The following is a 68087-nucleotide window of genomic DNA, read 5'->3' on the forward strand; positions in this document are numbered from 1 at the left end:
ATCATCACCATTACAGTCATCCTCTGAACTTTTAAAGTCAAGGAATGCAGCAGAGGACAGGTGTGGCACTGTGGTATCATAGCAGATGCCAGTATCGGCTGCTGAGGACTAATACTTGTCTTATTAAACTTTGATCTGTGACACATCTGAGTAAATGTTTCCCAGGAATAACATCTGTTGCTCAGCTTGGAGGGAAAATACACCCTAAAAAATAACATACAGGCTGCTGCTCCAATTACAGAAGCCCTGAACGGACATGGGATCATACATTTTATTTCCTCTGTTTTCCCACGATAACGACTTAATTTTAGTTGTTATAATGGGATAAATATCATTTAGGATAAAACATTTATAAAGCACAAAACAAATGCAGAAATAGGCTTACCCGTATACATGAGTGTTCAAGTCATCCATCAGTCATTGATTGACAAAATATTAGATTGTGATCTCAAATTAATTATCCCGTTACCTCGGGAAGACAAAGGTTCGTTATCTCAAGATAACGAGGTAATTAACTCGTTATCACAGGAAAACAGAGGAAATGTATGATTCCATGTCCGTTTAGGGCGTCCGTATCCAAGGACGTTTCCTAATCTCATCAATATGTAATATGTCAACACAAGCATTGTTACAAGGGTTGTTTTTTTAAGACTTTTTTATTTTATTTGAATGTAGAGCTGCCATGAATGTAAAATGTGCTGTCACAACATCCAGCTCAATGATTTGTGAATGGTGTTTATAAGCTATTTTGCATTGGTGGGTTGTAAAAACAAGCGAGTGTAGGTGAACTGGATCTACAGTGATGCATTAAAGAAATCAGATTACTTTATTTCAGTACTGGATTACAGTTCATAATCCAGTAATCATGTTTAAGTTACTTTTCCAACATTGTTCTGAAACTTTGGGCTTTGGCACATGTTTGCATGGCACAAAGGCTGAAGGTGTATTTACTATTACTGAGTGTAAATAAAGATGGACGATATGACAGCTCTCCACAGTGAAGCCAAATCATCTTGATTGCCACCTGGTGGCTGGCTGCAGTATAAAACTAATCAAAATTAAAAAGTAAAAGTACACGTTAAGCAATTTTTTTCCAAACATGTTTTCCAATTATGTTTTCTTTCAATTTAGGTCATTCTTATCACATTGATGTTTGTTCAAGTGCTTATGTTTCTGGTTTGAATCAGTGATTTGAAACACCATGAATGGCTGAGAATGACTCACGATTGGTTGGAACAGAGATTACACAGCTCCATTCCACGATCACTACTGTGCAGACACTGTCTCCAAATGACATCACCAGTGCAAGATGGCTGCATCCATATGTGGGATATTTTATACATCATTTTTTCACAACAGAAGAAAGTGGCAATGCGTTGTTCAGGACAACACTTGACACTCCAAAACAGTAAAAATATAATGTTTGGCATAAATTTGAAAGCAACCGTTCTTTTCAAGTTAGATTTGGCCACCACCAGTAACACCAGATACACATATGATCATAACCACGGTCTCTTTGCCATTTAACGTAAAGGGATAGTTCACCCAAAAATGAAAATTCACTCATTATCTACTCACCACTAGGTCGAGTGTGAGAACATAATGGGTGAATTTTCATTTTTGGGTGAACTATCCCTTTAAGGACGAGAAAAAACACTACACCACACGTCTGACATGTACAGTCTGTCTTGGGGTGGATTTCCTCTCAGATATTTGCTCAAAGCCAAATGCTTCATCACTTATATCAAATGCAACACACCATGAAGAATGACGGGCACGCTCCGGCATTGTCAACAGCCGGGTCAGACAAGGTCAACCGTTCACATAGTCGATGTCTGCCGAGGCCTGTCATATTCTGGGTCAACCCAGGTGAAGTGCAGACACACAACCCTTGGCTGTTTTTGTTTGTGTACGTATTAAAAGGTGCATGAAAGGTTTTGGCATGCATCTCAATTCGGTAATTATACAGTACATATGTATCTCTTCGTCTCTGTCTCTCGCACATACAAAAATACTGTGAAGGTTGTGGGACATCACGTACCTGATGTTTGCTCTTCAAGCTGCTGGAGGGACATAGTTTGCAGCTGTCGAGACTTGTTCCTGTAAAGCTTATGTTAAAACCGCACCTGAGTTGTGGAGCTGATGAACGTAATTACAGCCATAAGTGTCTGAGGTGCTCTGTGAATGTACTGATTGAGAGGGAGAAACTTTGGGGTTTTAAAAAAACAATGTCTCAAAGCAAACACAAGTGGAGAAGCACACGCAGAGACAAAAGACGATGCTGGAGAAAAGCTTGACGCTCGCCACACATTTCCCCCACAACCAGGAAGTCAGGGAGGACCCGTCTTGGCCCAAGACAACAAGTGGCGGGTCAGATGTGTGACAGGTCGACTTGACTCCTGCTGGATCTTTATCTTAAAACACACATCACACACAGAGAGCGTACACAACTTCTTCATTCAGCAGCTGGCAAAGATAAAACTCAGTGGTCCTTTCAAGCATGTGCTGTCAAGACAGTAGAGAACAGGCTGTATGTTCGGAGTCGGTGCCATTAGGCGATGAGTCATGACACTGAAACATTACATCTGTTCAGGCGTGGGAATAACTAATTACGTTTATTCCTGTTTCTCCAACTGAACGGCCTCATAGTACAATCTGTCACTTTTTGGAGAGAAAATTAAGAATGGAAATTGTATTAAAACTACAGGTTGTGGCCGCTCCCTGCCAACACCAGAGCCCAAAACCAACAGTGGACAAATCGGTCAGTAAAGACGAGTCATCTGGCTTCACTTTGTGCTCAGTGTTTTGCAGTTTCTCATTCCTCTACATTCCTCTACTTCGACTAACCAAATACATAATCTCCAAATCAGCTTGGCGATTGTTTACATTTTTTTGTTTTTTTTGTTTCATTTGCGACCACTGTGCTTTAATCAAATTTGTTCTTTTATGTGAGTCCAGCTCTTCTGGTGAATTATTGGTAACGTCTTCTGTTTGAGAATAGTTAAACATTAACATCACGGGTTTTCCAGGCGTTTCCTTTACTTCGATACAGCAGATCAGCGTGGGTTTCTCTAGGAAAAACAAGCAGTGGATTTTTATTTTGTTATCACACTTTTGTGGGTTAATCATTCACCTTTATCTTCCTTAAAAAAAACCCTGACATATTTGCTTTGGTTAAGGACGGACAGCAATAACTGGAAGTTGACATCCTCGCACGTCATCTCTGACGTGTCTAGGTTGTGTCACTCCTCGGATGCATTATAACCAGATTCAGCACCAAGATTGTTACGTTCACTCAGCAGTTAATCAAACTATTACCAATAAACTAAAATAAACACTAGAGAAAATAAAATTAGGGAAAATCATCAAGAGTCACTGGATTTCACCAGAAGATTCACAAACCCGGGCAGCGTAAACACACGGCTGCTATGTACCGCACACACACTTTTAGTTCATCCATTTGAAGAAGTGACAGAAAAGTTTTGATCCAGACGCTGTAATACTAACGAATTTACATATCTGCCCGGGTATCGATTGACAGGTGCTGCTAATGTCAAAAATGTATGAAATAATATAAATTTCAAGTTGTAGCCATTAATGGACGGGGTTGGGACAGATGTTTATTACCTCTATTATTAGGTGGTTCTGTTGGTTTGTTTGTGAGCAGGATCACACAAAAACCAATGAACACATTTTTGCAAAACTTGGTTGAAGGCTTGGACATGAGCCATAAAAAGAACCCATTCAATTCTGATGCGGATTTGGACAAAGGGGTGAAACCAGGACTTTTTTCGATCACTTTCTTTAGCAGAGAGATTTTTTTCACCAATTTCCCAGTGAGTATAATGCATTGACGTATGGATGAAAGAAATCAGGCATATTTAGAGGACTGATATCAATGAGTGTGTGCAATCTGGTGCATCTTGATGGAATTTAATGGGACAGTTGGGCCTTGGCGGAGGTATACGCTCTGCTGAGCGGCATTCTAGATGTCATATGCATTGAAATGCCGCTGCTGTGTTTCCATGCGATGGAACACAAACACTTGGTTAAAGTTAAGGAAAGATCTGGTCTGGATTAAAACAGAAAAAAACAACAACAGTGACTTCAGACACGATATGTTTTCTTACATTCAACAAAAACCATGATTTTTCCATTTAACTTCAACCAACATGTCAGAGTAGATGCCGTATACAGCCACATATGGGGAATAGTATTGTAAAATATAAGCAACATGATATCTGTTACCTGATTGTGGCAATAACACTGTACAATTTGACAAGGTGTTCTTACTTAAAGAATCTGGGGAACCCACTGAACAATATGAGTAAATATAACAAAAAGTCTTAAGTTATGTCCCTACTTTATATCTACTGGTTCATTTCACTTAAAACTCAGCCGTATCTACTCAATTTTGTCCAGTTGTTTCAACAATAGCAAATAAATAGAAATTGTCCTGTGCACAGCCCGGTTTCAGTCTCATCTCTCTGTTCCTAACTGGACTCTGCTGTACTCATCATTCAACCCCGGTGCAGCTGAAGGTGCTCTCCTGAGCCACCTCCACCCCACACACACTCTCACCCCACACACACCCTTACCCTCATGTCCTATCAACCGAGTTGTGCAGCCATAGTTCTGACGTCAGTGTGTCCCTGTGCTTTGGAGTCGAAACGTGGAAAAGACATGGATGCTTTAAACAAAATGTGTTGTATTTGTGTTTAGAGCATTTTAAACAACACCCTCTTTCCGATATTTGTATTCTGAAGAGCAGAAAAAAAAGGATCAGGTGTGACAGGCATATGAATAATTTAATAACGTACGCTTGTTAATTAGGAAATGTCAATAGTGTCAATATTCACCCACCCCTCCATACTAGTGAGTAGATAATGAGTGAATTTTCATTGTTCGGTGAACTATCCCTTTAATACCAGTTTTAGCTCACATCACATGAGTTGAATCAATTAGATAGTGAGAAATAAGTAAGTAATGTAACATAAGTAAGTGCAGGAAATGGCCAGAGTGAGTGTTATTTACAACTTAACTTACTTTGCAACAGACTCAGTTTAAAAGTTATTGTGTGGATATTTGCATATTACAGGGAGACTGTGGCTCAGGAGGTAGAGCGGGTTGTCCACTTACTAGACGGTTGGGGGTTTGATCCCAGTCTACCCCATTCCGCATGCAGAAGCACACTTGGATTCACTGTATGAATGTGTGAATGGGAACAGTTCTCACAGATGGCTCACAAGGTGATGACGATAAGATAAATGTCGTCTGTACTAGAATGGATAAATTCACTGCTTTCATACGGTGTCTTCCTCACCACCTGTTTAAGCTGTGTTTACTTTGTACATGTTCGCCTGAGGATATATCATTCACCTCCACATCCTCTTAGCACAAATGATGCACAGCTGTACCTGCCAATTGAACTTACTGCATTGACATTGACAAACTCCCAAAATGAATTCTGGGGACACAGAGGTTATGATCATTGGGCCAGATCACCTCTCAAAACACAAAATGCAGCCACTCTTTGAGCTTCTCTCTCCTCGTTACATAAAGTCAGACACAAGAGAAATCTGAGTATAAGCATCGAAATGACTTGAGTTGTGTATTTAATCAAGCTGGTGAACAAATGTTATCATTTCTATCTTTAAGTAACAGAGAAAACTGGAAATTCTCTTCGGCCCTCCCATTTCCAGTTCACTGGACAGAACAAAACATTTCACAACAATAAACGCTTCATCGTGCTGCTCCCTTTCTTAACCCATTTTTAAGAACCATTAATCACATTCAAGGCCAGAACAAATGAGCTATTATCATTGTTTTCTCTTTTTTAAATCTCATTTGGAAAATATTACTAATCTGATGTGGTCAGGGAATGATTTTTCCCACGGGGGCTCCGAATGGACTTTAGGTGCCCGAGCTTCCGAGGAAACAATGCGTCTCAAGTTGAGATCAGATTTCACAGACAACAAAACTTTAATTACGACAGACAAAACAGAAATCAGACACCTTGTCTTTTCTATGTGGGGATCTGATGCTTCGTTATTGCTCAGGAAGAAGCAGAATGGTGTTGTCGTGACTTGTTTCCCACTTTAATAACAACATTGACACATGGTTGTGCAGATGACTCGGTTGTCTGTGCAGTAATGTAATATGGACTCATCGACCACCAACCAATATGACTTTGGCAAACCGATCCGATCGTATGCCCAATATTGTCAATCCATTTTATGGGTAATTTCATCTGAATGCTGCTGTGTTGTGATTGTGGTCGGACAGTATGTTGCCTCGGGCACCTTTCCCTATCACTTCAGCAGTTTTGATCTGGTTACATCCTCGCCGCATATTTTGTGCGACCACATTTCAATGTTGACATGTTGCGTTCGGATTCAGGGAAGACTCGTTTCAGTGCTGCGTGTGAGCAGGACGCGAATAAACAACTGCGGGGTTCAGAGGCATTTTTTAGGGTTAAAGCGATGACGTCCGGTGAAGCCTCCTGGTTCGTTTCAGAGTCGCACAAAGAAGCCAACACAATTAATTGTTTCTCGACTAATGTTTATCTTAATTTGTTGTTTATGGATTCTCTTTTAATCTCCTGCGCAACAGCTGATCCCACTGCTGATATTACTTTCGGAATGTTCATTGGGGTTAAATAGAGACGACATCCTTGTCCCACGAGTTACTGGGGGAGTAACCTGACTGCCCCAGGGGGAAGGTTTAATCCTTATTAACGACATGGGAAGACTTTGTGGGATGTGTGATCAGCTGGAAACAGACATCTGGCCGACTCTAGGCTTTTCTAGACGTTTCAGATGGATGCAATGTCATTTTTTTCCCTATGGAATCAGTAATATTAACGGATTTGACAGAAGGAATTTGAGAATTAACAGATGAGAACGGACGAATCAGGACTTGCCTATCAGTGATCTGAGGTTCCCTTATTTAGAACAGAGAGGAGAAGAGTTTTTTAATAAGGCAGTTGGCACTGAAGACGGTCTGAGAGCAAAACATGCACAGTCATGGACTGCAACAGTAAAATAAACAAACTTCAAAAAACACAAATCGGCACTTGTGGGAAAAAAACAAGAAAATGTAATACTAGGTGGGACATCCACACGCAGACGCACAGAAGCTGCTTTCACACATTAACACATTTCTTGAAATTGTCCACAGGGGCTTCTGTAGGGAACCCAAAGGTCTGAGTCAGGTGCTCCGGACATTTTCTGGAACAGGTAAAGAGCCGATGTGAGAACAAGGCAGGAAAATGTTTAAAAACACAGCGTGTGGCCGTGTTGATGATGACAAACACAAAATAAATGTGAAAGGCAAACTCTGATATTCCCGACATGGGAGCATACACTCACGTAAACTGATAATGACGACAATCTTTTTAATCTGAATAAAAATAAATGATTTGGAAAGGGCTTTCTCATAGTTTTCAGGAGAAATTTGTCTTTACGATTAGTGGTGTTTTGATTAGATCCTCGGGGAGGACCAGACTTCCAGTGAGGTTGAAACTTCTCTGGTATTCCCAGGCAGGCACATAGTTTCTTATTACTGTTTAACTCCTGCAGAGTCAGAATTTATTCACTTCGTATACAAGCATTGGTTCTTTTTTCTGTAACGTTTTGGACGACTAAAGCAAATGAGCTCTGTATATTATGGATATTTGAATGCTGTTCTGCACAGGACTCCACACAATTGTCAGTCTTACAAAAAAAGACCAAAACTTCAGACCAACACTAGTATTTAAAAAGTGCTTTTCTTTTTCGATAAACAAAATGATAAATCCAAAGACTGCGCTATAAAACTTCAGTACAAAGCTATAAAAAGAACATCAAACCAAATAAAAGTGCATGTTTAATTGATTATTATTTCTTAACAGCATCCAAGGGAAGGCATGTTTTTAATCACGACATTGAGTCATTACCATTTAAATAGTTACATCAAATTATTTTATTTTGTTGTTCATTGTCTTTAAAATTCATCAGACGTTTACTTCATATCTCACTTTTTCTCAAATAATTTGTGTCGTGCTGGAAACAGCTCTAATAAAACTTTTATTAGTTTTTTCACTTCCCATGGATCTTCACTGTCTGCACTTGTCACCCCTGCACTAAATCCTCCTTTTTACAAGATTCCTCTAGTGTCTTCAGCAGCATCGTTTCTTTCCGGCTCCAGTCTTTGGTGCTGTATAGTGAGCTCATCGTATCTCAGAGTGTATTGTGAAAACAATACAAACGATGGCCACTAACCGAGCAATACATACCATCATGCATTGCCCTCGTGGTGTTGACAGGAAGAAAAATGGCGGAGAGACGAGAAGAGAGAAGGCAGCACGTCACCGCTGAGTGATTTCAGAGTATGTCCCTAATATTTCTGATAGCGTAGTTTGTTTTTCTGATAAGTACGAGACACATCTGTGAGTTGTGGCGATAAAATATGTATTATGAGCAGAGCGGTTTATCACAGCACAAACTGAGGCAAACAAGTTAATTTCTACATTTAAACATGGTCATTCAACATGCTTTTCACCTACAGGTAGTCATACTAAAGAGTAAAATAAATGTTTTAAATGGATTATGGGGCTTTCCACTGGCTGACATTGTTACGTCATAATCCTGCGACAATTACTGTAATTACCGTCGAAAGAGAAAACGCAACAAGTAGCGTCCGAAAGTGTGTTTTTTCTTCTGCTGATGAACTCACTATATAGAGGGTAGTGAATGAGTGGGTCATTCTGACACAGCTCAGATGTGAGTTTCAAAATAAAACAGGAAATGAGACAACAAACTTGAGGGGGTGACTAAAAAGGTAACTTAACTTAAGTCAAGGAACAAACAACGAGACACAAATCCCCAAAAAACAAAAGCCCAAACACAAGTAGATACTGAGTGCATGACATGAATCAAAAGTTCAAACACTAAAAGTCTCTAATAAGGTCACAACCGAGCAGAGTCACGACAAGCAGCCATTGGCACTTTCTTCCTCTCAGGTTGTGGCGCCCGATGACCTTTTTCTTCTTCTCCCATCAAATTAGCTTTCTGCTTTATAATGGATATACTTGTAATATCAGGGTATCACATGACACAGTGGTAGGGCATTGCTCATTGTTTAGCAGTTTCACTCCTGCCACACGCTCTTCTAATTTGAATGATGATGTTTTGCATTGTGGATTCTTGGCTTTGCTTGTGTCGCCTGCCGTAGAAGTTGAGAAAGGCTGGCAACAAACGCACCGGCCAATCAAATGAATAAATACTCAAATATGTGAGTAATTTGTGAAAGAGCCACATCAGAGATTTGGTTATTCTTCTAGTATTTTGCTACATTTAGGTTTTTACACCCTTGGGTGTTTGCAATTACTCTCGTGTCTCAGCAGTTAAATGTTGCAGCTCAACTTATCATCGTGCCAAAGCCACATCAAGTGTAAATCAGAAGGCGCGTCCTAGTTGGTCATTTTGTTTGGGGCATAGTAAGGTAGCTGCTGCCCTGAGGTGAAAACCATGACCCAACCCAGACTGGCATCATGGAGCAGATGTGAGAGTATTTTCTAAATAAAAAAAATGTGCATAATGAATAACACAATGAAAAGAAGGCTGTATAACTAATCATAACCATGTATAGGCACAATTTCAAGTAAGGCTTCCACTCTGAGATAAAACAATGCTCATTTGTACAATGACAGTGTAACTGGACGCTTCGACTGTTCCTCTTGTTTATATGAAGAGATCTCGCTCTAATACGGTTTGGATGCAGGATAAAAGCCACAGTTCATGTTCGGTGCATAATTATCTTCTAAAGATGAGCTGAAAGCTGATATAAGGCAGTCTGAGGCAAATCAAGTTGGTATCTATCAATTATGGTCATTTTTGTAAATTCCTTTGTTTTCTCTTAATGCAACGCCACCGCAACTGCAGGAGGAAATTCTGTCCGGGCATTTTAGGACTAAAAATACTAGATCTTTGGAGGAATTTGCAGTTAATTTGTCTAACTCAGACTGCGGTCGCCTCATATTTGATTCAGCTGAACTCTAGAACCCATTTTTATAACGAACAAAGAATGCAAAGTTTGTCCCCATCTCGTAAATCACATTGAGTGCATGTGTCTGCAACCAGTTTTTACCAAGGAACATTTAGATCAACTGAAAACTGTGTGCACATATGTGTGTATTGCTTTAGGCCACACAAAATAAGTTTTCACACACACGTAGCGAAAACAATTATGACAATGGTATCAAGAAAGAGTTCCTGTAAAGGGAAGGTGTTACATTAGAGGAAGTTGCAATTTAATAGAACATCTCCTGACGACATAAAGCAGATGTCTCAGCAGATTAAACCTTTCACTTCCTTTTCTCGTGTGGAAAAACAAACAGTAAAAGAAAACTTGGTGACCCCACGAGTTAAATCTTGAATCAATATATGTGGTGATTGTATTTTCCTCCACTGAGGACATGTAAATTATTAAATGTAACTGAATTATTAAACTGAAGAGATTTGCATGAAACTTGGGTGAATGATGGATCATGAAAGAACCCATAAAGATTTGATGTGGATCCAGACATGAGGATCCAGTATTTTCTCTTTCTTTTTGTTTTTTTGAAAGCTTCACAGATTTCCCAGGCAATAATTCAGGAATCTTGATGAAAACAATCCGGCATGTTTAAGGGACTGACATATGTGTGCAACACTCGTGCAGCTTGATTGTATTTAAGGCGACGGTTGGCTCTTGGCGGAAGCATACGCTCCACTGAGTGTCTCTTTGCCCTTTCGATTAATCTGAATTGCAGATAATGACATCTAATAAGAGCAGCGCACATTCCTACTGAGGTTCAGGTGCAGGGGACTGGCACTGCTGATTCTCGGAAACCTCATAACACAAGGTCGCTCTGTGGAGAATCTGATGCTTGGGAGGAAAAAGCTGTCAGCTGTGTGTATTCACAGCTACAGAGATGATTACTCTGATAACAATACAGATACGATTCAGACATGTTTTTTGCCGTAAAGGAAATAGAGTCGGAACAGGTGGTCCGGAGGAAAATGACGAAAATGATGTTTTGATGAGAGTTGTGTTCACAACTGTGGCTCTGGCTCTGCACAGGCATTGTGTTATCTTTTAAGCTGAGTGTGGTTTTTACATCCGCAGATGCACTTTTGAGTGCGTTGTGCGGTGAAGGATTTCGTAACAAGTCAAACATGAGAACACAACCCACTCAGGGTGTGTGTTACTTTGCAGAAGTCTCTGTGCATGAAAATAAAAGGGTCCAAGAAAACCCCTGTTTGTGTCGACGTAAATTTGACTGCAAAGATGACGTGCCTCCAGATTTGGACAGGACGCGTCTTCTGGCTCACACCAGCCACCTGTTGCTGCGCACACATGATCCCACAGATCACTCCACCTCTTGTAATGGTGTACTAACACTAACATCCTGCTCTAAAACATCATGTTTACAGGCCACAGACGACATAATTCATTCGTTAGTCACCCTCTGTTTGATTCAGTGTCGACTTCCTTGTTGACTTGTGTCCAAACAAACATTTACATATTTATCGGCTGCAGATGTTTTGGCCGACCACAATCCAATTACCAAGTAAAACAGAATGAGGACCAACATAAATAAATAAATAAACGTAATGTCAGACATGCATTGAAGGCGCATGAGGATACGATGTTTATGCTTTAAAGTTGTGCTTGTAGAATAATTTCAACAAAAGGTATTTGGTTTTTACAAAGTGTGGTTTTATACTCTGCAACTTCACAGAGTCTCGAGACGACTCTGCAGAAGATGTACAAGCTGGAAACGGAGACGTGCTGTGCCCACAAGTTATACATATAGATGATGCATTTGCGTGTTCTCATGTTTCTGTCCTTGAGCTAAGAGTGGTTAAGCTAAAAGAACTGATAATGTACTAGTCACGTTTATCTGTGGTGATCTGCTTTGATGCTCTCAGAGCTACACTCAGTGCATCACTGTCATGTCCTCAGCATCACACCTGACACTATCACGACCTTTCGATCTGATCTCTGTTTTAGATGATGAGCTGTGATGTGCAGCTTCAGGTGTCTTTCTTTGTACTGTATACATGGACTAACATGCATTGGTAGTATAAGTACTCAGATCTTAAATGCAGCAATGATGCAAAGAAAAAAACGAGTACAAGTGGAGTTCCTTGATTTAAAAAGTCACTTTAGTAATGCCCACACGTATTAACATGAAAGTTTCAAAAACAAAAACCCCTTTTGATGATGTAGTGGTAACTGTAGTTTATTGATGGCTAAATCTACTTGATTACTTGAGTGCTCCCACTTTGTATTTCTTGATTCTAGTAATATTTGTACATATAAACTTTATAATGAGCTTAAAAAATATGACCTGTTGTAGATTAAACTATCCAACAAAATATACAGTACCCCAAAATTGACCTCCACTGACATAATAAACATAACATCATAAAATGTTACCAGTCAAGTGATTTTGAATTATTCCATCAAATGATTGGAGGTCTACTGGAAGATGAAATACAAATGTTTTGTTCTATTTTACACTTTAATGTAATGAAATTATTTAACTCTACTCAACTTCTTGTCTCCATAGGCTGCACAACAACCTCGAAAATATAATAATGATATGTTAATGTCTCAGTTAATTAGAATCCCATAATATAAAATGACAGAACAGCTGTGACCTGGAGAAGCTGCATGAATACTTTCACTTTTAATACATGTATATCTAGTTAATAACTTGCTTTAACTTCAAACAAAACTTTGAACATAAGCTTGACTTGTTTTACCCTGGGATATAGTATTTTTTTTTTACATTTAATACAACTATAAGGTACCTAAATAAGTATTTTCAACTTCTATTGGACTAAACCTCAGAGACAAATATTTGACCTTTTACTTTTACCATATTCATCTGACAGCAGTCGTTGTTATACTTTGCAGATTTTGCTGACTTTTCTTTTAAATGCATTTTACTGGTCTTTGAATGAATCACTATACCATCTAATTTTTGCTGCTGACTGGGCGGATGCATCAATGTGCTGGCAGCCTTTTACACCAGTAACAGCAGAAGTGGAGCTTTGGCCAGTTCAGTCTTTAACCATGCTTAAGAAACTCTTGCTTTCTGAAAACAAGTGAAATAATCTGTGTGACTTGGTGCACTGTATTAGAATGAAGAAACTGAAATATAAATTAAAACAGGCTGGATTATTCACTTTCTGAGAAAAGAAAGGGTTTGCACTCGATTAATGACTAAAATGACTTGAGAATAGGGAGATTTCTTTCAGGGAATAAAATGCATTATAATTAAAAAATGTTTTGAAAGAAATACCTTTATTGCTACACACCTAAAATGAAATGCAATTAAAAAAAGTAAATTCATTTTTTTTGATGTAGAGGAATATGAGATAATGAAATACCCAAGTTAAGAAGTGGAAAAATTGTAATTAGGTTGAGTACAGTTCTGGAATAAAAGTGGTTTGTTACTCTCATCCCTCACATTTTAAAAGAAGGTTTATTACCAAGGATTCGTCAGACATCTGTTGGTGTTGATGATCGTTATATGGCTGTTCTCTGACATGATGATGACGTTGCTGATAAATTCTGAGCTGAGACAAGGTGTGAGAAATGCAGTGATGATAAGGAACTGAAACTGGGACCGTGACCTCCAACACTAGCTGCTGTGTGTGTGTGTGTGTGTGTGTGTGTGTGTGTGTGTGTGTGTGTGTGTGTGTGTGTGTGTGTGTGTGTGTGTGTGTGTGTGTGTGTGTGTGTGTGTGTGTGTGCTGCTCGGCGGCGCCAACAACTCACTGGCTGCACGACGTGCAGAGGAGGAGCTGCAGCCAGAGGCCCGAGAGGAAACTTCCCTGTCAGTTGAGAGTGTGACAGCAGCGTGAGGTGCAGCTCGTGGTCTCGGAGCATCGTTTGCAAACAAATAAAACCCCACCAGAGTAAATATCTCCCGTGGGCTCTCCTCGTTTTCACCAACTTTTTTTGCGGAGTTTGGGATTTCACCTCTGCGTCTAAAAGAGACACTTGGACACAATGGATGTGTTTGTAATTGGAGAACTTTGGAGATTATTGGAAAGTGTCACTGCCTCGGACGCGAGAGGAGAGTCACGGCTCAGTGTGAGACAGTGAGAGACCTTCCCCTGCAGGCATGGACACCACCACGGCACCGCCACAGCACAGATTTCAGCCGCCCACCATCCCAGCGATCATGTTCATTTTCGGGGTGGTGGGGAACGTCATCGCCATCGTGGTTCTGCGGATATCCCGCAAGGAGCAAAAGGAGACGACTTTCTACACGCTCGTGTGCGGCCTGGCGGTGACGGACCTCCTGGGCACCCTGCTGGCCAGCCCGGTCACCATCGCCACCTACATGAAGGGCACCTGGCCCGGGGGCGAGCCGCTGTGCCAGTACTCCGGCTTCATCCTGCTCTTCTTCTTCTTGGTGCAGCTCAGCATTGTGTTCGCGATGTCAGTGGAGAGATACCTGGCGATCAACCACGCGTATTTCTACAACGAGTACGTGAACCAGAGACTCGCCGCGCTGACTCTTTTGGCCGTTTACATCTCCAACCTCGTGTTCTGCGCGCTGCCCAGCCTGGGGCTCGGCAAGGTGGCGCTCCAGAAGCCGGGGACGTGGTGCTTCATCGACTGGCAGAACAACCAAACCACGGTGGCCGCTTTTAATCTCATGTACGCAGGTGTGAACTCGGTCATCGTGCTGGCCACCGTCATATGCAACGTGATGGTGTGCGGGGCGCTCATCCTGATGCACAAGCGGTTCATCCGCCGCACGTCCCTGGGCACGGACCAGCGGCGCATCGCGGAGCTCCGGCGCCGACGCAGTTTCGGACGACTGGCTGGTGCAGAGATCCAGATGGTGATCCTGCTCATAGCCACCTCCGCTGTGGTTCTCATCTGCTCGATACCTTTAGTCGTGAGTATTTGGAAAAAATGCACCAGCCACATTTTACGCATGGCTCTGTGCGTAATAGTTTGTTTTACGCACATATCTGTGAGGCATAAAATGCACTAGAAGGAAACAAAATTAAACGATATTGAACAAATAGGGATTTAAATAAATTAGATTGCGTGTCCTAACAGCCAAGAGGAAGTTTCACATCTAGAATTTAACAACAACATACACTGTGGCATGAGGCCGGTAAGTGATAATGATATGCAAGCTGAACTTTGTGTTCCAGGTTCAGATCTTTGCGGTTAGATGACACATTTCTCGGAGGCATGGACGAGATCGTTCACGTTCCCTCATCGTTTCAGCTGCTTACAGAAACAGCGATCACGTAGTTTCGATCTTGACACAGTAGGAAACGACTCGGTCTGCAACCGATTAGTTCATAAAGCGCTCGTGTGTTGTTTGCAAACAGTTTCCAAAAAGACAGTTTGCCTCCATGCACAGACCTCAGTGCTCAGCGCAGAGGATCGGTGGAGACTTGAGATTCCTCTGCCACGCAGTGCAGACGCACAAGCAGGAATTCCTGCATCTTTGGGACGAAGCCAGTAATAGATAGGATGAGTTAAAACCCTTGTCAGAGAGGACTGTAACTCTGCAGGATGCAATCTCAATTTTGCTCATGCTTCATATTCACTTCAAATTAACTTTGGGATATTTTTTTGAGCAAAACAATGACTCCTCCATTTGAAAAGGCCCATCTTACTGTCAGATGCAGAGGGGAGTGATTACAGCCAGCACATAGCCAACCCCACTTTTAATTGACTAAGTCTTTTGTGCCTCTTGATTGGTGAAGAGATGTTTATGAGACTATGGGGAAACCCAATGGCCAAAGGCTCTGGCATGATGAATGACAGTGAGAACTGTTGCTTTCATTGGCCTCTCGCCACCTCGACACTGCCATGGTTGCACAGAAGTTACATTCAGCCAAATGTCTATTTAGATATGACTTCTTCATGCCAACCTTTCTGGAATATGTAAACTAAACAATTATTTTACCCTTGAACATGAAATGTAAGCAAGTTTGGGCTTGCGCACAATTTTTTTTCCTCTGATTTTGAAATGTTGCTCCATGTTCCTTTGTGCGACATCCAAACATTTGTGGATGCTCATTAATCTAAATTTATCTAACACTGTTTCCCCCCCCCCCCTCTTCTATGCTGTCAGTTGAGGATCTTTGTGAACCAGCTGTACAGAGACCAGAAAGAGCAGCCGCTTGGACTGAATAAAGGCCAAGACCTGCTGGCCATCCGCATGGCCTCTGTCAACCCCATCTTAGACCCTTGGATCTACATCCTGCTCAGAAAGACAGTGGTCCTCAAGCTAATGGAGAAAATTAAGTGCCTGTTCTGCAAAATGGGCGGACGGGGGCGAAGGGACGGCCGGCAGTTCCGCTGCACCAATGGCCCCCTCTCCTCCTCCATCATCTCCCGGGACTCGCCGTCTCTGTGTTCGCACGAGCTGCGGGAAATGGTGAGCACCTCACAGACTTTCCTGTACCTGCCTGAGGGGAACACCGAGAGGCCCGGGTCGTTTCAAGCGGGGCCACAGGCCGGCTCCAGCGCACCAGCGGTGCAGACACTGACATTACCGGGCCCCCAGGAGGTTGAGGGGCCACAGAGGGAGCTTTCACCGAGTGATTTACAGGACACAGCACCGGGCGGGCCACTGAAAGAGGTGCCAGTGTGCCCCAAGGACCCGGCTCTACACGTGACCTTCACAGACGAGACTGCAAACACACAGGAGAAATGCATATAGTGGTCAGCATTAGCTCAACAAACATTCACCACTGTAATAGGACTGTCTCGGGACAGAAGATACGGACTAACAAGAGCACTGCAAAGACAGGATTGTAAAGGAAAAGCCTCTGAAGACTGAATAATCATCCATCGATCTGTAGATATCGACTGCTGATGAAATGACAGAGACGTGTAACTTACCTAAACACCCATTATCAATGTATTACTCCTCGGTCGTAGCTCACCACAAACACCACATAACTACATACACGTCAGCACGGTCTGAACAGCTATATCAACACACCCATAGAGAACAACATGACATCGTAGAGGAGCTCTTCTGTTGCACTTTTGAATTCTGAATCCACTGCGAGGGCTGTACGTAATTTCAGTTTCGTAGCATTCTGACAACCTGCACAGTGACTGTAAAGAATTCATGCTAAAATGTGATGATGTTTATTTATTCAGAGTATGAAATGATACTTGTATTGTCTTCTCTGTGAGAAGGTCCAGATAGTTTGGAGTCACTTTAAATTGGTACAAGATGGACATGTTCAAAGTTTTTTTTTCCTTTTTCTTTTCTGTAGGAACATTTGCAAAAAATTGGGTCATACTGGTTGACAGAGCAGCTCAAACATCAAAGCTCGACTCGTACCAGCCCTTGTGTTTCGAAACAAAAAGGCAGCTATACTGTGGATTTTTTCACAGCTCAGATACTGGAGGACGTTACGAGGTCTCCCACAGTAACGTGTTAATATTAAATTGTTTTTTTTTACTTCAATCACCATTTACACTTTGAGGATTATTTCAACGTAATCTCATTTACCCTTAATGTGACGTACAATGCCTCTCATCTAATCAGTTTATACTGCGGCGTTATTGAGAACAGGAGACACTGAGCTTCCTCATTGGTTTTTCTTTTTCTTAAAATGTATTAAAGGTTTCACACAAAACTGATGCTATTGTTGCCATAACATAAATATCAAAACGTTTTTCAGATTTCAATGTTAAACTTTTTTATTTTCCTACATCAAATTCAACATGGCATGTTAATTGTCTTCTGAACAAACTAATGTTGTACCAAACTCAAATAAATTGAAATTTCAGTTGCTAAATATTCATATAAATCAAAGAATCTCTGTCACTAATTTACATAATTAGCCTAAAAGGTTGAATATAACAGTGAAGTGTGTTTTGCAAACTGCTGGTTTATGATATTAAGCTAAATATGTATGGTGAATATGTGATGTGCTGCGGTACATATGTGTAGAGCTGCAATGCTCAATCGGTTAATCAATAAGGAGATTGGACAGGAAAAGAATCTGCAACTACTCTGATATTTGATTGAACATTTACAAAAGTCTTTTTTTGAAGCAGTCATGCTAAAATTTCATTTTCTGCTTTTATAACCATAAGCCATCTTTAGGTCTTTGAATGTTGGTTGGACAAAACCCAGGAATTTGAAGAAAACAGCGATGCATGTTTCTCGCTAATTTAGACAAAAGGTTAATTGATTAAATCTAATATTGAATCAAGTAAATAGTTTTGATGTTTATGAATAATGCAAGGCATCCTTCATTAATGTGCTACATGCAGTACATCTGCACCTTTGATTAGTAAATCAATGTTTAGGCCTCTACCAGCGACCGCCTCTTTGAATCTTTGCTGAAAAAGGAATATTAATCTTTCGTCAATAGAATGAAAATATATTCAATACTGCTCATGTCAGTATCATCTTTATGAATCAAAGCAACTAAACATACTGGAGATTAATGTGCAAAGAAATGCTGCAAAGCTTTTCATGACAACACTAATTAATAGAATTTACTGTTTAATTCATTTCTATGTACAAATAGGTCTAGAGATAGCATGCAATCCAAACCTGTCTGAATACTGTTCTTGAGCCAGCATGTTCCTGTCAGTGACGTGTATCTGACCAGAAAATATAGGTCAGACTCCATTTCATTCCACAGCAGCGCTGATGGCTAAAACATTTCTGACCAACAGATGCCATGTCACTGCTCACCTGCGCACAGACACTGTCTTCGCCCCTTTCCCAGGTCCCATGTGGCCGCTGTCCAGAGCCTTCCCAGAGCAGTAAAAGCTCCCGCCAATAACAATAAGCCACAAAGGAGAGCTGTGACCTCAGTCTCCGAAATCTGTTAAAACTCTAGAGTCTCTCGGGAGGCAGGAAATAATGATTGACAAAACAGTGGTGATGGGAATTAAACGGAGGGCAAGAAAGAAAACCAACTCTTCCTGGAAACTTGTCCCCTCTTTCCTCACCTCCTCGCCTCTCGCCAGAAAAACACAACAGAATATCAGACTGGCTGCTCTAGAAATTCAAACGTCTGTAGTGAGAAGCATGTGAAAACAAAAAGCTTGTGAAAAGAATTGAAGGTGCCACTTATATAAACATGGCACTGAAAGCCAGAGTTGAAGCTGAGGCCTCATGGCACTGCAACAAGGATATTATTGATATTAAATTGTCAGGATCAAGGTTAATTTTAGGGTGGAGGTGCATTCGGATAAAATGTCATTAAAACCCCCCCATTCTGCACCAATGTTCATGGAACCTATACTAACAGTTCAATATATTTCAGTAAAAAATAGATTGGCACTGATTATTTCTCATCAAGATCCATGAATTATTCTCTGAGGAATGTTAAAAAATGAAATTTGAAAGAAAGTGAAAAGACAAATGTTGTATTCCTGGATCCGGATCCGGAACTAAATTGAAAGCATTCTTTCTTGGGTCATGCTCCAACCCTCCACAAACTGTCATGGAAGTTGAGTAGTTTTTTGCGTAATCCTGCTAACAAACAAATGCAGACGAAAAACAGACCTCGGCGGAGGTAAGAATGTCAACCTCGTGGTGGAGGAAACGTCAGCTGATTACCAAAGTCTGTTTCTCTGGGGAACATCAACGTCTTCACCAGATTTCATGACCATCCATAAGTTGTTGAAATGGCGTCAGTGAAAACATTGAGTGACTCCATTGAAGAATCCGACAAGCCAGGGCAGAAGACATTCCAGATATTGTCAGACAGGTTCGTTACGAAGCTAACAATAGAAACCGAAATACAAATGTCATACATAGGCAGCTTGTAAGGTACGGATGAGTAAAAACAGTCGAGGGAGTAATAATCATTTCAGTTTCCATAGATGTGACTGACTGACTAGTAGTTGGACCATCCCGATACATGTGTATTTAACCTAAATTCCCTTGGCACACCGTGATCACACACAGAAGCCTCCCATTTATCGTATTATGCAACTTCCCAAAACAACAACCGCTCCGGCAATGACTTGGGCGTGTCACAGACAAGGGTGCGTTTATGTGTAATTATGTTTTTTTTTGTCTGATATTTGTTTTTCATTTAGAAACATTTGTAGAGATTTGTACTTTTTGTCTGTGACATTTAAACGTTAAAAAACATAAATAAAAGAGCAGTGGCACTTTTTGTCAGTTGAGTCCAATTTACTTTATAACAATTACGTTTATGAGTCACCTGCTCAACTGCCACAAGACGACTCAGCTGAAAGAAAACCAAACCACTGCTGCTCTGCGGTGGGGTTGAAGGCAGGATTGTTGTTGGTCTTTAGTTTCTGAAACACTATTGAAATCCCCTCCAGTTCCGATTGTCATCAATAAATAAAGTTGTCTGTGGTTCGAAAAGGTTTTTTTAATAAGCACGACCATTCTTGGATCGAAATAAATAATTTAATAAGCACGACCATTCTTGGATCGAAATAAATAATTGGCTGGCGTTCCCGTCTGTTGCATAACAACCTGCCTGCGTGAACCCTGCCCGTGCTCTCAGTCTTCAGCCTCAACGGGGGATGTATCGACTGCATTTCTTTCAAAGTGTAGCTTGCTCTTGCTAACGTTTCCAGGATTACCAACCCTTGCTTAAACTAACCAGAGACATATACATGTTCAGTTCCAGTTTTTGGACCTGTGTCATCTTGGGACTTAATGACTCTTTGATAGAAACCAACAGTGACATTGGAGGGCGGGCGGATGATGCAGCACAGGATTCAAACCCAGGACGCTGCAGTGTGATCTCTCCAGCTGAGTTACTAGGACATCCAGTTCTTGTCATTCCAAAGACACAACAAATATGCCTTCAGTTGAATTTGGCTGTTAATTGCATAGTTGTGCAACGTGCATAACACATGCATCTACTTTGTCATGCATGTATTTTGTTTTTGGCTTGCAGCGCTGCATTGGATTTCCTCTGATGTGCGACAAGGAATGTCGCAGTGACTTTAATTTTTCCTTGAATGCTGCCGTTGGGAAAGTCTTATTTGCTATCTACACGGTTCCAGGGAGGATATTGGATGTACTGTCATGAAATCTTCTGCAGACACAGATTGCCTTCTTTGATCCTCCGACGTTTCCTCCGGCGCCACGAAACAGTTGGCGTTTACTCGACTTCCCAACCCTTACACACAGTTGTGGTTTTGTGAGGTTCAACTTCGGAAAACCTTCAAAAAAACTGTTAAGAACCAGATTAACAATATAGACTCAAAGAAAAACACATGAAAAAAGGCCAAATATGACACTTGATTATTTATTCACTCACTGACAATTTGTTGAACAATGATCTGGATGCTCCTTTTAAGCAACACCCTGTTTCACAAACAGTTACACACACTTGATGCACAATTGATGCAGCTTGTTTGAAAAAGGGCCTTCATCCAGACATTTTCGGGATTTTCAATTTTCAACCGTGAAATGAAAAGGCAGCCAATTCCAACCAAGCGCTCTTTGAAATCCTGCTTTTATTTTCTTAAAAAGCAACAGAGACATCCGATATTTTCTGCATCGTAAAGTAGATTCTAAAGTAACCACAGAGAACATTAGCAGCTATTGTGCTACTCGGGAGAAACACTGTTTATTTTACAATAAATGTCGGCATTGAGAAGAAACAGATGTTCAAGTCTGTGTCAAGATGCATCTTTGCAACGTGTGAGTCATTGCCTGTTGTTGAGTGATGGATGGATGCTAAAAATATCTTTAATCTTTGTGTATGCATGTAAAAACTTGACATGCATATTGAACCCAAACAACGTGGAAAATGTAAAACAGGAGAGCACAGTTGTCAATTATTTATTGCATAACCCTTTCACCAGAATTTGTGAGTTATCATGTTGCCTCTTTCTGTTACAGCCTCACACACCCACAGCAGTTTAAGGAATAATCCAATTCAGTGCTAAAATAAAAATAAAATAAAAAAAACTTGAACCAGGACGATGGATTCACACCGGGATCAGATTAAAGTCCTCTTGCTTTGACAAACTGTTCGTTTGAGGGTGTGGCCGTGTCCTCTGATGCCCCTTCTCCAGTGAGTACGTTTCTAATATTCCCCTCAGAGTCCACCACCACCGCGGTCTTCTTCATCTCCTCATAGCGCGTCTGTCGCTCAGCAACGGCCACGCAGGCGGCCAGCACCTCATCGGACTCGAAATCATAGTCCTGCTGGAGCTCGGGGGCATTAAGGATCTGATTTTTGGTCTCCTCCTCTTTCCGCATCTTCTCCTCAGTTGCGACGTTTTGCTTCTGTAACCTCCAGGCCCATGCCAGGTCTTCTTTCCACAAGGTGCTCTCTGAGGGGCACAGGTGGATCGCAACCTGGAAAGACCTCACAGCCTGCAGGGACAGTGCCGCAATCGGCAAAGGATTTAAACATGAGATGAGATGAGAGAGGTGGTGAAAAAACGGGAGCACTTAATCTGTCAGGAAAGAGAAGTTTATTGTCTCCCACAAATTGAATAGTTAGAGCTCTTCCGGGCCTGTTTGCGGGTTCATCGTAATTCTCACAGATTGAACCGTAAAGACACTGGCACTGGCGCAGCTGAATAAGCAGGTGGCTTGTTTCATCATCGTGTCAACAAGCGAGGCCATAATCTTCCTCGTGCAGTTTTGGAGGCCGATTTATCGTGTCATTAAGAAGTCGTCAATATTTCTGTGCTGACTTTGCACTTTGGAATCAAATTGAAATTGATGATTATCTCATTGAACAGAGATAAAAAGGGTTTCCCAGTATTTACGGGACCTGATATCAACCTATCAACGATTTTCTGTCAGTGAAAAGGAGATAAATTCTCTCCTGCACCCTATTTGATGTGAGTGACGGGCTCGCGGATCGGTTCTGACAGGTGTCTGAAACCAGTCGAGCAATTTCAAAAACCGACAAGCTGAAAAACTGTTTTGTAACGTGCGGTTTGTGTAAAATGGTAATTGAAGCCAATAAAGTAAACTTGGCTCCATCGTAATTAGAGTGGGTTCAAATAGTATAATTTCATATTCAGTACGTCAGAGCGCAAAGTGATTCATCATTTATTCAAAAAGAAGTGAAGGGGAACCTGCTTTACTCATCGGTATTGTCTAATAACTTGTCCAGGTTTGATTTAATACTTTAAGGACATTGTGTCACTGGTTTTTCTTGTATTTATGACACTTAGATTCTAAACTGATTTTTTCGATCGCTCTGAGGATGGTCTGTGGCTCTCATACACTGTACAGAACTCTTTCGCTGGGAAAGTCACAGTCAAAAATGTATCTCAAAGAATTGGAAATGCTCGTCTAGCTGCTTGTAAATTTTGCTATGACAGAACTGGCTCTGGTGAAATGGTTAACAAGATTTAGGGACAATTATTAACAGGCCTGGATGAACTTTTTTGGTTTTCTTCTTGTTTTGTTTGGCAGGATTGGGTTGGAACATGTAATCTCTTCAGAAAAACCTTAAAGGTTCAGTGTGTAGAATTTAGTGAAATCTAGTGGTGAAGCTGCATGTTGCACCTCACCCTCCCCTTCCAAACAGGAAGGAGAACCTGTGGTAGCCAAAACAGGGCGGCCTCCGTAGAGAGGACCCGCTCCCGATGTAAATATAAAGTATTTAAATATAAAAGGGCCAATTCTAGGGTAAAGAAAACAACAATTTTTACAGTTGGTATTATATTATATATATTAGTACGTTTGCTTTCATTCCAGTGATACCTCCAGGGTGAAATGGAGAATTGGAGAACCCACGACCTCCATATCACTTACTAACACTTTTTAAATCTTAATGAGTTTAAGTTAAGAACTACAAACGAGGAGATAGATCTTCATGATGAGAGGTCAGCTTTTCAGTTGCACCTGTCCTCAGTGACACAATGAGCCACGCCGGTTATGAAAATCCAGTCCAGTGTCAGCTCCAGAACAAAGCTTTGTGGCAAACGTGTGATTAGAATCATGGCTAGGAGGCGTGACTGAGCCACCAAACTCAACAATGGCATCAACGATCTTGTCTGTCTGGCACTAAACAATGGTTTTTCACAAAACAGGGACATGTTACTACACAGCAAAAATATCCTCTTCAAGAAACATTTTGTTCTAGATTCTATTCTATTTATCTTCTTTAGAAATAGGAAATAAATTGCATTAGCCTACTGCTTTCGCAACAGACTTCTCATTCACCACCTTAAGGGAGTCTCACTTTAAGCAACATTGATTACAACTTCATGTCCCCACCTGCGACATAAATAACCTGCACAGTCAAGTTAAACTGAAAAAATTCTTTGACACATGAAACGTTACGGATCTCTGACAAATGTCTGTTCCCAAAGCAACACCATCAAGTTTAATCTTGAACAGAACCGAGTGTTATCGAGGGTTTATATTCGAAAGTACGTAATCCTTCAAAGGACAAAATGCCGCTGCGGGCTGATAACCAGCTTGAGGGAAGAAGAATGTTGTAACATTAATGAGAAGAAGATAGATGGGAACACAGCTGTCAATGTCAGTTTCCAATATTGTTCTCACAGAAAGAGAGGTGACAAAAAAAACAAATCAGAAGCTACCACTTGGTTTTCTTTGGGTATTTTCCAGTTTCTTCGAGCGAGACGGACAGGAGTGGAAATTTTAAAAGAAGACACTTAAAAAAAGAGAACATAAGGAATCACTGGAGTCACAATTGCGATAACAGGCGCTACTAAAACATGTTGATGCACACGAAACTGGACTGAACAAGCCTGGCTAAAAATAGATGTGCGTTCCCCCCCCCCCTCTCAATGGTTTCATTACACAAGGAGGTGTGTCTATATTTGGGTTAGTTTTAGGCTTAAGTAACTTTCAACACTTCCTATTGTCTTTGGTGCCGTAGGACAGTTCTATTGCTCCAGGACATGTAGCAGCGACACACGGTGCCATGAGATGAAAGCTCTCGTCAGTTCAGTCTTGCTCGCTTGGCTCCGAATGTGCGAACAGTGGGACTGGGATCCAAAGTGTTTCGCACAAACCCACACGTCCCGGCATGTTCTGGGGCAATTTAAGCAATTGTCCCAGCCCCAGGCACCTGGGTGTGCTTTGAAAGAGGCACTTCATCTCACAGGCAGGGAGTTTGCAGGGAAGTAGTAAACAGGCTGACAAATCTTAACGGCTCCTCAAAAACAAAGATTTATCGACAGCTACGAAAACAGGTGTAGTTTATTGCAGAATCAAACATTTGAATGTGAACATTCCATTGAAGGGCATTAATGACGGATTGAGCAAGACGCCATCAATCATTAGCAACATGACAGGGTGAATGTTGGTACAGCCAACATGTGCCAGCTTAACTTTTGATGTGTTAGCTTAAGCAAAGTGGCGCCTTTTTGACTATAGCCTAACACTGTACTTCACCACAGTGAAAACAGCCTCAGCCGTCCATACAGATGGGATATGATTTGAACCCGATATATGAGGATCAATACGTTTGGTCAGCATTACTCACCAGGTCCACCTCACCCAGGTTGAGCTGGGCGCGGCCCAGCGTCTGCCAGCCCTCCCACCACAGTGGGCGGAACTTGACGGCCATCTCTGCAGCCTTCACTGCTGGGAACACTTCCTGCAGAGTGGTCAGTACCTGTGGAGACACAAACATGGATGCAGACTCTATGGTGAGCTGTGGTGAGCATGGAGCTACGTTAACAAAACAACAATGTGATCCCCTTTGTTAAAACTGTCCTTGCAAAATAAAGAACACAATTATATTACATAACTATTCTTCGACTGGTGGAGTAATGTTTAAACCTCCACATTGCGGCTGTGTAAATACTGAATCAGAAAAAAAATATTTTGATATCCGCAGGGAAAATTGGTCCGTTACAGTTGCTCAACAGAAGGTTAGAAGAAAGAGGAAGTAAAAACCTACAGTATCAGTCTGCAACTGACCTTAGACTTCCCTTCAAAGGATGAACACAAAGACATTTATATCTGCTAAAGCAAAAAACAAACATCCATCCAACCATCTACATATGAGTGTACAGTGCATCTAACTGACAGAAGGAATGTACTAAAGCCTACGACCAAGAACTACAGTTCTTGAACAGGATATAAAATAATCCAGTAAGCATTAGAAATGGTAAAAAGTACTGAACAAAACAGGAGCAGGTAATTTTATATATATTATAACATTATATTTTGTTTAAATACAAGGCCAATTTAATACCTCTTTTGATATTGAATGTTTAATAAATTGTTTAATTCAAAATGATTTAACAAAATAATTGGAAGAATAACAAATAAAGAAATGAAGTGTTAGTTGTAACCCTGAACAAGACATTTGACATTACTCTTAAATTATATAAAACAAATTGTTAACTGATAAATTAATCACAAATTTAATCTATAATGTAAATAGCTTGGTTGCGTCACTGCAGGCTGACTGAGAACGTTGCACAGTCATGATCACAAGATGACTCTTTTATTTACTTGTTCACTGATCTATGCTCACATTTAACAGCATCATATTGAACTCATTAACCTTTTCAACCTCATGAATAATCTTTTTATTCAGATGCTATAATTTGTAGGGGTAATTTTGCTTTGCTGTTATGTAGGAAACCAGCTGTCAACAGCTGATACCACTGTGCATAACAATCTGTGGAGAATTTTTTTTTTTTATGGACTGTTATTGTTGATTATCGGCAGCGCTGGAGTTTTTTTATTTTTATTGTCCAGTACAGTGCAGAATTCTGCCCGAGGCTGCGGCTGCAATATAAGTGCCTGGAAAACTCTGTAATGTAGCCAGAAGATTATAAATGTGTTAGGTTCAAGTTTTTGTAAAGGTAGTATACTTTGATGGAGCAGCTCTCTGCTGGAGTGAAAGTCTATTACATTTATAATCAGAGAAACCTGGACACTTTGGATCAAAGAAACCACAGAAATAAAAGGGAATGGGACCAGTGCCAACCTCAATAACACTTCAACAAGAAATCAAGAATCAAAAAATAACAGCACAGTCTGACATAATTGAATTCACAGGCGTACGCTGCACCCAAACCGGGTCTGGAATCTTGGTCGAAGCTTTATCGTTGCTTAAATACCTCTGCATGTCCAGTAATTAGAATTTAATAGAGCAAAGATCTCTGCCTCAACACTCAAAAGCAAAACCCCATGAGATCTAAAGCTATTGATATACATGAAGGATGAAACCGCCATCTTTTTCTTCATTTCGAAGGGAGATAACAATTATCACAAAAGCCCAGATAAGTATAACCTCCAGGACTGATTTGACCTCACGACTTTACGACTAAATCGGCGACACTTTAATGACCAACAGAATCCTTTCTCACTCCCAGCGAGCGCTCCTTCATGTTGAAATCGTTCACATAGGCAGATGGATGTGGTGACAGTTTCACAAATGGGGCAGATTTCCTCCAGAGCTCACTCCAGTCTGCTGCGACTGACAAACAGACAGACAGACAAAAGCTGATTGACTTAAATTGGGGGGAAAGTGATGAGGGGGAAGTGAACGGCCAGCGTCAGCGTGACCACCCTCGTCATCTGGGCAAGTGATGGGAAAACGATGAGGTCAAGCCTATTTTCAGCCTAATGATTGAGAATAACATCAAGCCTGATAATGGACACTAATAGCTTAGATGTGTTGTAGTCACAGCTGAAACTTAGTAAAAACAGATGTCTGTGCGTATGTCATATTTCAACTCAGTCATGGCATGGAGCTAAAAAAATAAAAAAAACGTTTGTGGTGGTGTTCTCCAGGCCTGGTCCTCTAATGATTTCCTTCTCAAATATCCTACACTGGATACTATTATATTAGGCATACAATACTCATCATGTGATGTAAATGCTGATGGCTACAAGCAGCTATTTTATTGTGTTAGTTGTAGTAAACGGATAAAGGAGTAATGGAGCGAGCTCTGTTCTTCTCACTAACTTGTCTGGCTTCTCCGCTCTTCCCACGTATAAAGGGACTGTTTTCTCAAACACGTCTACTGCATGTTAGAAGACAAGGAGAAGTGGCAGCCGAGGAACAATGAAACAAGCAGAATCCATCAACTCGCAGTGAAAGGAACGAGAGAAAAGAAAAAAAGACTATTGAGCTAAATCTCTAAAACATTAAATCTGTTGGAACCATGCTGCAGACGTTCTGCAGTGTCCTCTCAATTCTGATACCACTTATCGGACTTAAAAGCATACCAACATGAAAGAGGGACTATATATGTGGCCATGATGTCTGATAAATAATCGCATACACACAGTAGACATATATACACAGAACTGTGGGCTGTGATATTCTTGGTATATCCTGAACACAACCCCCCCCCGCATTCAGATATACAGTATTTCTCCGGCCAGATGTAAAGCAACTTCCCCGAACTCTGGAGGCAGCTGTTGGACTGCATCAGGTTTTAGACACACTTGCATTGTACCAAAAAACACAGTGTTATATCAGCCATGAGGTCATAGTCCATTTGAACGACATTACCTAAAGACTGACTGTTTAAAGTATAGGTTTACATTTTTTCAGTTTTTTTTTGAACCCTTTGGGGTCTGAGGATATTATACTAACAGTGACATCACTTTTTATTTAAAGCTGAAACGATTTGTTGACCTAGAGCTATTTTTTTTACAATCGATTCAATGTACATTTTCAGGCAAGAATTGTGAACAAATATGTGAAGATTTGAACTTGTCAAAAGAGAAATTTAGCTACTTGTCTCTGTCATATATTACAGTAAAATTAATACTAGGGTGTTTTGGGGTTTATGTTGAGTAAAACATGACGCCTGACAACATTTTTTGGCTATTTCTTCCAAAAGAAGAATAAAGAAAAACAGATGAAAATGCTTAAGTGGGGCTATCACACAGTATCTTATTCATGTACCATAAAATACGCCATTAAAATAGACAAACTAAACAATTGACCTATCCGCCAAAGGAATGGTTGGTAATTTGTTTCTGAAACAGTCTTTATTGTACTTTATGGACCTCTTCACGTCCCGATAGCCATCAATAGTTGTCAGAAAAGAAATAAAGAGAATAAAAAGCAGATGGCCCTCGCAGGACTGTAATAAACACAACACCATTGGCTGGTGTACATGTCTGTCAGTAAACGACCTGCGTGCACCCTTCAGACAGAGAGACATACACAGCCGAAGCAGAGACGATAGCCAGAAGTTTGCGAGTCATGGAGAAGTTGGCTTCTCACAGTTGTCAGGTAGTGCGCGTTCATATTATTCTAAGTGCGTAGGTTTGACCAGAGGGCTGATGGGAGTTTGTGGGATGTATCACTGTTTGTAGCCTTTCTTGCTAGCTTTTCAAGAATTACCAACCCTAGCTTTAAACAACAAGAATAGTAGAAATGATACAAATGGTGTGAAAGCCTGAGTAAACGATAAAACATAGGTTTATATTATACCTGAGACTTCATCTCATACAGTAGTGGGTTGTCTGGGGTTAGCTGAATGGCCTCGTCCCACTTCTTAATGGCCTCCCAGTGCCTGAAGAAAATACACAGGGTTAAAAAAAAAAACCACATAATTCAAATCCGCCTCAGAAGACTGAGGGACTGATTAAACAAAAAGAAACCATAATCTGGCTGCTCCAGCTACACTGGAAAAGAGATGAAATGTAATGCACTTCTAAAAAGCTAGACACATGAATTATATTTAGTACATAATTGTTTGTTGGCTACAGTTTAAGTTACCCGGAGCAATCAACACCCAACACAGAGAAGCAGGGCACCCACTTATATTGTCTCCACCCTGAGATTTGATGTAACCCTACATGGCCCAACATGTTTGCTCAGTGTATAACATGAAGATGTTTTCCCCTGTTTATTTTGTTGTTGCTTAATAAAGAGACATCACTCCTATGACTGGAGAGCCGCCCTGATGATGTTTTTCCATTCTTACATACAACTTCTCAAAAGCAGAGGCTACCAGACTTTTATGTAACATATCTGAGTCACATGTTGTTTTATTCTTATTTACTCTTTATTTAGTCGGACGGGCTCACTGTGATTAAAATATTTTTTTCCGAGAGAGACCTGGTAACGCAAACCAATCACAACAACACAATCAACAAAACAAAGACAGAACAAAAACACAACGCAAGGAACTAAGAAACAAGGAATTAAGAAAAAATTGTTAGTTTGAGGACATGTTACAGTTCATTCCATTAAGATGGTGCATTGTACCCGAAAACATTTCTGCCAACGTGCGTGCGTACAGGGGTATCTGAGGTAAAGTAGCTGCTGGATCACATTCTGTTGACATTGGATTTAACTGTGAGAAAAGACGTGAGGTAGTTTGGAACCTTCAGCAGTAGTTTTATAATTGAATAACTTGGGATGGCAAGACTGAAGGAAGGTCCAACCCACTGTGTGACACAGAGTAGAAGGAAGATTACGATATTTGCCATTTATAATAAAGCATAATGTACTATGATACACAAAGTTTAACTGCTGGCGTACCTATGGGGCAGCATGGCAATAAAGAATATGTCCATTTCTGAAGTTCACTGTTTTACATTGGGAAGAAGTTACGTTTTTGCTTTTGGAATGAATTGTTGTATATGAGCCTTGAACTATAGTCCCTGTCAAGTATTTGTATGACTCAACATGAGCAACGTGGGAGTCACTTTAAATTTTTCATGGCAGATGGGTTCGAGTAAAGGTTTCTGTAATGATAGAGTGAAACCACTGATCTGTAGCTTTATCCAGATGAGTGGTTCTCAAACCTGTTTCTGGAATACGCCTCTTCAGAGGTCGCAAAAAATGTTTTAAACCCCTGACCCCACAATTTTTTATCAATCATTAACAATAATAGGGGAGGTTATTGGTGAAAAGATTAAAATTGAGTTGTAGTGAGGTAAAGGTCAACACGACCGCATCATCAAACCTTTTTTGTTTATTTTTCACACATAAATCATATCAATGCAACTTGGTGTCAGGCTACATTTCTTTCCCTGGTCATCCATGCCCCCCCCGCAGTGGCTCTAAACCTTCCAGTTTGAGAACCACTGGTCTAGACCAACAGAATGTAGTTTGTGAAGTAGAATATTATTATTATCATATGATTATTATTTCCCTTGAGGTTTACATCACTATTCCCATGCCATTTCTGCACTACACTTTGCTTCCTCTTTTGACTAAAATAAAGAGAAGAAGGAGTTAAGTTGTAAATGTACTCAACAACACCGCTCCACCTGAGCGGCAGATTGGCAACACAGGCCACAGCAGGTTAAATAAGCCCACGCAGGTACACCGAGGTTAACATCATCAATCTGTCGTGTCTTAAGCGTCACTGCAGCCTCACTCCAAGCAGACGTCACCAGCAAATGGCCGCTAATCTGCTCTGCATAGATTCGTTTACCTGGTTTTAACGTTCCTTATGTTTTTCACAAATAGATCTTCACCCATTTAACACAGTGAATAGACTCGTGAGTATGTTCATGCACTCTCCCACAGCCCCTCCTCCTCAAGTCAATATTGACTCAAGAATCGGTCCTGATCAAGACAAAGATTCTGAAAAGATTATCAGGTGAAATCCTTGGTTTGAAACAATGTCTGTCATGTCTACATCTTTTATAGTCTGATGGAGGAGGAGCTACGTAAAAAATCGAAAGCATAAACAGAGATTAGTTACAAAACTCAGATGATAGATGATGAGCACCTGGATCAAGCGTGAGAAAAGACATAACATATAGTTCTGCTATTTAACAAATCAGAGAGTGGGGAAATGGAACCGTGGTGAGGAAATCTTAAGAACAGATGAAGTAAATGACACTGCCAAATAATATGAGGAAATTAGGCAATAAGAAATACACCACATGAAGCCTGGAAGATAAAAATGGCTCCACTACAGTTAAAACAACCCTGTACATAAGTCAGCAGCCAGGACAGAGACTGGAGGAGACAAATCAAGGACGTTTAAAAAAAAAAAAAAAAACACCATTCAAGATATTTGCAAGATGTTAGCGAACACTCATGTTGAGTTTGAAGACAGAGTAAAGAAATATGAAACTAACTGGGATATCTGAGGGACATTTCTGTCCTGAAAAAGTAGTATTGGGACATTATGACCACGTCACACACTGCTGTCCAAAAGAAGGGAACATGCCCAACACATGGTTTCATAAACCAAGTGTAACAACATTAAACCAATAAAGTGAAAAAGCTAATCTAAACCACAAATCTTAAAATGCTGAACATTTAAAATGCACTATTAATGCCAGATTTCATCTTGCAAGCTTAATTTTAGTCAAAAAAAAAAACGACTCAGCATGGCAGCTGGAAGCCGGACAAATCAGTAAAATATGTGCAGTATGTGGATGATGTGACTTGTTGCCTAACAAAACCTCCCACACCTCCCAAAACTAGCCAGTCAAGATATAAAGTGAAGTGCAACTCAACAAGCGTATGACCTATTTTTGACCTCTTCTTTTTTTTTTTTTAAATAGGATGATAATAATTACAAAACAATTATCATGTTTTCCTGGCTTTTCATAAAAGCGCTCATGCTGATGTCTGAGTGAATGTGAGAACTGTCAATCATCTTTTGTGCTTCCTACAAACGCCTGTTAAACCTTGCCAGAGTCTTTGTGAGGCTTTACTGCAAATGTGCTTAAGTCTAAAGACTCTTTCAGTTTTCAACTCTCATTTCAAAAGCAGGCAGCAAGTAACTTTACTAACTATAGTTGTATGTTACAAGTGAATATGCAGCCCACATTTAATAATGCATTTTGTTTTTGGTTTGCCTTATTTAAAATTACACAGACAGACAATGGATATGTCTGATTTGCATTTCTTTAAAACAGTTGATGAATGAAAGTGTGTTATGGCATTATGTCTGAGAAAGACTCATAAAAGGCTGATAAATCTGTTGGGCTCTGAAAGTAAGGCTATAAATTCAAACAGCCACATCCTGTTAAATAAACATTGTCCAACGTTGGTAAAACATTCTTTAACGTGGGAGTACAGGAAACTGTAACTGGCTATAACTTGTGACCCTGATTCATTCACAAAAAACTATATTGGTTGACCTTCAAATGCATAAAGTCACAAAGAACTTTTCTGCACACTTTTAGACTGGGGCGAACACCTAGTTTACAAACAGGCTCTGCATGAGCTCTTCAGTTACATCAGAAACATTTAACGTTGATAATGACACACTGACATCAGAGGTCAATGTTGTTAGAGGAGAAAAACACCCTCCTGGCTGACATCCCCTGCCAGACACCATCTCAACCCTCTAAACAGCCATTATGGTGCAGCAAGACATCATTTCCCCCGGCAAGATCCACTTTCTCCTCACAAACACAATTACAGGCAGTAACTGAGGCCAATGGCTTTACATCTTCTGGACTAAGGGGTTTACACAAAGTGATTGTTGTTTGGCTGAAAAGGTCAATTTTCATGGGGGAAATATCAGGTAACATACTCTCCTGACGGATGTCTATTCTGTTTTCTAACAATGGTGCCTATAACAATATACAAACGTCACGCATAAGCAAGCATGCCACATGTGTTTTAATTCAAAAGCAGAAAAATATCAGATAAAATCAAAGTATTGGTGACCATTAACCAGGATAACATAAACTCTCCAAGAGTTTACTTTAAGTGCTAGAATAGACTGTGGGAGTAATGTAAGGCTACACTACAATTAAAATATATCCTTTCAAAAACTTTCTGTTTGAAAAGCTTTTATTAAATTGCTCCATGTGTTGTTAATGTAATGGTAAATACAGATTGACAAGCCTGAAGAGCAGCTTCTCCCATGACCAAAGTATAAAATGTGTTTTTTTTGTTTTTTATTAACTGATCTCATCCTGAGAAGGATAAAAGCTTTTTGGCTTTTGAAATGGAAATCTATACAAGGCCATATGATTACAGACTTTCAGAGAAATTAAATCAACTAGAGAGAAATGGAGGGAAAACCTCAAGGTTGGATTGCTCTAAGTTGACTGTGTCGTTGAAATATAGGATTTCTTGAGTGTTTATTTCCGCGAGCATGTCAGAAGTCATCTGTTATTTGTGTTAGAAAATACATGTGTGCTCTGTACAATGGCGCCCTCCTCTGGAGAACTTCTAACAGCTCTTCTCCTTATTCGCACATTTGAGCTCCTTATTACTTCTGCGTAGATAAATACACCTTTGGACAGATATGTCAGATCCTGACTCTGCTATCCCATCCAGCAACACACCAGATATTAAACCCCTCAGAATCACACAATAAAATGAGATTAAAGTTGTAATCGTGCTTGCTATAAAACTGAAATCGAGTATGGAAGCAGTCAATGGAAATTTGAGTGTGTACAACAGCTTGTTTGTGAAGCACTGGTCGTTTTTGTTGAAGTGACAGCCGAGCAAATATCCAATGCCTGAGATTTAAAATTACACTCTGTCTCTGTCCATTACTGACACAATAATTATTTTTCTGTTTATATCTGCAGGCAATTCAACAACAAAGCTGCATAACTCACCCTGTAAGTGAAGATGTTATGACGCCGTTGGCATGATGTGCACACAGTATTGACACTGATTGACAGTACTGGTTTTTCCTGAAAGATTATTATTTGTTGATTCCCTATTAAACGCTTGCTTTGAATGTGTGCTTGTTTGAGTGTGTGTAATGAGTGAGTGTTATAAAGTACTTTATTTATTTAGCACATGTAAAACAACTTGGTGGTTTACAAAGCAAACGGTATAATAAGAAAACAGCAGTACGCATTATATCATAATACTTTGGATAATAAAATAAAATCTGCTGGGATAATAATGTTCTCAACTGGAAAAGAAGGCCAAAGAGAAGAGATGTGTCTTTAACAATGATTTGAAGTGAGAGGGGGGGGCAGATGTAATATGGAGTGGTAAGCTGTTCCACAAGTTTTTGGGCGGCTGCTGCAAAGGCTCGATCGCCTCTGGTCACATAGTTTTAGGCAGATCCAGGAGCAGCTGAGTGGCTGACCTCAGCTCTCTAACTGGAGTGTGAGCATGAAGAAGTTCAGCTTGGTAAGGCGGTGCCAGTCCATTAAGAGATTTAAAAGTTAACAACATTTTGTGAAAAACGTGAAGGACTTCGTCTGACATTGTGTTTGTTGGAAAAGTGCTGTGTAAATAAAGTCAGTCTGCTGGATTGATTGACAGATCCCCAGCCCTCACCTGCCCTCCTCAGCCAGCAGTGCTCCCTCGTCCTTCAGCCTCTTGCTCTTTGCAGAACAGTCCTCCAGCAGGATCTCCCGCCGTCGTTTGATGGCTTGAAGCCAGTCCACCTCCTCCTCCTCCTCTTCATCGTGACCTGGTCTTTTATCCTCAGCCTTCTCCGCCTCGGCCACAAACTGTTGCACCACAGCCTTTGACACCTTCTCACCGACTTTCCTCTTCCAGCCAAATGAAGCCATCCAGTGTCGTGGTGATAGACTTTTTATATTTAAAACAGAAAACTAGCTTAATGTTAGCATCGTTTTGATCAGATATTCATGTTACCAGCAGAGTGGACGGGGACGTTTTAGCACGTCTGCTAAATTGGGTAAATATCTTTTTTAAGTAGATGACATATTGATAATTATCCAACAACTACAACTTTAGGACAATTAGTAAACATAAACAAACTCAGTCACATCAATACTACCTAGCTAGCTAGCGGTGGTTATTTGGCTAGCTAACACGTACATACTATTTTAACACTTCACCCTCTTTGCGCACACAAAAATGTCCATGACTTAATTGTAACATTACAGTTTGACATATTACTATTTAAGGACAGCAGGGGACAGTATACGCACAGATTCCTGCAGCTGAACAAGACTCAAACAGGCTAACGGAAGCTAACGGTTAGCCATATTAGTTGACCCTGCACGCTGCGTTCAGGACAAATGCTTAAATCGTAATTTGGGGCAACCGAGTCGGGGAGGAATTTCCCCCCCTTTGACAACACATGTATATTCCTAAAGGTGAAAAGTTCTCGAGTCGTTGCAACAATCTGTGGCTCGTTTCATACAAACTACACCTACACTGCTTGTTTGTATCTTGTTTTCAATTTAGTGGGCACTCCAAAGTCGGAATAGGGGGTGGTTTTCATACCATTTTGCCAACAGGACGTGAATGCAACATAACCCGGAAACTGTGGAGATGTTTACATGATCTCTTAAAGGAGTACGACCCCTTTTAAAGTTCAGAGTTTAGTTCAATCACCTAAATATCAGTATTTCTTTTTCTTTTTATGGGACATCCATCCCTCCTTTCATCACATTAATATAATTTAACACAGACATATACCAGTTTTGCCCCACAATGATCTAATTAACTAAAAAACACAGAGGACTTCATATTTCTAACCCTTTCTGATCTGTTTGACATTCCTGGATTTGTTTACAACTAAACAAATTAGTAAAAGTAGTAAGATTAATGAGTAATATTGCTTAGTATTGTTCCTAAAGCAACTATAATATTAAATTTGTATGTCTTGAGGGTTTGAACATCGCAAAGGACTGCAGACATACAGAGAAGCTTTGGCAGAATTGTGTGCAATTTAGCAGTTTATTAGGCAGTTGTGTATACAAATGATTTCAACACTGTCCATTCAGATTTACACTGGTCGATCTAGTAGGGTCCCTTTACACACCAAACAAAAATAGAACAATATTTCTTTGAAGCAGTTTGAACAGACAGACTGACAGAGTTCACCTGCTAACAGTCCACTAGAAACTACTCTGTAAGCTGTCCAAAAGGTCACCGTTTCACACATTCATCTTTACCACAAAACCCATGTCAGCCATGACCGAGCTCTGTAATCAGACCTTGCAACTGCCCTTCCAAACTAAAACGGTTTAGTTTTTCCAAGATCTTCCCGAGACCATAGTGTGCATTTCTTTCCCAAAATCTCTGTGTCATAAACTCTGGTTTAAAAGTGAAAAATGAAGGTCAAATATCAACTAAATATTTAAGTCCAAACCAAACCTGTAGGACAGCAAGGAGACAACATGATCAATGTTATAGTCACTCTTTTTTGTTGTAATATATCTTTGAAATGTAAAGTTGTTTAGGCAAAGGGGATATTTTGGATTTTTAAAGCTGTGGAGAGCGAACACTGGAAACTTAAGAGACTTCAGCAAACGCTCTTGATAAAAAATAAAAAGGTTTTTTTTAAGTATCTGATATTACAATGAGAACATACTAAGATCAGAAACAAGGTTTATAATTTATGAAAAGAAAGATGAAATAAGTTTGATTGGTTTTCTCCTATTGTGGTTAGTTGGAAGTAGTTACTGATGTCTACAGCATTTAGCAACATCGAAACATAATTTCAAGTTTTACAGTCAAGATATTATTCTTAAATGTCAACACTTAATAATTTGTGTATTTAATACCGTCAATATAAATTGTGGACTTCAACCTTTATAAATGCAAAGAGGGGCCAATAATTCTGATCAGCACAGAATTTATAACTTTTACGGACATAAAAACGGATGAACAGTACTGATAATAATAAGGCAGCCAAACAGACACCACTTCAAACTTTAGGACTTTGGACAGGAAATGGAGGGAGACACTTCATACTTTTCAGCAGACTTTGAGATTGTAAACATAAAGTTCTGTCTGATATTTTGTTAAAAACTATAAATCGGCCACACATTCATGATCTCAATGCTTGTGTGATGTTTTTTCATTTGTCAGAATTTCAACATACCCGGCACGACTTAATAATTACAAGCTCACAAGTCTGTTTAAGGTTTAAATATATGTAAACCTTTTTCACCCCAATGTCAACTTTCAAGCGAATAATCAAAATCAAAGACATATCAAGAAATGACAATATTTAGGATGTTTTCTCCTGCCAATAGACACTGTCCATGCATTGTATGTAATTGCTGCTACTCAAATTGAGCGCCAGGGCCTCCACACTTGTGATCGATTGGCATTTACGAATTGAATGTAGGCAAAAGGCATTTCACTCAGTAATCATTCTGAAATCCTAATAATTAATCCAAAAAAATAAAGAAAAATACATCAAAATAAACTCGTTATTGTTATACGTGATGCTGAAAGTGATATTTCTAGATTTTGACTGTCATGGCAAAATATTTCTTATATGGTAAAAGCAGGCTATATTTATCTGGAACGACAATCAAGTATCAGAATAATTGTGATTGAAGGAAACAAAACTGTGATATTGATTTAAAAAACAAGACAGTAAAAAAGGAAAATATATACCATCCAGCAATAGATCTTAATGCAACAAAAGAAAGAAAAATCCATTTCCGACAGAACCAACCGTCTGTCCACTTAACGCACTGATAAATATATTCACCTCTTTATATATAAAAATGTTGGGGACAGACAATTTTCAAAAAAAATGTTTACAACAAGGACAACACTATGAAAATTTAGGTTTTGACAAGTCAGATTCACAAAAAGAAGAAATCCAAACATAAATCTGATGATGCATTCTTTTATCCCTGACACGAGACAGAAATACAGGGGTCATTGCACTTCTTCTAGTCCAATGAACGACGGGCATGGTGACCCCAGTTATAGCCAGTGCAGCACCCCGATACATCTGCACCACCTCTCTGATCCCTACTGAAAAACAAGAGCAGCGGGAGAGAAAAGGAATTTGTGCAAAAGTGCTTCCTGCATCCTACACACACACGTGTCTGCCACCCAACTACTCCAACCCTCAACTTGTGGCTTTCTTCTCTGCAGGCAAAATCTTGGTCTTGTCCTCTGCACTGGAATGCTCACTGGCTACAGTACAGAAAATTCAGTGTAATCACTTACACATTTATGTGTAGGTGGGACATGGACTTTTGCTTTTAAACTGGTCAGGAAACTGTTGCTCTGTCTTAGCTATTACGTAGCTTGTCATTCATCTTTTTCCAATAACCCCTTACATCCCCTGTCAGCTCAGTATACATCCCTTCAGCTTAGGGAACATCAACCTGCATCAGTGCCATGGAACAATCACTTCATCCTCAGCAGGGATGAATTGAGCCATGAATCGGTTGCATGCTTATTGCTATAAAGACACTCAGAGAGGATAAAAGGCTAGCGATTGTTTTGCAAGTTATCGTGCAAGTAATTTAATAAGATTCGCGCACATTTCAAAGAACTCGATGGTGTGGCTCCCGGGTCGTGGGACAGGTGCGATGTCCCCGCCTCCCGCTGAGTCAATGGATGAGGTTAGCGACGACGCTAAGGAGGCCTCTGCCGCCTTGGTGGGGTTCACAATGCTAGATGTAGGTGGAGTGTCAGCCCCGTCGACATCGCTCTTGATAGTGGTGCGGTAGTTGCCCACTGACCCAGAGCGGAGAGGGGTAGCAGTTCCAGATTTTACCTCCAACATATCATCTGAATGACACAAGACACAACATGTTTTCAGAATAAATTACACAGCCGTTTACGACAAACAAACTGTTATTTCATTCCAGATCAATAGAGCATAACAGTGACAGCCGCACTTTAGAACAGCTCTGGAAGTATTTTCTCAATTGGCTTTTCAGAAAATCCTTATAATCCAGGTATGAGATGAATTGTGACCATGAAACATTTGTTTCAGAGATAAACATTTTGGAAAACAGAAAAAGAAACAATGGTACAAGACTGTGCACATCATTAACTACGCATCCCATAAGCCATTGCAAATGATCCCTATCCAATGACTTCCCGTGCTTCTTGAATTTAACCTAGTCTTTTTGTTGTTTTCACCCCCATTGGACTCTTTCCCTCATCTTTAAAATGAACTGCAGAAAGGAAATCACGGTTGCTCTCTGGTTAATGTGATGTAACACAGATCGTAGCCTACATGATTTTCACAGTTGTGGTAAACATTTCCATGGTAACAGCGAGCTCCACCAATCAGAGGTGTCACTATTACACCTGAGAATTGTGGGTATTGTAGATTTTTCCCTTGACATTGAGAATAAGACACATTGTTTGATATCATAAAGACTTCTGGCTTCAGCAGGAGCAAAAAACAAGAGCTCGTAATTTGTGGTAAGTCTAAATGGATGGTTACAATATTATGGCTGATAATCAAAATATCTGTTCAGAAAATTAATGGATGAATTTTTAAGTCCAGAACCACGCCTGGTAAGAATGCTAGATATTAATTTTGAGAAATTAATGTATGTAATAAATAACTATAGGCCCCAATGGATTTTTTGAATTTGACTCATGAAAAATGTATTTAGAAGTCATTCATGTGGTAATAATAAGCCTTGTATTTGATTTGGTTAGTTGATAGAAATACAAGGTCACAACAATCAGCTTTCACTTCTGGTGAAACTGACTTTGCTTTTACAGCCCACAAATTTAGTCTCCCACCCTGTATGTAGCATTCCTTTGCTACGTTAAATGGCCCATAACAACACTCTTATCTCAGATTCTCCTTTGATCTGCCGCTCCGTACCGACACAGACTGTGCAAAAAGCCAGGGCCCTCCAGTCTGAGTCAATCATTTATGAAGTCAGCACTGACATTGAACTTCCTATTCTACAGGACAGAATCCAGGAAAACACATCCTAGATACGAGGAGTTGAATTCTGGTCTTACTAGTATGTCTTGCCAATTTTAACAGGTTAGTGTGGTATGAGACCAGTTTCGATGATAGACCGTTTCTTTTCAATTTCAAGTTCATTGGAAAAGTGATTTTACCCATCTTTCTGTGTTTTTCACACACATTTAAGTCAGGGAAATCCACACAGTACTTGTAAAACTTACCGTCTATGCTACGAAAGTCAAGGAGGTAGGTTCTACTGTCCACCTGGTAGAGTTGAAGGCTCATCTTGGTTTGCATCCCAGTGATAGGGTTCTTCCTTCTCACACGTAAATAATATGGATTCACTACCTGAAAACAATGAGTGTATAAAGCAACATATTTACTCTGATATCACAAATAAACTTCAATTACAGATAATCTTAAACCATAGAACCATGGAACTGAAATCTCATGTGTCTGGAATGCTAATCAAGGAAGATTAACAGTCAGCTTAAAATCATGATTCCACAAATGTTGTATTTCTTTGAACACAATATCTAGAGGCCTGAGACCCCTTAAAAAAAGACTTATCACTAACTGCTGTTCAACAACATCGGAAGGCATCAGTAATGTGATGTCACTTCAAATAAGTCATATCTCAGCAACAACTCCAAAACCAAAGACCATACTTTATGGAGGTCTTACCGACCTTATAAATTTAAATTTAACCGTTATATTCACTCAAAAAGCGGTTATTTTTTATATTAAGCATAGTATACTGCTGGAAAAGTTCAGCTTCTTCCTTACCTTCCACTCGTAATCCAGCTGTTTCATGGCACGACACACCTCTGACATGATATCATTTGGTCTACTCTGACTGCGGATTCCCAGGTGCCACTTGGCCCTCCTGACACCCTGGTGCTTGGACTTCTGGGGGTTCAGTTCGTCCAGCGTGTGCCGTGGCCTGGGAGGAGTCTCTGCCAGGAGGAAGGGTACGCGCTCTGGGTGGGGCTTGATAATGGCGGCCACAGCCCCACCAGAAGAAGTCAGGTGCTGGTCGTCTAGAAAAGAGTCGGGTGGGCTGGACGCCAGGTAGAAGTCCTTGGCTTCATTCATGATGCGACGATTGTCAATGATGAGGTGATAGGCGACGGCCAGCGGGTCCTGATGGTTGCGACTGTATATGCAGGTCAGGACCTCCTCCTCTGTGCACTCAAACTTCTCACACACCTCCTTCAGGGCCTCATCGTCAATCATGTTGTTGCTGTAGGAGGGGTCCTCGGGGAACAAGTACTTGGGAAGTTCCTGTTTGAACCACTCGTCCTCTCTGTAGGGGAAAGGGACATTATAATGTAATGCACTTGATTTACATCTTCACTCTTGTCTTCAAAAAGACAGGATTGTTAAAACAGTAATATGACTCCTTATGTATTAAGTCTACGCCGGCTTGCCTGATTTCTTTGATGGTGGCTCTTTTCATGGGGTCCACCTGCAGCATGTGTTTAAGGAGGCTTATTACGGAGGCGTCCAGATACGTTGGTGTGAAAAAGATCCCGTCACAGATCTTCTTAAAGAGTGTTGGCACGTGGTCGTCATCAAAAGGAAGAGTCCCACACAACAAGGCATAGAGAATGACCCCACTGCTCCAGATATCTACCTCCGGACCAGCATATAACCTGAGGACAAAAACCAAGAAACAATTCTGTATTCATGAAGGAAAAGTTTTACTAAGTTAATTCAGCAACACACGAAGAAAAGAAAAACATTACCTTCCTGAGATGACCTCAGGAGCAGCATAGTTTGGAGATCCGCAGCTTGTTCGCAGGAACTCTCCATCTGACATCATGTTTGATAAACCTGCACAGCATTTTACACAGTTATAGCACACATTTCAAAGTATTTCAGTTGAGGTTTTAGAGGTTCCTTCCCCACTTAAAGAATTATCTGTCATACAGCATTTCAAAGTAAAAACAAATGAGAATTTCTTGTGCTCCACCCTGTGATGCTTGTGCCACTGGAATTCATTTTTGAGTCAGTGCAAGATGCACATAAAGAAGCAATTTACTCTGTTTGATTTGCTAAATTATTCATTACAATCATCAATATCATTCCCACTATGTCGTGTCTATTTCAGCTTCTATGATCTGGTCACTGCAGCTCAAACTAAGTAAGGGGGAGATGCTCTTTTCTCTCAAATCAAACGGCTCAAAGAGAAATCAAACTGCTCTGACAAAATATAAATGAATGGATCCCATAAAAGATAACAAATATTATATTATAGTACTTTTTAGTATTAAAAAGAATGTGGAAAATGTACACTGAAATGGATTGGCTCTATTTAAGACAACAAAATACACTTTGCATAAGTAAATGCGACATTCTGAAAATAATTTCTTCTTATGTGCTTGAGGGGATTTATGCTGTAAGCTAATCTGTTGGGTTTTCTTGTAAAGAAACACTTGTGTTTAAATTGAGTGTTTCTTAAGGCTTATCAAACATTGATACGTTATGTAATTTCTCCTTCATAAAACATTTGAAGAGCTGATTTCTGAAACCTCGATTGGTTACATCAATAAATACATAAAAGCATTCCTCCCATTTGAGCTGAAAAACTCCAACACTGACATACAGCCATTCACCTGTCACCTGCTGAGGCCCCCTCGGTTTAGGACAGAGGCACACTCACCAAAATCGGCGATCTTGGCATTCATGTGTGCGTCGAGTAGCACGTTTTCAGGCTTGAGGTCCCGGTGCACCACCATGTGTCTGTGGCAGTAGTCCACAGCTGAAATAATCTGCTGGAACAGCCGACGACTCTCCTTTTCATCCAACTGTCGAGGCAGAAATGATCCGTTAGGTGTGATCTCAGTTAGCACCTCACAGCTGACTAAGCTGCACTTCCTGTGTTTTCATTTCTGTCCCAATCTCTGTTGGTTTTTGGTTCAAAGACTCTGCACAAGAGGCTGACAATGAGGCTGAGAACACATTACACTTCTGTCTTCTGGTACCCCCACTGATAATAAAATATACATGTGCTTCATACAATACGGCAAGACAGAAAGAGAGAAAGTACGAGGGACATTATTAAACCTGACAAGACATTTTGTATTACCTTTCCATTTTTGCAGATGTAGTCGAACAGCTCTCCTCCTGAGACATATTCCATTACCATGAAGATATCTGTAGGGGTGCTAATAACCTGATACCTGCAGAAGTGAGCACAAAGTTGAAATTATGATCAGAGCAAGTAGCTGATATAACACAATATTAACACAGAGAAGCATCTGTTATTTTATCAAAGAAACAAAGAACACAAACAAATAAATAAATAAAAAATAGGAATGTGAGCTTCTTCATTTCCTGGATTTAACTGTGGAATACTGGGAAACATAAAAATGTGGACAGAGGACAAATGCTTGTGTTCTCCATGTCTCACAAACAGAAAACACATCTCGGCCCATGACGTGAGTGTGGCTTTGCATCTGGTAAAATATCAGAGAATAACAATATAACTAAAACATCTTGTTATTTTCAGCCTTGATAATATAAACAATACTCCTTTAAGAAAAGCAATGTAAGGCATACTTTAGAAAAAATGTATTTCATTTCTGTTCATTGTTCTCATGCAAACCCGCCCTCTCCCTTGCCCTCAGTTGTTCAATACTGCACAAATGTAATTTTTAAAAATCCAACCAACAAACTACATGCTTGGTTTCTGTCTATGTTTTCCATCCAAGGCTTAGTTACAAATTCTTGCATTTGAAGCCAAGTTCACGCCACATGATTTTCAGCCCGATTTGCCAGTAGCAGATGAGTTTTGCAAAGCCCCTGATTGGCAGTCGCCCGCTGCCATGTGTCAACTCTTCAAAGATGTAAATACAGAGGCTTGCCTAAGAGTCACTGACGCGTCAAAGACTCTGATCAGATTTCAGACTTAATTTTGCCAATCAGAGTGCAAGGCGGGTTAAGGTGGTGATGGCATATATTGGGAAATCAAGCAATAACCATGTCAGGTACAAAGCAACACAAACTTATTGCAGCTTACATTAACTAAATCTGGCTCAGATGGATTCAAAGACAAAAATGTGGCCCGCTCTCTATTCTTCACGACTGATGGGTCAGTCTGTGAGCAGCACCCCACATCGCCAGTATTGTCCTGTAGTCTGAACTCACAATGACTGCAAGACTCTCAATCACAAGACAGCAAGTTGTGTAGGGTTAACTGCACAGTGATCTGTGGACTCAGCTTTAGTATCCACACTGGCACCTATCAGCCCCACATCTATTTACACTACAGTGACTGTGTGGCTTAACTTGCAAATAGGTCACATTTGTCCCCATGGCTGTCATGTACAACATCAAGCAGCAGAATAAGCTACAAGGACTGACCTTCCTGTCGGCTGTACAGAAACCACACTGTAAACTCTGCAGCTCACAATCCATAAGTTTCAAAACAGTGAAATGACAATGTGACAATGCCGACCTATTTATCCACTAGCATCGGCCCACTTATCACAAAACCAAAACACGTTTGCCTGAAATTAAAAGCCACCGTGGTTCCGGTGCAGTTTGTGCGAAGTCGGGAACAAAATGCATCTCCAAGTTTAAATTGCCCAACTTTTATCAGATGTGACAGATGTTGACTAACTGCTCATCTCTTGTGTCACAGTTGACACAAACATCCTGTAAAGCAGATGAGGCAGTGTTGTGTTACATTGCTACATCTGTCTTCACTCGACAGTATTCAGACGAGACAGGCGGTGCCGTTTTCTCTGCCCCAATATTTGTGCACCGTGTAAAAGATGGCTTTCACAAACACAAACACATGCACATGCACACACACACACACAGTTTACATTTTTGTGCATGCATAACATGGAGCTGGTATTTCTGGCAATTAGCCACACCTGCTGGTCAGTTTAATGAGCCCTTGCCGCCGTGGACATTCACATACCAGACAGGAAGTGCCGCTGCAATTTTCAAACTATATTTTCAGACCGGTGACAGTTTACCACTGCAGCGATTTAATGTTATCAGATGGAGTGTTTATTTCAGGCCAGCGGGTGTTAACTGAATAAAGCACCTGTGTATTAAAGCAACCACAGCGTACCGAGCTGGCCTCTAATCAGTATTGACTCAGTCAGTTCATATGTGTAAAGTTAAACAATGATTTGTTCTCCATTTTACAACTATTATCTCCCTGCATCAACTGTGTAGATGTTATCTGCACTGTTATAAATAACTTGAAACGAGACAGACACTGGGTCCGCTTTGACGGAAATAAATGTGGACAATTACTCTCTGCTGAAATGCAACTGCGCTTTCCAAACTACATTTGGTGGTTACTAAAATTTTCTAGTTGCTGAACTGAAAAAGAAGAGGTTGTATAGCAAGACAATGATGAAGCACTTTTGAACACAGAGGTCAAAAGAGGGGGATAAACAGACAAAGCAATAATGCGGACTTGGCAGAGGACTGATGGGAGTGGAGACTGGCTCAGGCAGATATCGTCCTAGATGGATACAGTCAAAAACGTACCATTAAAAGCCTGGAAATAGAATAGTGGGTGGTGTTTATGTGGTAGGTGGGGGGGATTATGGAGCAGCGAGCAGGGTGTAATCTAGGACTTACAGTTTAATTATGTGAGGATGCCTGAATAGCTTGAGGTTCTGGATCTCCCGGCGAATCTTTCCCACCACGTCCAAACTGCGGATCTTCTGTCTGTTCAGGATCTTGACTGCCACTTGGTGTTTGGTCAGCTCGTGTTGGCCCACTGTGGGATAAAAAAAGGATGAGAGCACATGAGTGACAATAGTAACAACCCAGAACACGGCAAAGATGAAACATACTACAGCTAAAGAAGGAATATTACACAATAGTGCTAAGAACTGTCACAAGGAAGCAGGAAAAACCTTGTATTTTTTTCCAGGAACTTAAGTGAACAATTTTAAAACATGATTTAACTGATTTCTTTGGCCACTTGGAGGCAGAATGAAAAAGTTACACATCTAACAGTGCCTTGGTATCATCACCTTATAGAGTTGATGTGGTGAACTTGTTTGAAAACAATCAAAAGACACTAAAAATGCTCTGCTGACGTGACTGGAACTGTAAAGTTACATGATAATTGTTTGTCTATTAGTTTGCAGGATTACGCAAAAACTACTGGATTCATTACCATGAAACTTGGTGGAAGGATGCAGTGTGAGTCATGAGATCAGGGTTGGATCCAGGATTGTTTTTCACTTTCTTTAACATTGTGAGATCGGGCGCTTACCAACTTCCTCATTGATTTATCAGAGAATATCAGACATGTTTAGGGAATGATATTTATTTGTCTCTACAGAGTATTCTTTCCAAATACAAGTCTCCATTTGACCTGCTGTGGATATAAATAGATTGACTATGGCAGACTTAAGTGTAAGGTGCTGTCTGTAAGTCGTGGAGTGGTGAACAAGCTACAGGTGCCTCTGCAAAACACGGAAATATACATGCAACTGTAACCTATTGCAAAAAGACCCAGTTCAATCTGAGCTTGTTTTTACCTTTTGCTTACCACGGTTTGGCCAAGGGCTCGTGAAGTTTGTTTTTAATCAGAGCCCGAAAGTGTTATCCTTCAGCTGAGGTGAAAACAACCTCAACAGCAGCACAGTCAGGAGAAAGGTATGCAAACATAACCCAAACAAATCAGGACATACTGTGCGGGGAGGAATACATATAACATGGGACTGGGTGGTGGGAAGACAGAGCTGTAGTACAGCACGGGAGTAAATACCGGGCTGCTGCAGATCTAATTTAACTACCAGTTGTGATAGTAGTTGCATTATTTACCAAGTTTCTTGCAATCAAGCCCATAATGATACAGCAAAAACTCCAGAACTGGGTGGTCCTTTTTAACAACAACAGCAGGGAGATGACTCACAGGGAACAACTGCGTGTTAACCAAGCTACTGGCCGTTCCTAACTTTTAGTAGAAGGTCTGATTTGGTATGTTGGGGCTTGGTCGTATATTCGTATGAGACAGGATGTGCTGTGGCGTAAGAGCCAGCAGCCTGTAGACAAGGTGAGACAAGTTCAGAGAGAACGCGAGGAAGTTTCCTAAAATCAGGTATTTCATCCCCATGATGATTCACATAAACTGGTGCATATATATATATTGACATTAACCATTCCTCCCAACGGAGTGACAACACAGGGCGGCTGGGGTTTGTCTCACTCCCTCGCTCCTCAGCCAGAAGAACACTGCCCCCTCTCACGGGTGGTAAATACAACTCACACGGAAGAGGAGTTACGCCCAAATATGACACCAAGGTGTAGGGACGTCCATTTAACGTGTTTGAATGTGCGAGTCGGAGAGAAGAGGCAGCTAAAGCTAGCACCAGTGGGGATGGGTTTACTTCCCGGTGTCAGTCTTGACAAGCGACTTGTGGCTCTGTGGTTAGCTCGCAACGCACCCGACGCTAACTCTCCGCTCATCGGCAGCGAACGAAGTGTCAAAGTGTCGCAGCGACGCGCCATGTTGGTTTGAAAAAAATGGAGTTGAGACGAACTAGCGGGACAACAAGTGTGCGCTTCCGTCCCCGGCGCTGCGACAGGTTAGCCGCGGCGGCAGGCTACGCTAGCAGCTAGGCTAGCAGCTCCCACTCAGCCACCATCTTCCTGTCGGCAGGATCCCCCCCCACACACACACACACACACACACGCAGGCAGACATTACCTTTAACCTTCCCGAACGTGCCCACTCCCAGCGTGTCTCCCAGGATGTAGTGTCCGATCTTCACTCTTCCTTCATGCTTCGTCTTCTCCGTCGCCATGTTCCCCGCGGTGGCCTTGCAGCGAGGTTAGCGGGCTGCGGGCAGAGACGGGCCGGACTCCTCTGTGCTCCGGCGGCTCGGCTCCGTGCGGCGGCGGCGGAGGGAGGAGGCGGAGGGAGGAGGAGGCGCGGCTCCGGAGAGACTCGTCACAGGCGTCTGTGACGTGGTGTGATGCCTTCAGGTGCACCCGGTAAACACCTAAATCAGGCCGTGAACACCAACTTCTCCTACGACTTATTAATGAAAATATTATCTATACAGCACATTTCATATGATAGTACATGTGAAGTGGAAATTCAAAATATTTAAATTAGTTTAAAAACAAATGTATATTCTTTATATCTATCTATCTATCTATCTATCTATCTATCAAACAAATACAAAATATATGTGTGTGTGTGTGTGTGTTAAAAAGTTTGAAATGAATAAAGTTGAATAAAAATAAATAAGACTTTGTAGTAAAGAAATGGAGAAAGATAGAAATACAACATTATTTAAAAGGAACTTGATTCAGATTGTAATAAAATGGAGGGGTGCTCTTTACCCACACTCTAATTAAAAGCTCAGGAATAAATATGTTTTGGTGTGTTCTTAAAAGAAGAAAAAGTTTGCAGCAGACCTCAGGTCGAGAGGTGAGAGCTGGTGTTTAATGACTGAAAGCACCAGGATGTATTAATCAATATGTGACTGACAGTAAACTGCCATTGCATTTTATTAGTGATCTACAATAAACTGCTATATCTGTCTAAATTCTTGAATTAATATCTTGCTGGGACATAATTTAAACCCTGACATGAAAGACAGATGTAATGCTCACAATCCATCTCCTCTAGTTGATGTCACTTGTCCATTCTCTGTCTTTTTACTTCTTTTTACAGAGCAGAAGACTCCAAAAGCAGCAAGAGCCTCCTCTGGTGCTCTCAGTGATGATTCTGGACTCTGCACAGAGCCGCTCTTACTGTATCACAAGACTCCACAGACTTAAAACCCTCATAGACACCTTGAGAATAACAATGAAGTGGTCAGCATGTGAGGAGCTGCTAAGTGGCAATAATGATTGACTATATTAGTGGATACACAGTGAGGAAAGCCACACATAGCTCCCTACATTGCTCCCTAAAGCTCAACGTCATCGACCTCACGGGATGTCCTCACAACTTTTGGCTTAACCCCAAAGTATGGTTCAAAGTACAGACTGAACAAACACACGTTTCACCCACTCAGTCAGTGAGTGATTATTAAAGAAGAGAGGCCTGGTCAACAGTTACCTAGACTCCCTTTAGACGTCTTGTAGGAATTAACAGTTGGTCCCAGTGATACTTTTCAGTGTATGTTTGTGTGGGTTTCTGTTTGCTGCTCTCTGTATACGCTTTGCCGTTAACAGGACCACAAGAATTTTTATATATAGTCTCCTTGTTTTAGTCAAGTTAAATCGGAGGGACATACAAACCATCACCAATTCAACATTTGAAATGAATACCCGCCAAACGACAGGGACAAAAAACACAGTACGTGCAATACAGGATCACTACATAAGGAGACACAGATGAGCCAAAGTCCAGTGTGTCAGGAAAAGTGCACAAGTCGCATCATTTGTGCAAATTCAGCATATTAATACAGCCAATAGGGGGTTTGAATCTCATAGTCTTATGCATAGGAACTATAGGGCTCATTATCACAACATAATTTTCAACAACAGCAATATAACAAAGGTTCATTCCACATATTTCTTGTGCATCGTGCACAGTGAGGAGGTACAATATAGAGCTGATATACCTCAGTTTTGTAAAATGTTTGTTATACTCTGTCCATAAAGAAGAGTTTAAAACTACAACCTTCCCTCAGCAGCAAAAAGAGTCTTTAAAAGAAACATTTATCGCGATAATTATCAATAGCGACTTGCCTGAATATTTTTTATCGTGACATAATTGACCATATTGTCCAGCCCTTTGTAAGAACTCTACATTCTTGTAGTGGCACAAACTCCCTGTGCAGGGTCTGGTCAGTACAGTCCAATATGGCCTGGACCTTCCTTCAGACATGATGGTCAGAGAGGTTGGAAAAGCTGATGGATTCAAGTTTCCAAACCATGCTGGAATAGAAAATGACAGAAATGATTCAATAAAAGGTCTGTAGAACAGAGATACGGTTTTGGTGCACACATTAAAAGAGTTCATAAGAAATAAAGATGTTTTTCAACCTTTCTGGAAATAGCCTCTGCTTACGCCTGGAAGCACAAATCATTGAATATAATATAAGAGTAATTTTCAACCACATCCATGTAAATAACTGGTCTGGGAGAAGGCGCTGACTGCTTTAAATAAATGTTTCCATTGTTTTGGATACATTCAGTTCACAGCGCATGAAGTCAATATAGCACGAAATAAATCAGCTGTTAGTTTATATCTCCTCTTGTTAGCTGGACATAAATACAGTTAAATATATATACAGTCTATGATACAGATGTATTAACCTACATTCCCTCACTAGTGACATCTTGTGGCTTCTTGTGGATCATGCAGCTGGAATTTGCCCCCTCTGTTAAGTGTGCTTGATCTTTCTTGTTTGCTGTCCAGTAATAAAAGAATGAATTCCCCAGGATGAGAAGAGCCGCTTCATTCCCCCAGACAGTGAGTCAAAGATCTCTGTCTATAAAGTAATTGTACAAGTACAACGACATTTCCTGTTACAGTGGTTATTGCATTTATCACAGAAAGTAAAGGTTAGTCGAGTTGTAATGACTAAACTGTGACAGGTTGAAAAGTCATTCAAGTGACTGAAGCAGCTTAGTGATTAACTGGACACTTACACCTTCGAGATTAGTCAATTGACTGGTAACTAGTTGTCAGACGTGGACGACGTATATTTGGTTTATGTGATATTTAAAAAGCTTCACTCATTAATCACAAAGAAAATCTTATAGATAGAGGATAAGTTTGATAAACCAACATATACAAATAATTATTTATATTAGATTAATAATTGATATTACATAAATGGCATGATGGATTGACATGTGCCATTGAGTCCTCCTTGCAACCTCACCTGCCACCTTTAAAATCCATTCCTAAATTTGTTGTGGAGGCTTTTTGTTGAAAAGACCAGAGATGGAAGAGATGACTGATATCACTGAGATGCAATGATGGCATCATCAAGATGGTTTTGTTCATGAACTCCAGAGTGACTCAACTTGTGTTATGTTTTCACAACCTGAGTAATTATCCTTATGATGATTAAAGTGAAGGAACAAAAATATCAGAGCAGTGCCCCTTTCAAAAATAAGCCATTTGTTATATTGAAATATGTGCTTTTAAATGGTATGCTCTCTCAGAATGAATGTCCTCTTTTCTCAAAAGGCATATGAGCTGTTGTTCTATGTACCTTACAAACTACATAAACTGCTGATAGGGATCTGAATAAAGCCTGAGCTCTAAATATTAGGATTACTTGTGGAAAAAAACATATTTAAGGTTTTTTTAGTCTATCAGTCTTTCACTTGTGTCGTGACATTAAATGTCCAGTAGATGACAGTGTTGACGCAAGAGAGGAGAAGAGGAGGATGATGCCCCAGGGTGCATTGCATAGTTTTACATTCACTGTTTCCACGTCTCTGGTTCCACTATTAAAGAGCAGTAACATGCAGTGAATCTACATAAATGACTCTTTAGAGCAGACTGAGCTATAAACACCCTGGTCACAGAAATAAAACAACAGAGGGACTGGGAAGGTTAATAAGGAACATTACTGTGAGAATCCTCAGAGTGGCAGCACTGCACCAGATACTGTAATAAGATAATCATCAAACAAGCCTGACACACTATCAGATGAAATGCAAAAAGATGGAGCAAACATAAATTGATGTTGCAGAGTTTCTTAGATTAAATTAGACCTAATGTGAACCCTGAGGTGTCGCCATCATCCTGAGCTGGATGTTACATTTCTCCTTCCATCCAACTCTGTTATTCCTCCACTGTGCCATCATAAGCTCCTGGCAGTTTGTTACACGGGACACTGATCATCGTTTTAATTACAAAGCTGCTTATTATAATCTGGCTGGATCGGCCTGTTAAAGAACTACCTCCACACACTGCCCGCTCAATGAAACACGATGCAAACAGGCCTCCACGTTAATAAAACAAGACACAATCGAGCCCTTTCATGGGAATGTTTGCACTGAAGCAGCTATTTACTTTTTCATGAAAAACCACTTTATTGCTTCAGAGTGTGAATGCATACAGCTGCACGTACATTACACAACATGAAAATTTGATGACAAGAGTAAAACAAATATGGAATGAAAACCTCCACATAGGAGTTACAGCCGGATTTTCTCACACACGCTATATCTTTATATGAAAGAACTGGATGAGTGTCATAGTTGCTGACCTGCAAAATGAAGAATGCAAAAGGTTGTATCAAGGCAAATGTGCTGCAAGGGGATCTTATTAAAAACCCTGCAGCTTGATGGCCAATCTCACCCTTCTATACAAGACAAGAGGCTACAGTACATAACCTTACTGCATCTAGTCCCTCTCAATGTAGTGTGGAATCTGCTATAAGCACAATAGACATGTGTTTAGTACCTGACATTTTTCACCCAAACATGAAGTTACTTCGGTTTTACTGCGACAAACGATGCAGAACTAAGCACGTCGCCAGTGTTACAAGAATTTTAATTCCTTTGGTGTCTGCAGACAATGTGCACCTTAACAACACGAGAGTCATCTACCTACAAGACTGAAAATGACAAAAATACTTTAAAACATGTTATGTGTGTTAAAACTACTACAAGTAGCAAATTCACAGTAAATAGAGTGTAGGGGGGGGGGGGGACGCTTTAGACTGGAGAGACAAAACATTGAGGCACAAAATACAGAATTCACAGGACAATGAACCCAGTTGAACAGAGAGAGATGGAGAGAATGGATGGGAACAAATGAAGAAAGATAGTATATGAGTTGAAAGACAAATATAAGATGAACTTAGGAGTCAAATCACCAAATGAGCAGGTTAAACGATGTAGTGACATAAAAAAAAATTTACAGAAAAAGAAGGGAAAGCAAAGAAACTGCACAACAATCCACCACATGTATGTCACGCACTCAAAATGACGTGGAAAGAATAAACATTATAGTCCGACAAATAACGTTGTAACTGTCAAAGACATAAGAAGACTGCTTGAACTGAACACCTGTGTGCACTCCCTCCTTTTTCAATCTGTGTTTAAGCTCTACAGTATCTGCATGTTGAGGCACTTGGAAAGAATATGATTGTACTGTGTGGAGTGTATATGTACATTTGTTCTGCTCGTGTGTGTGCGCCTGTAAATCACACTCCTTCCAAATCTAACATGTGCTTAACCCTACAGATGTAAAAGGGAGTCGACTTCCAGCCACATACGGAAACTGAAAGTCCCAGCATGATCGCTAATTTGTGTTTCTCAGCTAGTGCAAGTAAATATTCAATACGCATCTTTTTAAAAAATGATTTTCAGATCATGAGGTGGCCACGTTAACCTTCTCAACTGATTCCAGATCAGTATTTGGGCTCGAGGGGCCAGTGACTGTGACCCAGAGGAAATGGGCTGGGCCTGTAATCTCTGGCACCCGATCTAAAGTGAGACGCTGACTATGATTAGCCCGGCAGGAATCCATTCAAGACCACAGAGGACAGTGCAAAAAATGGGTTGGAAGAACTGCTTGGTTTTCCTTGTGCTTCTCCAAAAATGCATCCTTCTCTCACATTGTTGAAATGAAGTGCGTTCCAGAAAACGAAACAAAGAAACGAGGAAGGAGGGAGCGAAAGAACGATGACATCTGGAGAAATTTTTTTTTTAGTCTTCCCTTAAAATATAACCATGAAACACATACTACAAAATTTAATTTATCAAGCAGATTACACAAACAACTATAGATGCTACATTGTAATTAAGGGGGGAAAAAAGGATGATAATTATATTCACAGTCAAACATTGTTTAGTGAGTTGTGGTCTCAGTCTTCCAAATAACAGACACCTTGCACATTATTCACAAAAATAACCTCTTCAATCACTGGTCCCACACTAACACAACACTCCACATGTTATGACAACGGTTCAATTCCAGGCAACCGCCGATGGTCCCTCTGCTCCACAAGCAGTCCCAAGACTGACAGCTACACTTAAGGCAGGCTAGAGATGTCCCGCTTCGGAGGGGGTCCATCTGGCTTGCAGGCGGCGCCGTTGGCTTTGTCTTCAAAAACCAGGACTCTGCAGAGAGAGGAATCAGGAAATGGAAAAAACAAATCGAAGTTGAAAACAATGGTAACAATTAAAAATATACAATACTTATCAATATTTGTGACTTTTCAAAAGGACCGGTGTGAAGGATTTAAGGGGAACCACAGGCAGGAATTGAGTTTCATACTCATATTACATGACACAGTAGATTTTCATTAGTGTAGAGTTACCTGAAACTAAGATCTGATGTGTTTGTATTTTGCTTCAACAGAGCCCCTCACAGAATCAATGTCAAGGCACATTGAAGCTGTTCTGGCAGCACTATATGTGGTACTGCACATCAAAACTTCAACCTAGTTCCTTATCATAGTACACAGAACTTAAACAATTTCTATTTTAGTAATATTAACTAAATAATTAAAATAAAAAATTCAAGTACAAATGTTCAGAGGGTCAGGTTGCTGGGGCATTTTTGGGGAAGGGTGTTGCTGGAGCTGCTTGGGACATATGAGTCCGTTGTTTTGGTGCATCTGGTTGAAAATCAGCTTTGATGCATCTGGTTGAATATCAGTTTTGATGCAGTGTACAGTATCTCTGCAGTGGTAACCCAGGTTGATATCATATGAAATCACCTTGTATCATTACTAGACAGCAAATACACCAACTTATAGTCCAACAGTCCAACTTACATGGACTTTTATGACCATAATGAATGAAATTAAAACCTATATCAACTACAATTGATAAGGTGACGCATAATAACCCTTAATATGCCTCGCAAACTACAGACATTATGTATCCATAGTCTTTCCAACAGTGACGAGTGTAAAAGTATCTATCAGTTCCATATCGGTCTTGTTTGTAGTTTCATGCTAATAAAACATGCTTATATATTAGTATAGCTGAGAAAAAACTACAACCCACTGAAACATCACAAACTAACAGTAAATTTCCTGTCAATCTACAAAAAACTTTTAGCTGAGAATATTTAAACATTATGTAATTATAGAAGCTTCCGAACAATGGAGAAAGGCATACAGAAAACAAAAAGTAAACATGGACCCGGAGGCTGGAGGACATCAAAGTAAAGAGTAAAAGAAGAGACGTGTGAGCAATAGAAGCAGGATGTGTATGTGTGAGGGGGGCGCGATCAGATCCTGGAGGATACAGAGAGCCACAGTTACAGACTGCGTATGAACTATCTGAGCTGTTAAGTGAGAGGAATGAAGGGAAACCACAAAGGGACGGAGAGGAATGGTGATTTAGTCCGCTCACAGTGGAGTGAAGGATCTGACAGAAGCTATTCAGAGCGAATGCCTGTCTTTAATTTCCTTTTTTGGAAAACTCCGCAAAGCTCCGCTAAGCCCATAAGGAGCAATGATCCCGACGACGAAACCGGCACTCGGCAACTCAAACTCTGACACATCTCTCTGGCAGCCGATCTCTTCGCACTGCCGACACCTCCTCCGCGCCACAAAGCTGAGTGAAGTCGGTCCAGTCAACCCCCCTGACAGACATCAATCAGCTACCACTGCTTCACCCACTAAGCCAGTGAAAGGTTAAATGTCTTGTTTTTGTGGATAACTTGAAATATGTGGATTAAAGATTTGAAATACATCGAAAGTGATTAGGATTTGCGCGTATCGCCAAACTAGGGTAATCAGCCCTATGTAAACAGAAGAGCGCAATAGATAAAGTGATTGAGTGACTTAATCTGGTTACTGTGTGAAAGTCTGACCAAAATACACACAAGCCCACACATGCACTCAGTAGAAATAAGTCAGGAAAGGACGCTGTGATAATCTAATTTAAAACATAATCCTGCTTTATGGAGTTTCAAAGCAAAAAGTGGACTTTTGGTTTATGTAAAACCTAAAAAATAACAGTTTTATCAAGAAAGATTAATCACAGCTAGTGCTACTTGACCGTAAAAACATCTAGCATGACTGACTGCGTATTCCTTCGCACTTGTATTGCACTGATAGTGACTTCATTCAAAGAGCTTTCACAACATGATCCAAATTGTGCAGCCTGACCTCAATCATTTCACTCTAATTGCAACTAAAAACAATTGTTTTCCTGCCAAATGCTTTGAATAACACTGCTCTAAAGCGGTTTTGTTCTCCTCGTCTCTCCCTCCCCTCCTCCTCCTCCTCTCCTCCCGTGAGAGACAAACACAGCAGCACGGGACAGAGTTGTAGTTATCAGAGTGCAGGGGGCAGTAGGCTGCCACGAGTTTTGGAAAAGCAAAAAGTATTAAGAGACAGCAATATAGTAATTGTAGGAAGTAAATATAATGTGACCATGTGTTTTTTTTTTCCCAATCAGATTAAAGAATATACACAGCAACATTAAAACTAGAATGGTCCAAGGCCAAGACCCAACAGTCCCCTTATGAAAGCCCATGTCAATTCACTAGATCACATAGAAGCTCACTGCCATACAATTTAAACAGAGACGTCGCTCATGTTAATAATTTCTTAAATCTGAAACCATTTGCATAGCGAAACTAAAGTTTTCACCGCACTGATGAAACGTGTGTGCACCAGAATTAATGTTATCAAGATGAGATTTCAGCTTCAGCAATGATCTACCGAGCGGACACCTTAGCCAGGGAGAGAGCGTGACATGTATAAATAGCGGCGGTGGGACTATGGGACACACTTTCGAGAAATGGTCGAGGGCAAAGGCGGAAGAGTTATGAATTTTCTCTCCGCTGGGTGTTTCTGGGATTATGAGATTTATCTACTGAATGGTCTAGCCAGCCTAATCCAGCAGAGTTGAAATGCAGCAGCCAATACACTCGGGCTCCTGCAGCGTGACCCGGAGCAAGACTGCTTTAAAAAAGGCTTACACCAGCTATACCAACCATTTTAAAAACGGCCTTAATTACTGTGTGTCACCTTATCCTCGAGGGGTCATCGACATTTTTTTTATTATATTTGAAGTAGCGGTAGAACGTACAAGAGATATTCTCCGTCTTGTCCTATGTTCTGATATGGGACAGTGTTTAGTTTAAAAAGGCACAGAGGTTATGATGTCCTGATCTACTGAGCGAGCCATAGTGCTGCCATACAAGCCAGTAGCCAGTCGGATTTACCTTCAGCCTCCGCGTACCCTGAAGTTCGGCCTGTATTGTTGATTACAAGGCCACGACCCTTGAGGGCGCTAACGTGCACAACTGAGGTTATGTCCCTCACATCCGCTGGTGGCCGCTAACACCTGCTAAGATCTACTGGTAGTCGGTAACTTAATTTGTGCAGAAGACCTTCAAACGTACATTGATATTCACCATCTAGTCCTATATTCTAATTAAAAAAAATGTATGGTACAAGAAGAATTTTGTTCTAGTGAGCGCTACCTGCTTGTCAGTGGTTACTCAGCCTATAATCAGTGATCTAAGCACATGATCCCAGCTAAAGATAAGGAGGGGTTGTCTATAGATAAGCTACAGAGATGGGTTTTGTTGCCATGGCGATTAACGACTAAAGTAGCATGTGGGTGGTTACATCATCGTTAGTCATCCCCCACACCCCCTGCTGCTGGATGAAACAATTGGCCGACACAGCACATGATTCACATCCTCTCTCTCTCTCTCAGACATGTGGACATGTGTCAGCAGATGGTTTAATGACTAAGTGTATAAAATGACACACACATGCACAGAGGTGGTGTACTCACAGTTTGAGCACAGCTGAACGCTTGCCCAGCATCATCTTGACAAAGTCCCTGTAGTTGATGGTGTTGCTGCTGCCGCCCGTCACTTCCACGATCATCTTTTTCAACTCCAGGTGGGTCTTGGGCACCCCCAGCTTCTCCATCATCCGCTTCAGACCCATCAGCTCTGAGACGAGACGCACGAGTCAGTCAGATCAGAACGTGCATGGCCACACATACGCAGTTGTAGCAGTGGTGAGCCCTCACCTTCAGTTCACTTCCAATCTGAGCAAGCGACTTTGGTGAACTTTTTCTTCTATGAACATTTGCCTGCATTTGCGCATGTGTGACCATGCCTTAAAAATTGTTTTACTTAAAAACAGAAAGAAACCGCAACATCATCTAAATACTTACTTTCGTATATATTAAGTATTTTAATGAGGCACACCGATTTAACACATGAAGTTAAGTTTATTCATTAAAAGGAGAAGTACTCGACCCCTGAAATTATGTGGCTCTAATCTTTCATGTCATCAGGGTTATCTCAACTTGGGCTTCAACCCTGAACTTTTGTAGGATTTGAAATATGGAAGCATTTAAGAGACAGGGAGGTTCAATTGAAAGGCTTGAGAGTTGCATTATGGGAAAAGACAGCTTTGGGGTATGACTCATATTAGGGATTAAAAATCTGAATCTCTCAGTCTCTGCTGGCTCAATTTAGACCATTGTTGTTTTTTACAATCTGTCTCTTCTACATGCATGTTCGTATCAAATTTCCCGGCAATCCATTGAGAAAATGTTGGGATATTTCAGTATCTCTACCGAATTCAATGCAATTCATCCAGTAGCTGCAGACAGAAGCCACATCTCCTGTCTGATCGTTGACTTCAGTTCGCCTCACATCTGCTCAGTCCTCTCACACTGGCGTACAGTGAGGTCTCACTTTACATTCAGGACGCGGACAAGACACACGAGCCCGCTCTAACCCTGTGCTCACACCGCTCAGACAATACACACACAGTATTAATTACTGTTCCCTCGTGTCAACAGCACACACAGGTCCGCTGACAGTTGTTATCTGGGGTGCAGTTGGTGCTTTAGCGGTGACATTACTCACCAATGTCTCCTTGGTCGTTCAGGTCAAACTCAGCATATTTATCTGCAAAGCAAACACACACGGGAGATGATTACCAACACTGGTATTCACACTCATCATCTTCCTGTCTGACACACTCACACAACTCAACTACTTTAACATTTTCATAAACACAAGTTCCAGCTGGCTACGAACATGTCAGCAAAACACACTGTCCACTGATCTCCCTGACTTACGCTGCTGACAGCTGCACTGTCTGAAGGAAAGGCACAAGCAGATGACAATGACAGGTGTGTGTTCTCCCGAGTGTGTGTTTTGCGTGTCTGTTGGAGAGCAGCTGGGTGAGGCTGACATCAGAGACAGATGAAGAGCGAGAGGGTCCGAGAAGGTTAAAGGAAACTGTAAGTTTAGACAGAGGAATCAGGAAGGAAAACAAAGATTCTGGGGCTGAAAATGGGAAAATGTCAGAATTCAGACCCTCACAAATCACAATGTCAAATTAAATCTGATTCTGCTCGTCAGGTTAAACACAGACAAGCCACCGATGCTTATTAAAACACACAATTAGTCATAGTCGGCACTTTGTTCTTTCTTATCTTTATTAATTGGACCAATTCTAAGAGTGAAAGGGGTGAGTGGGGAAGACATGCAGCAAAGCGCCGGGTTGAAACGCAACCTGCGGCCACTTTTTATTATCACGATGTAGAGAATATGTAGATCCATAAAGCATTAAGAAAACGTTTGCTCCAGAAGAGATAATCAGTACTAATCTCATATTAATCCAGTAATTATAAAGCTGGAGCCATGAGACTGGAATCAGGGGAAACCAGCAGCCCAGCTCTACCCAAGGGTTGAAACCAACCACACAGCTGGTCAGACACATGAGTTGCATCGATCTTCTCCACTAACTCTCAACCCTTTGGAGTCCTCGGCTATTTTGTGTGTTTTTGAATGGTCTTTTATTTTGCCTTTTTATAGCACATTCATTTTGTTTTTTTAGTATCTTTTTTTTCAGCAAAAGCATTTCCTATATGATCAGAGAATAAATGTTTCACTTTGACAAAGTATATCAACATACTGGACTTAAAGACACAAAGGAGACATCAGAAACTCCTGGGAGTTAAGAGCGCGTGTAAGCATGTGGAACTATTCCTTTAATGTCAATTGGGTTTTGCTAAGATATTAATTCATGACTTTTAAAGGTTAGCTAAAAATGTTATAAGCAGTGTTGTTATCGTGTGCAACGATTGAACCCTAGCCCTGATTTTAATGTTATTGCCCTTTATGATGTAATTTGTACAAATAAGACTCCAAAGGGTTACCACCTGTCGTATTGTACGATCAAAGTCAATTTAAAACCGCAAAACGATTTAAAATGTAAACATCAAATACTGTAATTTATAAAAGCTCATAATGAAGATGCTACTGTTATGAAAGACCAAAAGACAGACATTTTCCCGCCTTTCCCTAAATCTCACCATTCTCTGTTTTCCAGAAGACCTCTTTAGTCTGATTACACTTGCTATTTCTGTCCCACAATGGGAGCTCTGTGTGTGTGTTGGGAAGGAGGGAGAGAGCGAGAGGGAACTGTGGGAGCCTATTGGGAATGGGACAGGACAATACCAACACTGTTCGTAAACTCTGAGGAGTGGGCCTCACACACACACGCGCGCACACACACAAACACACAAACACATAGTTCTTGAGTGGGCCACTTGTCGTAGCGCAGCCTGTTGATCATCTGCAGCCACAGAGAAAGACTCAGCTAAACAAAACTCGAGTCTTCAGAATTTCCTCCGGACCCACATTCCCTCGATGACTGATGTGACGAGACGACTGAGACAACATCAACAAGTTAGGAAGCGCCAGACATTTTCTGCTGACATTATTCATACACATTGATAAGGAGGTCAGTGGTTTAATCTGAGTTTGTCCATAAAACCTCTTTGGAGGCAACCCGATCATTTGAAGGGGTGTTCCATAGTTAAAATAGAAACCGGCTGATAAAGTAGTTGAAGGGGATGATAAGCGAAGAATTTCACATCCTTGAAAGGGCAGATAACAGTTTCACTATTAGGCTTCTCTTCATTCAAGAAACAATGTGATTTCTGTTCCGTTTCCTGTCTGTCTGGAGACGAACATTTTAAGAAAAGCAGTGTATTCCTGTGTAGTTACTGAGCTATAAAGCACCTTCAGCAGATGTTAAATGTGCTACATGAATAAACGTGTGCAATGAAAGTCCAACTCATCAATTGAATTGACGGCCGCAGGGAGACAGGCCCAGCTCACATTGGACGAGATAGATCGTCATTTACAAATCCCTCCATTAATTGGAAGTCGCTTTGGATAAAAGCGTCAGCTAAATGACATGTAATGTAATTTAATAGTAATCAACCATTCACACTCAGTTTTCAATTAACCTCAGCTTCATGTCTTTGTGGGAAGAAGCCGGACGCTGTGAGGTCAAAGTGCTAACCACTGTACCACCGTGCCATCTACATTCACGCTATATGTCCTAGAATATTAGAAAGAAACCAATCACATGAGGCAAGTTAATTATTTATAAACAGGGGCTACAACCTGTTCAACTTTATCATCGTTTTCACAGTTACAGACGTAGAACTATAAAATGATACTGCATTATGTTAAATGGCGTTGTTGTTACAGTAGAACAACACTATAAAAGTAGAAGTAAACAACAGTGCATCCTCTAAAATGTCCATAAAGTTTAATCATTACCTCTTTAAAACATTAACAAGAACTGAACATTAAAAACCTTCATAACGGTAGATTTTACCGTTCACGTTGTACCTAATAAACCGGGCAAATACTCTGCAAATGCAGGATTCATAAGTTAAATAATATATTCCATACAAATGTAATAATTTCTTCAATCAGTGGAAGCTCTCTTTATTTCAGGTAAGGTGGGGCCTGCTGTAGGAAACCCTGGTTTTTGGAAAAAATTCTCCCATAATTTTACACTCAAAGCTTAATGTAGAGACAAGCATCCATGTTGTGATAAATAACAACACAAAGAAAATTCTAATGAATCAAATCATGCACAAACAACGAACAAGAAACTTGCTGCAGGCTTCATGTGAACATTAACAGAGGAAATGTTTTTTTTTATCCTTCAGCTACGAGTTGCATTAACGTGATTTGATTGGTGGTTTAGATGATGACCTCTGGGTCACTAGGACAGTATGGAAACAGGCGGGAAAAGAGATAAAAATAAATAAAGCAGCAATACTCCCAGGACCTCGGTGTCGGGTCCCCGCTCAGATTATGCATATCTGCTCCATTTCCTCCAGCAAGCACAGACAGTAAGTAGGACAGTGGAGCATATTTCTCATTTCAAGACATATGCCCCCCGTTAGAATAAACAGCTCTATATTGCAGATATAAAACTGCCATCAACAGAAAAAGGAAACACAACCGCGTGCACCCAGAGCAAACCGCACATGTAATATCTGATGGGGAGGAGTGCTTTGGTAAATCACGCAATTGTATTCTAATAAGCTCCAGCGGCCGTTTCTTCTATCCCCAGGAGGTTTGAGTCTGAGCAAAGTTGGGAATATTGTAACAACAAGCTGAGGAACGCCCACGGCACATTCCTCCGAGGCCGCTGAGGACTTGGCTTTGAAAGCCTCTTAGAAATCTCAGCAGTCCGTCTTTCCCACAGAGAAAAAAATGCTGAAGACTTATGTTGGTGTCTGCAGACTGCCAACAAATATATAAACACTGATGGTAAGACAAAAGCCAGGAAAAAGGAACACACCCTCCATAAAGCTGATTTCAGACATGAACTGCACACTTGATTCTCGCGCATGTGAAAACACAAATGTCCAAGTGAGAGGCTCCAGACTTTCTCTGGAGTTTCTCCGACCAGTCCCCTAGTGAGAACTCCGGAGAATGTCCGAATGAGCTGATGTGATGTTTTTGAAAAAACAAAAAGAATACAAATATCTCCGCACACGTAGGAGACACCAAGATGTGGCAAAGGACTAACGCTGGTGTCAATGTTCTGTAAACAAAAACATGTGATCTCCTTAGCTATATACGTCATGTCCTGCCACAGCTCCAGAGATTTCTGTGTTGTTGAAGATGTGTCTGAGAAGAGAATCTCCTGCTGCCTTGCTAATGTGTGCAAGGCAAACTCCGGAGAAGGTCCGGAGCCAATTGTGCGGACATCCTTCGGAGTTCATGTCTGAAAACAGCTTTAAAACAACCACGTACCAGCAGGTACTTTTTAAGAGGAGGACTACATTTTCTTACTTTTGAGACCTTCCAATTTTTCAGCCAGGTCTTCTTCATCCCTGTATTTCTGGTCTTCCATGTATTCCTGCAGGAGGGAGAGGAGGATGAATAAAATGATCAGAAAAACAACTTTTACAGGCTTTAAATGAAACTGAAACTCCTTTAAACATCCTGAGCCCATTTCTTAATTTCCCGGAGGAATCCCAGCAGGCTCTACAGCATCAAAGAGGGAAGAGGCCCACACACAAATTACAGCTTTACAGACTTTAAGATGATAGTGTCCCGTCAAATGTGTCAAAATCTACTTGAGAGTGATGACTCATAATCTTATCATGTTCCCCCCCCCTGGACTGTAATTACTTATCAGAGTGATCATTAAGTGGAACACCTCACAAGGGTGCAAAGCAGTGGAAAGAGCCTGCAGGCGGGAGTTGTCCTGATGAAATTATAATGACGCAATCTGCCGTGATGGGATCCAGCTCCGGTCAGAACAGAGAGGGAGGTTTTCTCCACGCTGACCTCGGCGTCTCGGCCCGGCTCGTAATTAAGGGTGAAAAGGATAAACACAGCGGCCGGACGTGTATCAGGGACACCTGACTCACACTGCACATTCACTGCCTCAGCCTCTGCACGCACAGGAATGTCCTTTCCCCCCTCACTGTGTGTGTCCAAGAATGTGAGGAGGTTTGAACAAGTGCAGGGCCAAGTATTACAAAGCATGAACCCTCTGTCTGTATCAAAGAATATTTCAGAGGTCAAACATTGTTTATCCTCAGCTGAAGAGTCAGAGTTTGGACGTATTTTATGTGCAAAATTATTAATTATTCAGCAAAACAGCAATAAACATTGGAAAATGTATTAAATACATTTTCACCATCCATATTGATGTCTTCAGTTACATTTAGTTACATTAAACATTTCAGAAACTAACTTGGAAAAGGAAAGTGATAACGTTGCTGTATAACGTAACGAACATTGCAGTTCTCCAGTAGCAATGAACTAATGTATCTTTAGTTTTTGAGATCACGGGTTGACAACTTATACCACAAATAAACGTTCCCTTCATTACCTGCCTCGCCCCTGTCCATTTGTTTGTTTGTTTGTTTATTTACAAGATTACATAAAAACTACTCAACTGATTTCCATGAAATGTTGTGTAGGTGTGGGGCTATAGCACTGATGTAGTTTAATTCCTTGACACTTATTGGCTGGCATGACCACCAATAACAATACATCTGAAATGAGCCCAATAACACGCGATATATTGGTGAACTCTAGTACAGTTATCCGTGCAAACCAATTGTTTTTTCTCGCTAAATCAAGTAGTTGTTTGGTCCACAAAATGTGAAGACATTTTTAATCTCTTTCCACAGATTCTATATGTGAATGTGCAGGATATGGCGTCCAGGGACAAGATTTGGGGGTCAGAAGGCTTCTGGTTGTTGTTTCTAGTTTGACCAATCACAGTTAAACAGGCTTTGGTTGCCTGCAGGTAAACAGTCTGTGTGGAGAGCTAAAGATATCCACTGTCTGCACTGGAAGCCCCAACGTATTGGCCATTGCGCCCAGAGGCTAAATCTTCATCTGACGATAGCCGATGGGCTCCCAGGTCGGGAAATGGTGAACATGTGGTGTCCATCACAAATCACCGGAAAGGCCGAGCTGATGTTTAAAAGGATTCTATGATAGAAAATTCAGAAACTCTGACACATTTGTATAAGTGAAGCAGGAACCAGTGGGTTTTAGTCGTTTCTTGCTTGATCAAAATGTACTGCTGGTTACTCAGTGTTGAGGAATTTATGAGAAGAAATATCCATTGCTGAATAACCAGCCTCAGACACAAATCAGTGCTGGGATCCACAGCTTCATTCCCACTGGATCCACTGATGCAAACAGAAGAGATGACAACCCCCCCCTGCATTTCATCACAGTATGGCTGTTACTTTTAGCCCTATACCTCCCTAAAGGAATGTGGGAATCAGTTCTGTAAAAGCACGAATGAAAGATATCGACACAATGTGAATCTGAACGCGTGGAGCAGAGAGTGTTTTGGAAACGAGGCGTCACATGAGCTCCGGGCTGATCTCTTGCAGCGACCTGGTTTCCCATGTGGCCGCAGCGGGCAGCAGAGGCCAAGGGAGGGAAACACAGATTAGACACACAGACACGCACACACACACACGCACGCACATGGAGACATCCAGATCGTGTGTGGGAGCTGCTGCTGCGGAGTCATCTGACGGAACGCGGCCTGCTGTGAGACAAAGGGCTCATTCAGACACCTGTGATCTGAGGGGGGGCATCGTAAACACCAGTTAACCACTTTGACTCAGTTCATGCGTTTAGATGAGCTGCAGGTCAGTGTGATCAGAGAGGGGTGTGTGTATGTGTGGGTGACAGCAACAAGTCGTGACACGAGCCTGAGGGGGAAATCAATAAAAATGCACCAGGAGCATCACTGCAGTACACGTGTGCGTGTGAGTGTGAGGCATTTTGGGAAGCTGGTTAACCACAGCCCTGTTAAAGCACATACACCTGGCTGCAGTTAAAGGGTGAATCACTGATGCTGCGTTCACGAACAAGGCCAATGCCGAGTCAAGTGTGCTCCTGGGATTCAAATCCCCCCCCCGAGGAGGCGTTAGAGACGCTGGAGGCGGGTTAATGAAGTCGGTCTCCTACCTTGTTGATTTCCTCCAGCTTCTGCCTCTGCTGCTCCTTCAGCACTCCGAAGGTTTTCCCTCCTGGAAGAAAAAACAGTTATTTCAACACCCAGCTTGTTTACAGCGACACGAGCTTGTCTGAGCCTGGAGCCGCCGGTCGGCCTCTGATGCTCCATTGTACAGCCTCAGTTCTAAGCTAGCGGTGCTGCACGCAGCTAAATACACACTCAATGTTTGGTCTTCACCTTGGACGTTTTGACTGGCAGGCATTTTTCCGCGTTGTTTGAATCCAGGAAAATGAAAAAAATAAATATGTGTATCCGGGCCAGAGAGGCTGCCGCTGCCGGGCGATGCTCCTGTTCTCCGACACTGAGCGGACACAACGGGCCACGGCACCCGGGTCAAGACGGACACATTCACGAGAGGGACGTCCGCTCACCCCTTTCAAAATAAACGTTCTGATCCTGCCCAATTTGATCCATGGAGTGTGGGGGTGTGTTCATGAGGAAATGATGTAGCCTTTTTAATACTGGTTCAAATTAACATTAAATCTGAAGATGACAAAAAACGTACAGCTGCAACCATCTATTCTTTTACGAGCAATTCATTTGTGAATAAGTAAATAAAATTGCCAGAATGAACAAAGTCTAAGGTTAAATTCAACAGATTTGTTTTATCTAACCAACAAACAAGGGCTAAAAGTTCGTTGGCTTTACTGAGAACAGAAAAGTGGAAAATTCTTATTATGATGTTTGAGAGTACTATTTTGAAAATGTTCCTTGATAAATTACTGAGGCAATTGTTAAATTGTTTAAATTTTTGTTTTTGATCGACAAATCAAGATATATTTTCAACCCTAAAGAATAAGAGAGTATGTAGGTACGTGTCAGGCCAGAGCTTATGTATAAAAAGGTAATTATAAGGTTAGCTAATAATCTCTAAATGATGTAAGTGTGCTGATGTGATTATTTATTTAATGGTTGAGTTTGCACGAGAGTAGTTTTGTTTTAAGACTCTATCATTAGTTTTATGTCTGTCTTTACAAACCCTGGTTAAAATATAAGATCTGTGTTCAAATAACATGTTCTTACTTTTCCCTGGGATTTCCCGCTGAAATAAAAAATGTCTCTGATGTTCTGACAGGAATCTAACAATCCATAAAATGATTGGTTTGTGGATGCCACTTCCCTTTCAACAGCCTAACCTCACATTTTCTCTGCCTTGTTTTATTCTGATGATGCAGCCTGATCAACTATATTTATGTATTCTGTGTCATAAATGCTTTGTCAAGTCACAACCCAATATATTTTAAGCACTACAGTACCAATGATAATTTTGTTTCTTTCAGCAACATCTCCCCATTGTCATATGTTGTAGTATCATAACATGCATGCACATTTAAAATAAGTAACATATAGCTGCCATAATTTCAAAAATCTATAATATTCACATATTTTCCCACGACACGTTATAAACTCTTATTTTGAAATCCGAAACACCCTTATTCCGGTATTATTGTGTAGAAACATCAGTGAATGATGCTGATGGAATGAAGCATTTTTTACTCGCGGCTGCCATCTAGTGGTTTATAAGTAAACTGCACACATTGAGAGTGTGACTCAGAGATGAGTGGACAGAGTTAACAGAAGTTCGTTCTATGACAGAAAGGTCAACATGACTTATATATAATATATAGTATATTAGTATTAATGAAAGAAAAGATTCCAGTTACTTGAAGTTACGTTCAAATTTCATCAGTAACTCAGACAATATTGAATGAGACACACATTTTAAAGATTGTAGTTTTGTCTTTATTCAATTGTAACTTAACATGAAACACATACAGAACTATACACAGAAATAAATAGAATCAGTACTGTGCTTCTGGGGGTAAAGGGGTTAGAAGGGGA

General features: G+C 40.8%; 4 protein-coding genes across 8 annotated transcripts; 1 reads left to right on the forward strand and 3 right to left on the reverse strand.

Moving 5' to 3' along the window:
• Positions 1 to 13848: 13848 nt before the first annotated feature.
• ptger4b (prostaglandin E receptor 4 (subtype EP4) b) lies at positions 13849 to 17849 on the forward strand. The gene is made up of 2 exons (XM_035141534.2): positions 13849 to 14950; positions 16151 to 17849. The coding sequence occupies exons 1-2, from the start codon at positions 14165 to 14167 to the stop codon at positions 16739 to 16741; spliced, it is 1377 nt and encodes a 458-aa protein (XP_034997425.1). The 5' UTR covers positions 13849 to 14164; the 3' UTR covers positions 16742 to 17849.
• Positions 17850 to 21283: 3434 nt separating this feature from the next.
• On the reverse strand, positions 21284 to 36072 carry ttc33 (tetratricopeptide repeat domain 33). 5 transcript variants are annotated; one of them, XM_035184994.2, is made up of 5 exons: positions 36011 to 36072; positions 35160 to 35417; positions 29415 to 29496; positions 25485 to 25616; positions 21284 to 22378 (listed from the first exon to the last, which is right to left on the reverse strand). In XM_035184994.2, the coding sequence occupies exons 2-5, from the start codon at positions 35396 to 35398 to the stop codon at positions 22004 to 22006; spliced, it is 828 nt and encodes a 275-aa protein (XP_035040885.2). In that variant the 5' UTR covers positions 35399 to 35417; positions 36011 to 36072; the 3' UTR covers positions 21284 to 22003. The 5 variants fall into 5 exon arrangements, with proteins under 5 accessions (XP_035040885.2, XP_035040888.2, XP_035040886.2 ...); XM_035184997.2 differs by having other exon boundaries at positions 35160 to 35440; positions 36011 to 36028; XM_035184995.2 differs by lacking the exon at positions 36011 to 36072 and adding an exon at positions 35783 to 35937.
• A 445-nt stretch (positions 36073 to 36517) lies between these two features.
• prkaa1 (protein kinase, AMP-activated, alpha 1 catalytic subunit) lies at positions 36518 to 48423 on the reverse strand. Its single transcript, XM_035184617.2, has 9 exons — positions 48194 to 48423; positions 46108 to 46249; positions 43589 to 43682; positions 43163 to 43307; positions 42246 to 42333; positions 41928 to 42152; positions 41284 to 41803; positions 40719 to 40845; positions 36518 to 39347 (listed from the first exon to the last, which is right to left on the reverse strand). Exons 1-9 carry the CDS (start codon positions 48288 to 48290, stop codon positions 39064 to 39066), a joined length of 1722 nt encoding a protein of 573 aa, XP_035040508.1. The 5' UTR covers positions 48291 to 48423; the 3' UTR covers positions 36518 to 39063.
• A 4052-nt stretch (positions 48424 to 52475) lies between these two features.
• aif1l (allograft inflammatory factor 1-like) lies at positions 52476 to 66602 on the reverse strand. Its single transcript, XM_035184764.2, has 6 exons — positions 66423 to 66602; positions 66197 to 66258; positions 63536 to 63602; positions 59282 to 59323; positions 58189 to 58351; positions 52476 to 54537 (listed from the first exon to the last, which is right to left on the reverse strand). The coding sequence occupies exons 1-6, from the start codon at positions 66445 to 66447 to the stop codon at positions 54450 to 54452; spliced, it is 447 nt and encodes a 148-aa protein (XP_035040655.1). The 5' UTR covers positions 66448 to 66602; the 3' UTR covers positions 52476 to 54449.
• Positions 66603 to 68087: the final 1485 nt, after the last annotated feature.

Source organism: Hippoglossus stenolepis, chromosome 18 (genome assembly GCF_022539355.2).
Source record: "Hippoglossus stenolepis isolate QCI-W04-F060 chromosome 18, HSTE1.2, whole genome shotgun sequence".
NCBI classification, from domain to species: Eukaryota; Metazoa; Chordata; class Actinopteri; order Pleuronectiformes; family Pleuronectidae; genus Hippoglossus; species Hippoglossus stenolepis.

Bases quoted from the DNA above. Each gene is read 5' to 3' on its own strand.
- ttc33 (XM_035184994.2), bottom strand. From the start codon at position 35,398: ATGGCTTCATTTGGCTGGAAGAGGAAAGTCGGTGAGAAGGTGTCAAAG. The intron at 29,497-35,159 runs GTGAGGGCTGGG...TATTTTCTTCAG, and splicing joins CTGCTGGCTGAGGAGGGCAG to GCACTGGGAGGCCATTAAGA. The intron at 25,617-29,414 runs GTATAATATAAA...GTGTCTCCACAG, and splicing joins TGTATGAGATGAAGTCTCAG to GTACTGACCACTCTGCAGGA.
- prkaa1 (XM_035184617.2), bottom strand. From the start codon at position 48,290: ATGGCGACGGAGAAGACGAAGCATGAAGGAAGAGTGAAGATCGGACAC. The intron at 46,250-48,193 runs GTAATGTCTGCC...TTTATCCCACAG, and splicing joins CACGTTCGGGAAGGTTAAAG to TGGGCCAACACGAGCTGACC. The intron at 40,846-41,283 runs GTAAGGAAGAAG...CATTGTTTTCAG, and splicing joins AGCTGGATTACGAGTGGAAG to GTAGTGAATCCATATTATTT.
- aif1l (XM_035184764.2), bottom strand. From the start codon at position 66,447: ATGCCTGCCAGTCAAAACGTCCAAG. The intron at 66,259-66,422 runs GTGAAGACCAAA...TTTTTCTTCCAG, and splicing joins TGCCAGTCAAAACGTCCAAG to GAGGGAAAACCTTCGGAGTG. The intron at 63,603-66,196 runs GTAGGAGACCGA...TCCCTCCTGCAG, and splicing joins AGCTGGAGGAAATCAACAAG to GAATACATGGAAGACCAGAA.
- ptger4b (XM_035141534.2), top strand. From the start codon at position 14,165: ATGGACACCACCACGGCACCGCCACAGCACAGATTTCAGCCGCCCACC. The intron at 14,951-16,150 runs GTGAGTATTTGG...CTATGCTGTCAG, and splicing joins TCTGCTCGATACCTTTAGTC to TTGAGGATCTTTGTGAACCA.